The 72,089-nt window shown below is 35.8% G+C and overlaps 3 pseudogenes; all 3 read left to right on the top strand.

The window, feature by feature from the left end:
* LOC131409327 (UDP-glucuronosyltransferase 2B31-like) overlaps window positions 1–14,289 on the top strand; it is an 18,462-nt pseudogene extending 4,173 nt beyond the window's left edge.
* A 29,484-nt stretch (window positions 14,290–43,773) lies between these two features.
* On the top strand, window positions 43,774–67,547 carry LOC131409655 (UDP-glucuronosyltransferase 2B31-like; annotated as a pseudogene).
* A 2,287-nt stretch (window positions 67,548–69,834) lies between these two features.
* On the top strand, window positions 69,835–71,146 carry LOC131409250 (adenylyltransferase and sulfurtransferase MOCS3-like; annotated as a pseudogene).
* Window positions 71,147–72,089: the final 943 nt, after the last annotated feature.

The following is a 72,089-nucleotide window of genomic DNA, read 5'->3' as shown; positions in this document are numbered from 1 at the left end:
TATATATTTTAAATTGATATAATACCTTTAAGACATAAATAGAAACAAGAATCTTTTAATGAACTATTAAATGATCTATTAAGAGATTCTTTTTGTCTACCATTTGATTAGCAGCACCAAAAAACTGAGATCTTATTCAAAGGTTAATGCAATATCTCCTTTTTCTTTTTACTAGTAAGCAAGGTCTTTTATTTATTTTCTTATTGTAGTAACATCAGTTTATAACATTACATATTTCAGGTGTACATCCTTATACTTCTATTTCTGCATAGATTACATCATGTTCACCACCCAAAGAATAATTGCAATCCATCATCACACACATGTGCTTAATCATCATTTTCAACCTCCTGCCTCCCCCTTTCCCCGCTTTTGATTGCAGATTATTTAGGCTCATATTAAAACTTTCACAAGGGTAAAGGCTGAGGTAAGGTAAGTGAAAGTTATAGTCGGTCTAAACCCATTCTTGAAAGTTGTCCCCTTCGTATTAAGGGAGAGTGGCAATGTCAGTAGGGGTGAAAAAAGAGGAGGGGGAGAAGGAGGACAAGGAGAAGGATGAATAGCAGTAAAATCATAATAATTAGGAATGGCAGCTGTTGTTATTATGTTGCAGAAACAAGACATGGATCCAAGTCAAAGATTGTGAAAACTGTCCTTATTCTTTATTATAGAAAGTAAATTGTTCCCCAAACTACTTGTTTTCCATTAATTATTAGGATCGGAGATAATTTATGTACTTTCCTTTGAAGAAATAAGACATATAACAAATTGCAACAAGATTCTTAAAAATGCTTATAGCTTTTGACTTCATAATATCCTCATGAAAATATACAGAGAAACATAATCAAGATGTGAAAAAAGCAAAAAAATTCACACTGAGGATATAACTGGATGGAGAATCGAGCAGAATCTTACTTCCTTTTAGATTCTGGTTTATACATTTCCAAACATTCTTTCAATGAGTGTGCGTTATTTTTATAAGGGTGTCACAGAATGATGATGACCACTCCAACTCAGTGATAAAGCTATAAAGAGAAGTTGTATTACTATAGTTGTTTAGGGAACCGCCTTCTACAGCATAGTTGAAGAAGGCTATTGGCAGAGAGCTAATGAGACAAATCACTGAACACAGGTAATTGTAAATGTTGCTATAGGTTACTGGACTCCCACAGATTACCAGGGTGCACAATGTTACTGATAGAGAAATACAGTGACTTTCATATGAAACTAATGTCATCAGGGTAGAATTATACTTTTGAAGAATTCTCTGGACAAGGTAGAGTCTGCAATGTAAAATTTGGAAACGTATTCCTCTTTTGTTTATTCTGTAAAAAAATAGCTTGAATAGAATGTTTACGACAGCGATTAGGATAAGAAGGAACACTTTATATTGAAAGGATTATGTCAATATTTTCCAGAGAGAAAAGAAGAAATGAATGAATTTAGAATAAACGAATGACTTTAAAATAGTATGGCTGAAAAATAAAAATTGAATATGCAGCTATGAGGAGATATCCAGGAAATTTTTGGCTCCTCTACATTTTTTTTTCTTTGTGAGAGAGTACATTGAGCAATGAGGAATTATTCTAGGACAGAAAGCAATATATTTTTTTTAATTGGCAAAGTTCTGGGACTACAAGACAGAATAATTCTGAAAGCATTCTAGGCAAACACAGATTCACCATGAACTTTATACAGTTTGACCTGAGATCCCAAGAAGATGTCCAGATCTCCATTGCAGAAAGCCCTGCTATACCTCTCCCACTGTGAGGTAGGTGCTCCCTGGGGGACTCAGTGAGGTGATGATGAAGGACCCTCATAGCCAGTTACACATAGCACATTCTACTGGGATATCAATATTATAATATGAATTCAGGGCAAAAGGTGTTATACATAAACAAGCCAAAAATATGGTCAATCAAATAAGTAACTAGGCAAGTATATTTCTGGATTAAAAATAAAGATTTTAGGGCTATGTCATGAAAATTCCAAATGGTATTACCAGACTCATGAATGACAGTGATTCTTAACCTCCAGCCTTTAAAGAGTGATTTAGGGAGAGAGCTTGGGAAATTCTGACAAAAGTTAAAGTGAGGTATAAATTATATAGAACTTAGAGAAAAAAAAAATAAAGTCATCCCAATCATAATGAACTTTTCCTCAGGGCTCATAGTCAGAGAAATAAAATACTAATGACTAAACAAAAACATTTCTCGAGAAAACCTGCCTGGAATGAACACAAATGTTTTAGTAGAACTAGAACAATAAAGGATCAAAGTGGAGTTAAGATCCTGCGGTGTAGCCTCCTTCCAAGAATCTATATTTGTGTAGGCCCACCTCATATTATTTTGATCACTTCATTGTGCATCTCAGATATTGCATGTTTTTACATTGACGTAACATTTGTTTATAACAGAAATTTCAGGTGTACATAATTATATTTTGACTTCTATATAGACTGCATTGTGTTCACCATCAAGTCTAGTTGTCATCCATCACTGTACACATGTGTCCCTTTACCCTTTTTGCTTTTCCCCCACCCTTAACCCTCTGGTAACCGCTAATCCGTTCCCTGTATCTGTGTGTTTGTTTATCTTTGACATACAAGTAAAATCATTACGTATTTGACTTTCTCTGTCTCATTTATTTCACTTAAAGCTAGAAATGATTAAGGTTAGTGAGGAAGGCACATTGAAAGCCGAGATAAGCCAAAAGCTAGGCCTCTGTGCCAAAGAGTTAACCAAGTTGTAAATTCAAAGGAAAAGTTCTTGAAGGAAATTAAAAATGTTACTCGAGTGAACGCATGAATGATAAGAAAGTATAACAGGGGGATGGCCCCGCCCCTAGCGGTTAAGTTTGGTGCACTCCACTTCAGCGGCTCAAGTTCAGTTCCCAGGTGCAGGCCTACACATCAGCGCCCATGCTGGGGCGCTGACCCACACACAAAAAAGAGAAAGATTGGCATGGATGTTAGCTCAGGATGAATCTTTCTCAAGCAAAAAGAGGAAGACTAGCCACAGATGTTAGCTCAGGGTTAATCTTACTCAGCAAAAAAAAAAAAAAAAAATGTATAACAGACTCATTCCTGACGTGGAGCAAGTTTTAGTGGTCTAGATAAGAAATCAAACTAGCCACAACATTCCCTTAAGTCAAAACCTAATCCAGAGCAAGGCCCTGACTCTTGTCAATTCTACGAAGGCTGAGAGGTGAGGAGGCTGCAGAAGAAAAGTTTGAAGCCAGCAGAGGTTGGTTCATAAGGTTTAATGAAAGAAGCCATTTCCATAACATGAAAGTGCAAAGTGAAGCAGCTGTAGCAAGTTATCCAGAAGACATAGCTAAGATAATTATGAAGGTGGCTACACTAAACAGCATATTTTCGATGTAGATGAAACGGCCTTATACTGGATGCCATCCAGGACTTTCATAACTAGAGAGGAGAAGTCAATGCTTTGCTTCAAAGCTTCACAGGACAGGCTGACTCTCTTGTTTGGGGATAAAGCAGCTGGTGACTTTGAGTTGAAGCCAATGCTCATTTATCATTTTGAAAATCCTAGGGCCCTTAAGAATTATGCCAAAGCTACCCTGCCTGTGCCTTATAAATGGAACAACAAAGCCTGGATAACAGCACATCTGTTTACAGCATAGTTTGTGGCATAGTTTATGGAATATTTTAAGCCCGTTGTTGAGACCTACTGCTCAGAAAAAAAGATTCCTTTCAAAATATTACTGCTCATTTACAGTGCACCTGATCACCCAAAACTCTGACGGACATGTACAAGGTTAATGTTGTTTTCATGCCTGCTGACACAACATCCATTCTGCAACCCGTGGATCAAGGAGTTATTTAGATTTTCAAGACTTATTATTTAAGAAATACATTTCATAATGTTACAGCTGCTATGGACAGTGATTCCAATGATGGATCTGGGCAAAGTAAATTGAAAACCTTCTGGAAAAGATTCTTCATTCTAGAGGCCATTAAAAACACTTGTGATTCATAGGGGGAGCTCAAAATGTCAACATTAACAGGAGTTTGGAGGAAGCTGATTCCAACCTTCACGGATGACTCTGAAGGGTTCAAGACTTCAGTGGAGGAAGTAACTGCAGATGTGGTGGAAATAGCGAGAGAACTTGAGTTAGAAGTGGAGCCTGAAAATGTGGCTGAGTTGCTGCAATCTCCTGAAAGAACTTTAAGAGATAAGGAGTTGTTTCTTATGGATGATCAAAGCAAGTGGGTTCTTGAGATGGAATCTACCCCTAATGAAGATGCTGTGAAGTATGTTAAAATGACAGCAAAGGATTTAGAGTATTACATAAACTTAGTTGATAAAGCAGCTGCAGAGTTTGAGAGGAATGATATCAATTTTAAAAGAAGTTCTACTGTGGGGAAAATGCTATCAAACAGCATCACATGCTACAGAGAAATTATTCATGAAAGGAAGACTCAATCAATGCAGCAAACCTCACTATTGTCTTATCGTAAGACATTCCCACAGCCACCCCAACCTTCATCAACCACCACCTTGATCAGTCAGCAGCCGTCAACACTGAGGCAAGGCCCGCGACCAGCAATAATATTATGACTTGCTGAGGGTCAGAGGCTGGTTAGCATTTTTTAGCAATAGAGTATTTTTTAACTAAGGAATGTACACTGTTTTTTAGACGTCGTGCTATTGCACACTTAACAGGCTACAGTGTGGTGTAAACATAACTTTTATATGCTCTAGGAAACCAAAAAATTTGTGTGACTCCCTTTATTGCAACATTAGCTTTGTGGTCTGAAACTGACCCTGCAACATCTCTGAGGTATGCCTGTAATTAATAACATTATAAATAAAGAGTATGGATATAATATTGTCTAAGAGCATTTCCTCCTCTATACTGTGTACTGTCTCTATTTCATTTCTCCCTTATTCAAACAAACACACACAGAAACACACACATATATTTGCACAAATATATATAAAAAAGGAAAGAAAACTCATATCAATCATATGCTAGCAAAGGAAATGAGGGATTAGATCTGATATAAACAGCCACTAATGTAAAAGAAATGGAGGTTCTTCACAAAATTAAAAATGAATTACCATTTGCTCCAGCAATTCCACTTCTGGGTATATATCCAAAAGAATTGATATTAGGATCCAGATGACATATTTGCACACCCGTCTTCAAAGCAACACTATTCACAAGAGCCAAAAGATGGAAGCAAACCAAGTGTCCATTGACAGATGAATCAATAAATAAAAAATTGATATTTATACACAATGGAATGTTAACCATAAATCTGAAGGAAGTTCTAACAAATGCTACAAGATGGCTGAACCTTAAGGATATTATGCTAAGTGAAATGGGCCACTCACCAAAAGACAAATATTGTATGATTCTAGTTATATGAGGTATCTAGACTAGTCAAATTCATAGAAATAGAAAATAGAATGATGGTTGCCAGGAGTCTTGAAGGAGGAAATGGGAATTTATTGTGTAATGGATATGGCCCCAGTTTTCCACAATGGAAAATTTGTGAAGATTGGTTACAGAACAAAGTGAATATACTTAACACCACTAAACTGTACACTTAGGATTCATTAAGATAGTAAGTCTAATGTTATGTGTATTTTACCACAATTTAAAAAAACAGGCACTACTCTAATAATTCCTGATAATGCAAAATTATCTCTCTTTAGTTGTTTCTAGTAGTCCTTTCAATACTGTTTGCTATTTTGCACTTTTGTGATGGAGCAAAATCTTTCTCCACAGGAAATGGAAGAGTTTGCCCAGAGCTCTGGAGAAAATGGTATTGTGGTGTTTACTTTGGGGTCAATGGTCAGAAACATGACAGAAGAAAGGGCCAATGTGATTGCATCAGCCCTTGCCCAGATTCCACAAAAGGTAAGATAAAGTCCCTTCTAGTGGACAATTATTTAATGTGTGTGTTAATTTTTGAAAGGAGTATGATTACAGAAATTTCCTGCATGAAAGGTAGACTTCACTGTATTATGACAGACCCAACTTATCTCAGATATTAGTTTAAAAATCAAAAAGTATACGACAGGTACTAAAGTAGTACCAGGGTGTTTTTGACTGACAATAACTTTGGAATTAACATTGCAATAAAAAAGAAATTTATTTAACAGGTATGAAGTATTGGTATTATAAAGATATTGCAGGCAATTCCAGATGTCACCAAATTCTTCCCTGTCATTTGCTCCTTTTCCTCATGGGATTCCTGAGGGCACTATACACACTACAGATGTACTCAGAAAGTGGTTAAATTTTAACAGTGACATTCAGCAGGAATTGATTAAAGTCTCAAAGGCACCCTGAGGTTTAGCCTTGCTAGGTAATCCGGCCTCTTTTACTTCCCCTGGATTTTGGAATAGGCCTATTCAATGTGCTTCTCAGGGTGCTATTCAGAGAAATGATGACCAAGGTTCAACACGTTGCATGCAGGTAGACACAACGATTTAGAGAAAGAAAAAAACTCTCCTGAAAAAGAAGGAGAAAAAACTGCCCTTTTGAACTGGGCCCTGCTAAGGTCTGAAGCAGGAAAACATAAGACAAAGGGTGGAGGTGGGTCCAGCCCTTAAGGTGACCCTGTGCTTTATAAAATGTGTCCCTGCAAGGACTCTGCTTCTAATCCATCAAATAATAACCCCTCCAGATTGAAGAAGGAGAAGGAAATATAAAAAGGATTCAACCAGAATCAAGCCTGGCATAAAGCATTTTTGGATTCCTCTTTTCCATAAAATATGGTAGTAAATTATTTCTACTAGAAATTTTCAAGTAGAACAGACTTGAAGTCTCTGGATATTTGTGAACTTCTTTGTAGTTTTCTAACTGATATACCTTTCTCCTTATCACCTATGCTAATTTGTTGAGAATCTGAAGTTACTTTAACACTCACATAGCAAATAGATGTTAACCACTTGTACATTAAGATCTACCTTATGAGGATTGCTTGGGAATTGCAAAATCTGTCCCTAATTTTGGTACTATGCTTGGAAATGGCTTGGCTATAAGAAACCGTATTAATCAATGCTGTCAATGCATTGTATCACATCATTGAAGTGTTAACAGTCAGGTGAATAAAACTTAGCATCATCATGATATTCAATCTTTTCCAATGGCTATACTATTATTTCCGAAGTGCCAATGGGCTCTTCTTTTCTATTTTTAAAGAATTCTTGAACCTAGCAATAGTAATAATTCTGGATTCATGTAAAAAATTACCACTAGAAATTTTTTGTGGAAGGAGAGATTAATAATTAGTAATCTAAAAGAAGCTAAGCATACTTGTTAAGTAGAAATTATTTATTATTATTGACAAATTGTTAAAGATCAGGATTATTTAATTCTGATGAATAGCTGATTGCATTGATTTTTAAATCAAAAGATGTAAATGTAATAAAATAACTTATGAAATAAACAGATGTATGTAAACTGCTTCCCACATCACTGAAAAAGAAATAAACAAGTTAATATTAAATCTGGCAGATGAGAGCTTGTATAATACATAGTTAAAACAAAATAAATGTACAAATAGTAATTTGCTACTGTTTTTTGCATTAGAACTGTAATGACTACGTAAATTTTTTTGTATGCTTAAATTGATCATTGATAATCTCACTGTCTAACCCCTAAATGTGAAGCAGCATGATTGCATTCATACCTGATTCAATATAAAAATAAGTACATGTAATATGAGTATTCCTATTACATCAGTATTTTATTGGTTCTCGTTATCTAACATCTCTTATCCTCATTTCCTCATCTGTCACATGGAAGGGGTTTAACTAGGCATCTCAGTCTATTTAGAGTCTAACATGCTATAATTATAAAGTTCAACTCATGGAATAAGGTATTTTCTTTACTCTAACAGATTATATAGAGATTTGAGGGCAAGAAACCAGATAGCTTGGGGCCAAATACTCAGCTTCGTAAGTGGATTCCCCAGAATGACCTTCTTGGTAAGACTCTGGGAAACAAACACTGAAATGAGAGGAACAGCCAATCAGAATGATAATAGTTCACCAGGAAAGAAATTTATTGAATGTTTATTATTGAAGACGTCAAAAATAAAACTTAACTTTCTATTTTATTTATTTATTTATTTTGTGTGTGAGGAGATCAGCCCTGTGCTAACATCTGCCAATCCTCCTCTTTTTTTGCTGAAGAAGACTGGCCCTGGGCTGACATCCGTGTCCGTCTTCCTCCACTTTATATGGGACCCCGCCACAGCATGGCTTGCCAAACAGTGCACTGGTGCGCGCGCGGGATCCGAACCAGCCAACCCCGGGCCACCGCAGCGGAGCGCACGCACCCAACCGCTTGCGCCACCCGGCCGGCCCCCAACTTAACTTCCTTATACTTATTTCCCAGTCTTAGGGGAAAACGCGAAGATATAACACTTGGCATTTTATTATGCACAGTCACATTCATTATGGCCAGAATCAAAGTATCTTTATTTGGTGTGTAATTACCTATCACAGAGCATTTTTCAACACCTTTCTAGGTTGTCACTCTGTCACCTAATTCTCCCTTTACACCAATTCTTTCCACCACTGTGGGGTATACTATGTGCCACTGATAAATAACAGCTCTTTATTACTGGTGACTCTCTATTTTCTATAGGAAAATTCCATAATCTTTTTCATGAAGTAATAATACATTTCATGATAAAGTGTAGTTTTTCCTTCCACTGATTCCTGTGCCACCACCACCATGCTTCCTGCTACCTTGACACGGTACTTATCAGACTCAGTAACTTCTCTGCTTCCTTAAGAGAATATATTCTCTCATGTTCCCCCTCTTTTTTTGAACATATTCTTTTTTTATCCAGAATAATTTCTTTCAATTTGTCCTCCTGGCAACTTGTATTCATTTCTCAAGTCAAGAGAAACACATCAGTCTTTTCAGGAGCTTTCACTTGCCTCTCCAGCTGACTGAGCTGCTTCTTCCTTTGAGATCTGAAAGACAATTTAATGCGGTTTCAAGTGTATATTAATTTGTTATCTAAATATACCAACACTTACAGTGCCTTATATTGACCTACTGGCAGTTTATTTTAAGACTCATAATTAATAATTTTCTGCAATTCACTCAATCCTAGGTCATCCAAAAACCAAAGCCTTTATAACTCATGGTGGAACCAATGGCATCTATGAGGCGATCTACCACGGGATCCCTATGGTGGGCATTCCTTTGTTTGTGGATCAACCTGATAATATTGCTCAAATGAAGGCCAAGGGAGCAGCTGTTAAACTGGACTTCAACACAATGTCAAGTGCAGATTTGCTCAATGCATTGAAGACAGTTATTAATGACCCTTTGTGAGTATCAAAATTGTTTCAATAGATAGTATTTATAGATATGTTCTCTTGTTAACAGTGAATGAGTTTCATCCCATTTTTAAGAAGCTAATTTTGAAACTATTAAGAAGATTTAACCATTCTTGTCTACTTTTATTTTGAGCCAATGTCTACTTCAAAGTGCATTTTAACCCTCTTGATTTAATGGGTAACCAACTAGTGCAACAATTTTTACACCCGAAAGGTACGGTGTTACAGGTATTTGTAAAAAGGACACATTTTTAAAAACAAGATAGAACTAATAGAAGGAAAGAATGATGGACTAGAAGAAATATCATAAATTATATCGATTCAGTACCTAAAATTTCTAAACTGCAAATATCTTTTGCTCAAAATTGATTTTTATCAGTATTTTAATACAATTTATAATTAAATATAATTTACATGGTATAAAATTAAGTATAAAATTCAAATATATTTAATATGTTTACCGATCTATGAAATCATCAACATAATATAAATTTAGGACATATTCGTTACTGTAAAAAGAAATCTGATATGTCTTCAGTCACTTTCCATTTCCTGCTCCCCAAGGAACTATTAATCAAATTTCTGACTCTATAGTTTAATCCTTTTGGACATTTCACATAAATGGAATCAGGTAATATACAGTCTTTTGCAACTGGCTTCTTTTGCACAGCATAATGTTTTTGAGTTTCTTCCATTTTGTACCCTTGTATTGCTGAATAATATTCTATGATATGAATATAGCACATATTATTTATCCATTTATCAGTTAATGGATATTTTGGTTGTTTCCATGTTTGGCTATTATGATTATTGCTCTTATGTTTTTGTGTGAACATATGTTTTCATTTGTTTTGGGTAGCTATTCACAAGTGGATTCTGGATCACATGGTAACTTTACGATGAACTGCCAAATTGTTGTACAAAGAGGCTGTACCATTTTACACTCCCACCAGCAATACATGAGGTTTCAAGGTCTCCACATCATTGCAAACACTTGTTATCATCAGCCATTTTTATTGTAGCAATCCTAATGGATGTAAAGTGGTCTCTCCTTGTGGTCTTGATTAGTATTTCCCTTATAGCCAAAGATGTTGAGCATATTTTCTTATGCTTATTGTCCATTCATATACGTTACTTGGAAAAATGCCTGTTTTAATTCTTTGCCTGTTTTTTAATTGGGTTATTTGTCTTCTTATTATTAGACTGTAGAATATTTTCTATACTATGGATACAAGTACCTTATCAGATAACTGATTTGCAAATATTTTCTCCCATTCTGGGTAGTTGATTTTTCACTCTTTCATTGTATTTTTTCAAGCATAAAACATTTTTGTTGTTGTTGTTATTTTTATTTATTTATTTTTGTTTATTGCAGTAACATTGGTTTATAACATTGTATAAATTTCAGGTGTACAACTTTCTAATTTTGATAAAATAAATCTTTAATAATTAAATTTTTTCATACTCCCATGGAAAATAGTGTGAAATTTGTAGTGCCTAGCACAGAAATCATCAATTTAGCATTTATTACTACTATCAGCATTATTATTATGTTAGGAGGGTATCACCTCAGAATACTTTAAATATGTATTATCAAAGAGAAAAGAGTAGTACAATTGAATAAAAAACACTTTTAGAGGAGGCAAGAAAGAATAGAAAAATAAACGTAAAGCAGGTTGGAAAAATAGAAAAGAAAATACAGGATAAGATAGTACATGCAAGTGCAAAGATTTCAGTACTGACAGTAAATCTAAACAGACTAAATCGTTTAACATTAACAAAACTAGCTATATATATGTACATATATATATATATATATACTGTTTAGAAGACGTGCTTACATGGAAGTGTACAAGATGACTAAGTGCAAAGGAAGAAAAAGACCTATTTCAACAGTAACCATAGAAAGATGCTGTACCTATACTAATATCAGACACAGTAGACCAGAAGCACCACTAAAAATAAAGATAAATAATTCATAATGACAATAGGTTAATCTTTCAAAATAATACATATTATTAATTGGTAACATCTACAAACGAATCCTCCAAATAAACAAAGTAAAAGTCGACAAAAAAGAAAAACAAATTGGGGCCGGCCCGGTGGCGCAAGCGGTTAAGTGCGCGCGCTCCGCTGCGGCGGCCCGGGGTTCGCTGGTTCGGATCCCGGGCGCGCACCGACGCACTGCTTGGTAAGCCATGCTGTGGCGGCGTCCCATATAAAGTGGAGGAAGATGGGCACCGATGTTAGCCCAGGGCCGTCTTCCTCAGCAAAAAAAAAGAGGAGAATTGGCGGATGTTAGCTCAGGGCTGATCTCCTCACAAAAAAAAAAAAAAAAAAAAAAAAAAAAAAAAACAAATTATACAAGTTTATAGTCACAATGGGACATCTTTAAAGACCTTTCTCAATAGTATAGAAAAAGATGACAAAATAATGAATAGGTACAAAAAAGATTCGAGGTAACATATTTTTAAAATGTAACCTATTTTATTTATATGACAATGATGAAGACACATTTTTCAAGAGCATACAGAATTACTAATGTAATTGACCACATATGCTGTGGCATAAACCAAAATGCAATATTTGAAAATTTTCATATCAGACAGAGTATATTGTCTGACCAGACTACAATTAAGTTAGTAATCATCAAAAAACGTTAATGAAAAAAGATCTCTAAATTTTGACATTTAAGCAATACATTTCTAAATAATTCAGAGTCAACAAATAAGTCATAATCATACATCGACCTTAATCTCATCAAATCCACTTCTAGGTATTACACAACAGAAATGCATAAATATGTAAACCAAAAGACATATACAAGAATGTTTATAACAACAGTAGTAGTAATGGCCAATAAAATATAAACAATCTAAATGTCCATCAATCAATAAATGAAGAGATTGTCTGTGATATTGTCACACAATAAAATACAATATAACAAAGTAATTAAATAAAAACTGTTAGAGAAAAGCCAAAAACAAATGGTAACAAACTATGATTCCAATATGTAAACAAGAAAAACTAAACTATGATATCTAAATTCAAAATAGTAGTTAATTTGGGAAAGGGAGTGGTGAAAAGGTCCAGGAAAATGGGGTGGTTCTATGTAGCTTTTAGAATCCCATATCAATATCTGTGTAGTGGGGACATTGGTATGTTCATTTCATAACAATTTTCTAGCTAAATTTGAAATTTTGAGCTGATCACTTAGGATATGTGCATTTTTTTATGTATCTCAGACTTAAAAGGAATATTTTACAAAGTATATTGTATTCAGAAATTCTAGGAATCAAATAGTTAAAAAAGGAAAAAATACCAAAAAAAATCGAAAAAATGTAGGGGTTGCTATAATATCATGGCCAAGAAAAGCCTCTCTGAGATGTGACTACCTCTACTATCAGGAGGTGGAAGCAAGCCTTGGGGTGTTGCAGGGAAGAGTGCTCCAGGAGAGGGACAGAGGGGACTGAAAGTACAAAGGTGATGAGGTGAGAACACCTTAGGCAACTTCCAGAATCAGCTAGAAGACCAACGTGCCTACAACAGGGTGTGCATAGGAAAAAGTGATAGGAGAAGAGGTTACCAGGGATATGAACATGTAGGGTCCTGTAGGGTAAAGAACAGATTTGGAATTTATTCTAAATGAGATGAGAAGCCAGATGGAAATTTTGAGCAGGGAAGAGTCATAATCTGTTTTAAGAAATGATTCTACCTACAGGAAGGAAGATAAAGAGCAAGGGGTAGAAGAAAAGAGTGAAAGCATAGAGACTGCTAAGGAGGCATTTAACTCACGATGACATGGTTCCTCTTTAAATACTTCATGAGGATCATTCTAAAAGTGCATTTCCACCATCTCGCTTATAGCTCTTACAATGGTTCATATCATTTCCTCTGCTAGAAAAGATTAAACGATTCCAACTTAACTTCCATCTTCACTTATTTAAAGTGTTTGTCATTCAGAAAATTCCAATTTAAAAGCCAAATCATCTATGAAGACCCAAATATAAATATACTATTACTTCTGCAATTCTATGACATTTATTTATTTTTTTTGTTTTAACTTACGTCTCTTTTTTTTTTAAATTTTTTGTTTATTGCAGTAACATTGGTTTATAACATTGTATAAATTTCAGGTGTACACCATTATACTTCTATATCTGCATAGATTACATCATGTTCACCACCCAAATACTAATTACAACCCATCACCACACACATGTGCCGAATTATCCCTTTCGCCCTTCTCCCTACCCCCTTCCCCTCTGGTAACCACCAATCCAATCTCTGTCTCTATGTGTTTGTTTATTGTTATTATTATCTACTACGTAATGAAGGAAATCATACGGTATTTGACCTTCTCCCTCTGACTTTTTTCACTTTGCATAATACCCTCAATGTCCATCCATGTTGTCACAAATGGCTGGATTTCATCGTTTCTTATGGCTGAGTAATATTCCATTGTGTATATATACCACATCTTCTTTATCCATTCATCCCTTGATGGGCACTTACGTTGCTTCCAAGTCTTGGCTATTGTGAATAATGCTGCAATGACATTTATTTTAAAAGATATGTACACCACTTTTCAAAAGCTTTTCATGGAAATGATAAGCATAAGTAAATTAATTTTCTTTCAATGATGCTATCTTTGTGTTTCGTCTTTAGATATAAAGAGAACGCTATGAAATTATCAAGAATTCACCATGATCAGCCAATGAAGCCTCTAGATCGAGCAGCCTTCTGGATTGAGTTTGTCATGCGCCACAAAGGAGCTAAACACCTGCGGCCAGCCTCCCATGACCTCACCTGGTTCCAGTACCACTCTTTGGATGTGATTGGGTTCCTCTTGGCCTGTTTGGCAACTGCTATATTTGTCTTCACAAAATGTTGTCTGTTTTATTGCTGGAAGTTTCCTGAAACAAGGAAGAAGGGAAAAAGGGACTAGTTGTATCTGAGGCATTGAAGTTGGAACGCGTCATAGATAAGACTCCTCAAGTTTATTCCAGGAAGAAGATATGATGTAAAGGTCCCTTCCTCTCATGACACAACAACCTTTCACAATTTAACTTCTCAGATCAAAATTTGTTTTCAAGGAATTTATTCCCTGTTTAAGAGTTAGAAATATGTCATCTAAAGAGCAAAAAACTTGGGAAAAATAAAGTAAAAATAAAACTACTTGTGTATATGTTGAAATTATTATTCTAATTCGAAAGTTATACCAAAAAAAAAATATTGAGCTTAATTGTGTTTCAAACACTGCATGTAGACACAAGAACATTAAATAGTCTATTCATAATATCAGTATTATTTTGGTGCAGAATTTTGTAGTTTTGTCTTTTGCTAAAGAAACTATTCAATATTTAGATATGTGTAAAATGATTCACCCTTCCATTTCCTTTTGGGAGACCACTAATGTTGCTTGGCTATTATTGTGCATCCAGCCTCAACATCATTCCTTATCTAAAGACAGGAAAAGACATTTGCCTTCAACGAGTGTTAACTCCTTTCCCAGTGGATGTATGTGGATTTAGAAATATAACAACTGCTACCTGCTTCCTATTATAAAACTGACCTATTTATGAGGATTTTTGTTTCACTAGCTTATTCTCCTTAGCTCACAGCCCTTTAAAAAGATTCACCTGGTTGCTTTCACTCTCATTTTAGCCTTTAAAAATGGACGTAAGGTTCTAATTGTAGGTTTGGTAATATAGAACCTGCACTCTAAAAGAATTATTGAATTTTCATTGTCTCCAAATCTATGTGTACATACATATATGTCCACTTCTTCAAAAGAGGGCACAACTTCACTTGGCAGCTTACAGATATGGTGAGCAATTCAAGGTGTTTGTTAAATGCAGTTTGAAATAACGATTCTTATTCTATATAACAATACTAGTTTAACATGTCTCATTCTTTCTCTCTCTCCTCAGAAGCCTGCCATCTCATCTCTCCCATTAACCTAATACAGAATCATTGAATCCCTCGGCATGACAAAAAAGGAATACAATCACCATTTTCTTTCAAACCTAGGCACGCCATGACTATCCATAATCAATAATAATGCAAATTCAAAAATTACGTAAATTTTTGAAAATATGTAAAGCAAATGACAAGGATTCTCAAGGCCTTCCTGAATCCTACAAATCAGGGATTCAATTTATGATCAAAGTGGTCCAGTTTGAGAAAAATATATCTGTATTTATTGGTCAAGGGACCATCATCCAAGTCTCACAACAAACTTTCTCTAGTCTATGGCATGAATTTATTTTAAAAAACAAGTTAAAACTTTAATGCTGAGGGAATTACAGGGTAAATTTATCACAGATTTTCCCATACAACTACTCTAGATAATTGATACATTTAAAAATATGAAGTGCCATGATAAATAATATTAATATAATATAAATTAATAAAATAATAAAGTATCATCATAAATTAATAAAAAGTAAAGCATATCATAGTAAATAATATTGTTAAATAATACATATAGGCTTTTTAAAATTTTCCTCAAATATATCGTGCAACACATGTAACAGGAAAAGGATTGGTATCCATTGTGTGAGGAGAAATCTTACAAATCACAAACAAAAAGGCAAACATTCCAATATGAAAATAAATGGAGGATTGAACAGGCAACTCACAGAAGTAAAAATGGCCCATAACGTATAACAGACAGCAAAAGCACAAATACTTCAGGAAATATAAATTAAATCAATGAATCATTTTCCCAGAGAAGATTTATCAAACATAAGAATCTGAGAAAATTATTTTTTAAGGAGTATAATGTAGAATAACACTTTCAAATAAAATTTAAACATACCATCTAACCATGTGACTCTACATATGGGAAACTGTCTACAGAAATACTTACACATCCATACATTATGCATAGGAAGTTCCCTCAAGCATCTATATAGCTATCCATCGATGAATACACTCACCTCCTATGAATGTTATAAGGTATATAGCAATTACAAAGCACATGTAGATTACAAGCGTTATTGTTGAATGTTCCCCATGTCACATTTCTAAATAAAAAAACAAGTTCCAGGTTAAAAAAATAAACACTATGCTCCACTTTGGAAATAAAATTAAATATATGTAAATTTGCATATACACAAAGGAAATCATTAAGAAGAACACAGAATTTCCAATGAAGGGAATTTTAATATTTACTCTAAATATGTCCTCACCAATGACCCTTCACAATTGTGTTTTCAAGTATTAATTATGTAGTTTAAAGAATTAATTAACTAAATAATTATATTGGTGCAAGATAATAAGTTCCAAGATTTTGATAATGTTATCAATTCATTAGTGTCATTCAGAATACTTGAATTGACCAGAAATCTGGTGTACTATCTATTTTTATTAAATTAGAGCCCTATTTAGGAAACTGAAGTTTAAAATATCTAGAAATAAATACATTACAGTGTTTATTAAAAATTTCAATAGTTGTAAAAATCTAACACAATTCTTAACGATTTTACTGTTTCTATTGTCAATATTTAATGAATTTTATAGTAGCTTACTGCCCTCTGCTGGCTTACTTCAAAAGGTTATATTTGTGGTGATTTAAGATATGCGTACAGGAGTAGTCTAAGATGACAGCATAGGAAGCCTCTGAATCACTTCCTCTCACAGACACACTGAATCTTCACATACATATAGAGTAATTGCTCCTGAAGAAGACCTAAGTTCTGATTGAATAGCTGTTGCACAACAAACAGAGGAAATACATAGAGAAGGGTAGTAGAGATGGAGACATAGTATCAACGGGAACCCCACCTACAATGCAGTGACTGGTAGCAGAGAGGGATATCACAGCAGGAAAGCACAGGCTTGCCTGCCATGAGGCACAGCCCAAAACAGTGTTTTAGAGAGCACCTAGGCTACATGTGAGGAAAATCTAATTTGCTAGCCCCAGAGAATCTTCAAAACAGGCAAGGACCTGCTGGAACACTCTCTGGGGTGGGAGGTGCCAGGAAGTGCCATTTTCTGCATTGCCCTCCACCTGGTAGCCTTGGAGGGAGCAGGATCCAGAGCTCTAGCCAGTTTATTAAGGCTGCCCCGGTGAGCCAGGTGCTTCTGATCCACACCAGCTCCAGCCAACCCTTAAGGGCAGCCCCAGCAAGGTAAGCCCTGGGACTCACTATCAGTGACCATTGTGGCTTTAGCCATCCCCTAAGGTGGGCCTCAGCCAGTGAAGTTCTGGAAACCAACCAGTCCACACCTGCTTTTGATTCAGCCATTCCCCAGTGGTGGGCCCAGCATGATGAACAGTGGGAACCACCTGGCCCATGCCCACTCTGGCTCCTGCAATTCCCAGGTGCACCCCCAGTGCAGCATGCCTCTGACACCCCATTCCATGCCCCATCCAGCTCCAGGCAATGCCCAAAGGTGGTCTGGAATGTCTCACCCCAGGAAAAACCTGGCCCAGACCAAATACTACCCCAGCCATCCTACCTAGATGGCACAGGCACAGCACAACAAGACTCTTCCAGCATGCACCCACTGCAGTGCCAGCTGGCATGTCAAAGAAGCCCAGACTCCTTGTGCTTCAGGAATTCCCTGGACTGTGACCTTGCCAGCTCCAGTCAGCCTACCTGTCATGTGCAGTCTACACAGGGAAAACTTCAACACAGGCCCACTCCTTCAAAACTAGGAGAGGTAGCCATTTTACTAATATACAGAAACAATCATAGAAAGTCAAATAAATGAAGAGACAAAGAAATATGTTCCAAAAAAAGAACAAGATAAAACCCAGGAAACAAAACCTTGAATAAATGGAGGTAAGTAATTTACCTGATAAATTGTTCAAAGGAATGATCATAAAATGGTTACCAAACTCCAGAGAAGAATTGAGGAGCATAGTGAGAACTTCAACAAAGAGTTAAAAATGTAAGACAGAACCAATCAAAGCTGAAGAATACAATAACTGCAATGAAAAATACACTAGAGGGAATTACTAGCAGATTAGATGATACCAAAGAATGGATCAGCAATCTGAAAGACAAAATAGTGGAAATCACCCAAGCAGACAGCAAAAAGAAAAAAGAATTGAAAAAAAATGAGGATAGCTTAAGGGACCTCTGAGACCACATTAAGCATACTAACATTTCCATTATAGGTGCCCAGAAGGAGAAGAAAGAGAAAGAGATAGAAAACTTATTTGAATAATTAATGGCAGTAAACTTCCTGAATCTGTGGAAGGAAACAGACATCCAGGTCCAGGAAGCACAGAAAGTCCCAATACGATGGAGATCCACACTAATACATATTATAATTAAAATGGAAAAAGTTAAAGAGAGAATCTTAAAGGCAGCAAGAGAAAAACAAAAAGTCACATACAAGGGAACTCCCATAAGACTATAAGCTGATTTTTCAGCAGAAACTTTTCCAGCCAGAAAGATGTGGCAGGATTTATTTAGTGCTGAAAGGAAAAAACTTACAATCAAGAGTACTCTACCCAGCAAGGTTATCATTCAAAACTGAAGGAGAGATAAAGAGTTTCCCAGATAAGCAAAAACTAAAGGAGATCATCACCACTAAACCAGCCTTACAATAAATGTTAAAGGGTCTTCTTGAAGGATGGCCACAATTACAAATAAGAAAACATATGAAAGAAAAAATCTCAGTTTCAAGTTGAAATATTTAGTAAAGGCAATGGACCAGCCACTTCTAAAGCTATTATGAACATTAAAAGACAAAAACAGTAAAAGTAACTATAACTAGAATAAGTAGTTGAAAGATACACAAAATAAAAAGATGTAAAATATGACATCAAAATCCTAAAATGTGTGTGGGGGAGAATGCAGCACTTTTAGAATGCATTCAAACTTAAGCAATTACCACCTGAAAATAGACTGCTATATATGCAAGTTGATATATATGAATCTCTTGTTAACCACAAACCAGAAACCTACAGTACATCTAAAAAATAAATAAATAAATAGAAAGAGACCCAAATATAACAATAAAAAAACACATCAAACCACAAGGGAAGAGACCAAGCTGGGAAGAAAGAAAGAGATAGGAACTACAAAGACAATTAGAAAACAATTAACAAAATAGAAATCAGTACATACCTATCAATAATCAGTTTAAATGAAAATGGACTAAATGCTCTAATCCAAAGTCATGGGGTGGCTGACTGGATAAAAAACAAGAACCATCTAATGCTGCCTCTAACAACTCACTTCAGATCTAAAGATACATGCAGACTGAAAGTGAAGGAATGGAAAAAGATATTCCATGCAAATGGAAATGAAAAGAAAGCTGGAGTAGCAAGACTCATATCAGGAAAAATAGACTTTAAAACAAAGACTGTAACAAAAGACAAAGACAGACATTACATAGTAATTAAGGGTCAATCCAAGAAGAAATTTAACATCTATAAATATTTATGCATCCACACAGGAGTACCTAAATATATAAAGCAAATATTAACAGACATAAAGGAAGAAATTGATAGCAATAAAGCAATAGTAGGAAACTTAACCCCACTTATATCAATGGATAAGTAATCCAGACAGAAAATCAGTAAGGAAACATAATCTTTAAATGAAACACTAAACCAGATGGAAGTAATGCAAAACATGGTAAAGTGCTGAAAATATTTGTTCTATATACTTGTATTCAATTTGTGTTAACTATCACTATTAAATCACTAGGAATATTTCCACAATGATTCTAGTTTCTATATAAATTGCTTAATATATGTTTCAAATGTAACATGTTTCAAATGTAAATGATAAAAATAACAGCAATTCTTATTTTGACTATGTAGGAATTACGTTTGTGGTATAACCCAATGACTGACAAACTAGGGTTTCTAGTCCAACTCTTGCCAGTCTTCTGTTGTTGTTGTTGTTATTTAATGAGATATATTCACATAACATAAAATTCACAATTTTAGCCATTTTAAAGGCACTGTTCAGGGGCATTTAATACATTCACAATGTTGGGCCATATCACCACAATTGGATCCAGAGAATTTTCATCACCTGAAAAGGAGACCATTTAAGCCATCACTTTCCATATCTCCCTTTCCATAGTCTCTGGCAACCACTAACGTGCTTTCTCTATCCATGAACTGCCTATTGTGTACATTTAATGTAAATGGATTGATACAAACTGTGGCCTTTTGTGTCTTTCATCTTTTATTTAGTTTCATTTAAAAATTAAACATTATTACCATATTACTTGAAGGATTCCTTCCCAATGAGAGATATATTGGCTCTTTCCTCAACTCAGGAACCTATAATTTGAGGTTTCTAATGATCTTACATTCCTTCAGTAAGTATTTACACATCATCTCTTTAAAGACCTAAAACGCTGTTGAAGAGTGGATACATGTTATTAAACTGTAGTTTTTTGAAAATTGTCCATTCATTAAAGACAAGTGAGCCAAAATTTAGAGGGAGTACATCTATTGCCATACTTTATAAAAAAATTCCCTTTATTTGCAAATATTTCTATTTAATAAGCAAATATTATTCAGCTCCTAACATGAACCAAATGCAGGAGTAACCACACTCTCAAAAATCTCACAGTTTTCTTGGAAAATATAGGATCAAGAGAATAGCTTGCTAAATTGTAGAAACTAGACTGAGTACTCTAGGGAAAGGTGTTCCCATGAGTATGGTAGGGTTAACTGAGGAATTGAAATCATTGTTTATATTTGTATTTGATACTTTTGATGCTTTAGAGAGTAAACAAATGCATGTTTAATTATTTAGTGGCTTAGGTTTACTAATTGTTTATGACTCTGAGTGACCCGATGTAATGTTAGAGACAAAAGTCTACTACACTTTGTCTTTTGTGTATATATATACATGAAAAATATATAAAAAACATGTATAAAACATAAACACATATAGAACATAAACATATATAAAACATGTATATACATACAAACATATATAGACATATATACATATACACATATACATATATACACGTATACGTATTTTATACACGTATACATGTATATATGTATATACATTTGTATTTTCAAACCACAGACACTTTTAAACATCTTTAGCTATGTCATTCCAAGTTCCTTTTAGAAAATTACCTGGTATACTCACATTACATTATTCTAGTTTCTTCCACATTTGCTTTCTTTTTTCCCTTCAGGAAGACCCACATTATCTGAGTTAATGAAGAAAGCTGAAATGTGGCTCAGTCAAACCTTTTGGGATTTTGAATTTCCTCATCAGCTCTTACCATCTTTTCAATTTGTTGAGGGACTCCACTGCAAACCTGCCTCAGGTGGCCTAGTTCTGTTTGCTTTGTTTTTTTTACTTTGCATTTTCAATAGGAATGATTCTGTGTTCTTTATTTAAAATGTTTGACACAGTGAGAGAGATATGGGAAGTTGGGTAAAGTGACCAGGCAATTAAAAACTCATATATTTCCATAAAATTTCAGTTACCTGAATTTTATTATTATTGCAGAATAAAGTATTATACCTGGGAGACTTTGGGAATAAGGTCAGTTAAATTAAGGCCTCATTATTGAACACATAAGAAAGTATCAGTCATTCATTCAGAGAACAATTTTAAAGTAACTGGCATAGCCCAGGGATAAGTGCTGGATAAGCAGAGAAGCAGTGTAGGCACAGTTTTTGCCCCAAGATAAAAGATATTCTACTTAAAAAGATAGAATATAAGAGAGTAATAAAAATTGGGTGAAAAGTATTATAACAAGGACAAAACATAAAGCTACTATAATGCTAGAGAACATCCCACTCATCTGACCACAAACCATGAAGAAACCCTCTCTTGCAGATACCCATGCTAGCCTGTGGGCACCCACAGAGCACTGTGTTCCAAACCCACAACTCCTCCGCTCTGCAGGCAGTTCCCTACGAGAGCAAGATTTGATAGAAGGTTAGGGAGCTTGAGCAGAAAGCAGTAAAGGGTCTGGGGCAAGAGAGAAACCACAAACTTGAGCTATAGCAACACCTTCATGAAAACAAAAGGCTGGCTATCAGCATCTGGCCTGGTGCTTTTTAGGATGGAGAGAAGACATACAACCTTACCAAGTCAAGCACAAGAGAGATCAAGATGCAGGGAGCAGGTGTATTCATACAAGGTCTGAGAAAGCCTTGTCTATAGCAGCGCTAAGGAAAGTCATGTCTACCCTGAAGGCAGTTAGTAGAGATTGAAGTAGGTGACTGCTACTTCAAATGCAAAAACAGCAACACAAAACCCCAAAGAACAAGAAAAATCAAGAAAACATGAGATCACTGAAAGTTCACATTAATCCTCCAGCAACCAAATGCATAGATATGGAGATATAACATTTACCCAATAAAGAAATCAAAATAGCTGTTTTAAGGAAACTCAATGATCTACAATAAAACACAGAACATTTGTACACTGTTGGTGGGAATGTAAATTGGTGCATACAGTATGAAAAACAATATGGAGGTTCCTCAAAAATGGAACTACCCTGTGATCCAGCAATCCCACTTCTGAGTACAGATCCAAAGTTAAGAAAAACAGGATATCAAAAAGATATCTGCAATACCATGTTTATTGCAGCATTATTCACAACAGCCAATATAGGGAAAAAACTTAAGTGTCAGTCAATGGATGAATGAGTAAAGAAAATGTCATACACATACACACACAGAATGGAATATTATTCAGCGACAATCAAGAAATAAATCCTGCCATTTGAGACAACATAGATGGACCTTGAGGGAATTATGCTAAGTGAGATGTTAGACAGAAGACGACGAATAATGTACGATATCACTTGTATGTGGAATCTAAAAAAGCTGAACTTGTAAAAACAGACAGTAGAATGGCGGTTACATGGGCTGGTTCAGGGGAAGAAATGAGAAGATATTGGTCTAGGGTACAAACTCGCAACTCGAAGATGATAAGTTCCGGATACATGATGCACAGCATAGTGATTATAATCAACAACACTCTATTATATACTTGAAATTTTCTAGAGACTGCATTTAAAATGTTCTCACCAAACACACAAAAAGATGATAATTATGTGACCTAATATAGTTGCAAGCTAATACTACAGTGGTAATCATATTGCAATATATATACACGAATCAAATCAACACATTGTATACCTTGAACTTACACAATGTTATATGTCAAAGATATCTCAATTTTTAAAAAGATAGTTTACAAAAATGATTAGGATAAGACAGTAAACTTTTTATGTTGGAAAGATTAGGTCATTGTTTTCCGGATGGGAAAAAAAATCAATTTAAAACAGAAGGATCAAAAAAGAAAAATGAGTGCAAAGTTTTCACCAGATATCCAGGAAATTTTGGGCTCCTTACATTTTTGGGGGGGAAGGAAGTACATTGAACAATGAAGAATTTACCTAGGATAGAAAGTAATAAAATTCAAAAACTGGCAAGGATCAGGGAACACAAGTAAGAAAAATTCTGAAACAACTCCAGGTGAACACAGCTTCAAAGGAGCTTTATATAGTTTGAACTGAGCTCCTCAAGAGGGTGACCAGGTCTCTGCTGCAGAAAGCCTGCTGTACCTTTCTTACTGTGGGGAAGCTGCTCCCTGGGGGACTCAGTCAGGTGACGATGATGGCCCCTCACAGCCAGTGACATACAGCACGTATAGTCACTCAAATAAGTAATTATACAAGTATTTCTGGATTTTAAATAAGAATCATAGGGCTATTTAATGGAAATTCCAGGTAGTAATATCAGACTCATGAATGACAGCAATTCTTAACCTCCAGCCTTTAAAAAGAGATTTAAAGGGAAAGCTTGGAAAATTATCACAGACTAAAGTGAGGTATACATTATTATAGAGCTGAGAGAAAAAAGATAAAAGTCATAATCATAATTAACTTTTTCTTAGTGTTCATAGAGAAATAAAACACTAATGACTAAACCAAAAATAATTCTCCAGAAAACGTGCCTGGAATAAACAGAAGTCTTTTAGTAGAACTGTAATACTAAAAAATTAAAGGTGAGTTAATATCCTGCTGTGTGGCCTCCTTCCAAGAATCTACCTTTGTAATTAATAACAGTATAAACGTAGAGTCTGAGTATAATATTTCCTAAGAGCATCTCCTCCTCAGTACTGTGTACTGGCTCTTTGAATTTCTTTCTTAAACACACACAAATACACACACACACACACACATACACTTGCAAAAATATACGTAATAAAGGGAATTAATCTCATATTACTTGTATCTTTCTTAAGGAACTGAGAGATTAGATCTGCTATAAAACAGGCACTTATGAAAACGGAATGAAAGGTCTTCCAAAAAATAAAAATAGAATTACCATAAGGTCCAGAAAATACACTGTTGGGTATTTATCCAAAAATTTAAATTGGGATCCCAGTGCGATATTTACACACTCATCTTTATAGAAACACTGTTCACAGAAGCCAAAATGGGGAAACAACCCAAGTGTCCACCGACAGATGAATCAATAAAAAAATAAATGTAGTATTTACACACAATGGAATATTACTCAGCCTTAAAAAGAGAGGAAATTCTAACACATTCTACAACACTGATGAGTTTTGGGACATTAGGCTGAGTGAAATAGGCCAATCACCAAAAGAAAAATACTGTATGATTCCACTTATATGAGGTATTTAGACTAGTCAAATTCATAAAAATAGAAAGTAGAATTATGATTGCCAGGAGCTGGTGAACAGGCAAATGGAGAATGATTGTATAATGGGTATAGTCCAAGTTTTACAAGATGAAAATTTCTGGAGATTAGTTATACAACAAAGTGTATATAGTTAACATTACTGAACCGTACACTTAGGAACGGTTAAGATGGTTAATTTTATGATATGTTATGTGTATTTTACTACAATTAAAAAAAAAACACTACTCTCTAATTCCTGATGATACTTGATTTTCTCTCTTTAGTTGTTTTTAGCAATCGTTTCAATGGTATTTGCTACGTTGTTGCTTTTCTATGATGGAGCAAATCTTTGTCAACAAGAAATGCAAGACTTTGTCCAGAGCTCTGGAGAAAATGATATTGTGGTGTTTACTCTGGGGTCAATAGTCATAAACATAACAGAAGAAAGGGCCAGTGTGATTACATCAGCCCTTGCCCAGATTCCATAAAAGATAAAATAAAGCACCTTATAGTGGACAACTACTAAATGAGTCTGTTAAACTCTGTAAAGGTTCTGATTACAAAAATTCCTGCACTAAAAGTAACTACTATGATCATTCAAATTTATCTTAGATATCAGTTTAAAAACCAAAATCTAAGTGGCTGGTGCTAAAGTAGTGCAGAGGATATTTTTTATGGACAATAACTTTGGCATTAACTTTGTGATCAAAAAGAAATATATTTACGAAGTGCAGCGGGGAGTTGTGGCTTCATAATCATATTGCAGGCAGGTAAAAAAATCACCAAATTTTGCCCTGTCATTTCCTCCTTCTCCTTGCAGGATTCCTGAGGGCTTTGTACACACCGCAGAGGTTATCAGAAAGAAGTTAAATTTTAAAAGTAACATTAGGCAGGAATTGATAACAATCTGAAAGGCATCATGTAATTTAGGCTTGGCAGTTAATCCAGGCCTTTTACTTCCCCTAAATTTTGGAATAGGCCTATTCAGTGTGCTTTTCAGGGAGAAAAAGCATCAGAGAAAGGATGGCCAGGGCTCTCCAAGCTACCTCCAGGTACCTACCCCAGCCACAATTATTTAGAAAAAGAGAAAACCAGGCTGAAAAAAAAAGAGAGAGAGAGAGAGAAGAAACCTCCCTTGTGGACTGGGCCTTGCTAAAGTCTGAGGAAGGAAGAGGAAAGAGAAAGGATGGAGGTGGGTTCAGCCCTTAAGGTGACACTGTGCTTTATAAAATGTGATTTTGAAGGGACTCTGATTCTACTCTATCAGAATATTAGCTCCTCCTAATTGAAGACAGAGAGGCAAATATAAAAAGAAATCAACCAGAAGCAAGTCTAGCATGGGAAAGTTTCAGATACTCCCTTCTCCTTGAAACATGGCATTACGTTATTTCTAGTATATATAGAACAGACTCGGAGTCTGGGGATTTGAGAACCAATTTTTAGTTTCCTGTTATTGCTTTCTCCTTATCACCTATGCTAATTTGGTGAGATCCTGAAATTATTCTAACATTCACATAACAAATAGATGTTAACCACTGGTAAATTAGAATCCAGTTTATGAAGATTGCTTGAGAATTCCAAAATCTGTACCTAACTTTGGTACTGTACTTAGAAATGGCTTGGCTATAGGAAACCGTATTAATCAACGCTGTCATTGTTTGGCGTGCATCCTTGAAGTATTAGCAGTCAGTTGAATAAAATTTAGCATCATCGTGATAGTTGACTTTTTTCAAACTTATACTGTTATTTATGAAGTGCCAAGGGGCTCTTCTTTTCTACATCCAAAGAGTTTTCCAAACTGGCAATAGTCACAATACTTTGGATTCATGAAAATAATTATGACTTGAAATTTTTTTGGAAGTAATGATTAAATAATTTGTAACCTAAAACAAGGTAAATTTACTTATTATGCAGAAATTATTTATTACTATTAATAAATTATGAAATATCAGATTTATTTAATTTTCAGAAATAGCTGATTGCATACGTTTCCCTTTTTGTAAATCAAAAAATCAAAACTAATAAAATAACTTGTGGAATAAGTGGATATAGGTAAATCCCTTTCCATATCACCCATAAAGAAATAAATGAGTTAACAGTAAATTTGGAAGTTGACAGCTAGTATAATAAACAGTTAAAACAAAATAAATGTGCATATCATTAGCAATTTGATACTGTTTTATGCACTAGGATTATAGTTACTGCTCACCAAATTTTATATACACTTGAATGGTAATTCATAATCTCATTTGTCTCACCCAAGTGTGAAACATCATGATTGCATTCATACTTGATTGAATATAAACTACGTACATTAAAGATGAGTATTCCTATTACATCAGTGTTTTAGTAGTTCTCGTTACTTAGCGTCTCTTGTCCTCATTTCCTCATCTGTCATATGTAAGCGGTTTAACTAGATGTCTGTTAATCTATTTTTGTAAGCGGTTTAACTAGATGTCTGTTAATCTATTTAGAATTCTAACTGCTATAACATTTAAGTTCGACTCTTGAAATAAGTATTCTCTTTATTCTAACAGGTTTTATGGAGATTTGATGGCAAGAAACCAGACACCTTAGGGCCAAATACTCGGCTCTGTAAGTGGATCCTCCAGAATGACCTTCTTGGTAAGACTCTAAAATAAACACTCAAATGAGAGTAACTCCAACCAGATGCTAATAGTTCAACAGGAAACAAATTTATTGAATAAGTATTATTGAAAACTTCTTCAAAAATAAAATAACTGCCTTATATTTATTTTCCAGTCCTAGGGGGAAAGGATAAAATATAACAGTTGGCATTTTATTATACACAGTCACACTCCTTAAGGCCAGAATCAAAGTATCTTTATTTTAGGCGTAACTACCTCTCACAGAACATTTTTCAACAGCACTCTGGGTTGGCACTCTGTCTACTAATTCTGCCCTTACACCAATCCTTTCCCCCACTGTGGGGGTATATTCGGTGCCACTGATAAATATCATCTCCTCTTTTATAACCAGTGACTCTCCATTTTCTGTGGGAAAGAAATCCAAAATCTTTTTCAGACGTGATAACATATTTCATGATAAAGTGTAGCTTTTCTTTCCTCTGCTTCCTGCGCCGCCACCATCACTCCACCAGCTGTCTTGACACCCTTCATGTCAGACTCAGTGACGTCACTATTTAATTAAGAGAATATTTTCTAACATATCCCCAGTCTCTTTGTTTTTTGGGTTTTTTTCCACCACACTGATTTTTTTTTTTCTCTAACGTGTTTTGTCTAACACTGTCTACCTGTCAATTCTGTATTCGTCTTTGAACTCACAAGTTGCGTATAGATCTTCTATCTAGACCTCACTTACCTCTCCAGCAGACTTAGGTGCTTTGCCCTTTCAGTTGAAAGACATTTTAATGTAGTTTCATGGGTATAATAATTTTTTACCTAAAATGCAATGCTTATTTCAGTGCTTTATATTGCCCTACTCGCATTTTATTCTAAGACTTATACTTAATAATTTGCTGAAATTCACTCAATCCTAGGTCATCAAGATACCAAAGCCTTTATAATTCATGGTGGGACCAATAGCATCTATGGAGTGATCTACCACGGCATTCCTATGCTGGGCATTCTTTTGTTGGCAGATCAACGGGATAATAGTGCCCACACGAAGACCAAGGGAGCAACTGTTAGATTGGACTTGAACACAATGTCAAGTTCAGATTTGCTCAGTGCATTGAAGATAGGCTTTAATGACCTTTTGTGAGTTATCACAATTTTTATTTAATGGATAGTATTTATACATAGCTTCTTTTGTCAATGGTATGAGTTTCATCCATTTTGAAATTATTAACTTTGAAATTATTAACATGACTTTATCCATCTTAAGTCTACTTTTATTTTCACCCAGGCATTTATTTCGAAGTTGAAATTTAGCTTCATAGATTTAGTGGGCAAGCAACTGTTGCAACAATTTTCTCCTCAAATAATGTAAAGTTATATAGATAATTGTAAAAAGGACACATTTTAAAAAATATGGTAGAACCCTCAGAGGGAAAAAATGATGAACTACAAAAAATATCATAAATTCTTTTAATTCAGTGCCTAAAATTTCTGAAACTATAAATCTCAGCGATCAAAAATTCATTTTATTATTATCATTATTTTAACAGATTTTATTATTAACTATTATTAACATACCATAAAATTCACCTGTTTTGGGTCTGGCCCCATGGCACAGTGGTTAAGTGCGCGTGTTCCGCTGCTGGCGGCCTGGGTTGGGATCCTGGGTGCACACCGGTGCATCGCTTGTCAAGCCATGCTGTGGCAGTGTCCCATAAAAAGTGGAGGAAAATGGGCACAGATGTTAGCCCAGGGCCAATCTTCCTCAGCAAAAAAGAGGAGGATTGGCATGGATATTAGCTCAGAGCTGATCTTCCTCACACACACACAAAAAAAATTCACCTGTTTAAGTATAAAATTCAAATATATGTAATACATTTACAGGGCTATGAAACCATTACCATATATAAGTTTAGGACATTTTCATCACTGCTAAAAGAAGCTTGACAAGCCTTAGAAGACACTTTCCATTCTTCCCTGCCCAAGCAACTATTAATCAACTTTCTGTGTCTATAGATTAGCAGTTCTGGACATTTCATATAAATGGACTCATACAATATATGGTCTCCTGCAACTGGTTTCTTCCACATAGGATAATGTTTTTGACTTTCTTCTGTTGTAGCTTTGCATTGATGAATAATATTCTATGATAAGGACATAGCACCTTTTATTGATCCATTTAACATTTCATGGGTAGTTTGGTTGTTCCATGTTTGGCTATTATGAATATTGCTATCTATGTTTTTGTGTGATTATATATAAAGATAAAAGATACAGTATAAGGTAATAGATGCAAATGTAAATATGTCAGTACTGACAGTAAATCTAAACAGACTAAATTATTTAAACACAAACATTGTCAGATTAGATTTCAAAAACTACGTATATATACTGTTTATAGGACATGCTTAGATTAGGTGTACAAGAAAATTGTAAGTACAAAGACAGGAAAAGATCTATTTCAGCAGTAACCGAAGAAAGATGTACCTATACTAATATCAGACACAGTAGACCAGAAGTACTGCTAAAAATAAAGATAAATACTTCACAATGACAAATAAGTTAATCTTTTAAAACAATACACATTATTAATTGTTAACACTTACTAATAAATCTTACAAATAAATGTAAACAAAAAGAAAAAACAAAATACACAAATCTATAGTCATAATGGGATATTTTTAAAAACTTTTTTTCTATAATATGAAAAAGATGACAAAATAAATAATAGGTACATAAAAGATTTGATGAACACAATTTTCAAATGTCACATATTTTATATATAACAATGGGGAATACACATTTTTCAAGATCATATGGAATTGCTAATGAAATTGACCATTTACACTGGGAAACAAACCAAAATTCAGTATTTTAAAATATTCAAATCAGAAAGAGTATACTGTCTGGCCTGACTAGAATTAAGTTAGAAATCATCAAGAAATATGTATAACTAAAAAATCTCTAAATTATGAAAATTAAATAATACATATCTAAATAATTCAGAGTTAACAAAGAAATTATAATCATACATGCACCTTCTTCGCAGCAATTCCAATTCAAGGTATATACATGCTATAGAAATGTGTAAAATATAAACCAAAAGACATATAAAAGAATATTTATAAAAGCATCAGCAGAAATGGCCAAAAAATTATTAACAATCCAAATGTCCGTCAATCATTAAATACAGAGATAATCTGTGGTACTGGCATACTGTCCTACAATGGATGCTATATAGCAGTGGAATTAACCAAAAACTCTTATAGAAAAGACAAAAACAGGTGAGTACATACTATATGATTTCAATATATAAACAAGAAAAACTAATCTTAGGTGATAAGAAGTAAAGACAGTAGCTAATTCAGGAGGGAGTACTGACTAGAAGGTCAGGAAAATGAGGTGCTTCTATGTAACTCATGGAATCCTGCGTCAATATCTAGGTAGTACATACATTGTTTATACACTTCGTGACAATTTTCGAGCCAAAAATGAAATTTTGAACTGTTTACTTAGGATAAGTGTATTTTTCCTCTGTATTTCATACTTAAAAGTATATTTTACAAAATACATTGTATTTAGCAATTCTGGAATCAAATAATAAAAAAAAAATAAAAAACATAGAAGAAATGCCTAGGAGTGCTATCGTAGTGTGGTCAGTTAAAGTCTCCCTGAGATGTGACATTGAAGCCAAAGCCTCCATGAAGAGGTAGAAGTAAGTCTTGGGGTGTTTCAGGGAAGAGTGCTCCAGGAGAGGGACAGAGGGGACAGAAATTGTAAACATGCTGAGGTGATAACATGTTGGCAACTTCAACAAACTGCTAGAAGGTCAATGTGCCAAAAATTGAGTGTTGATGGGACAAAGTGATAGGAGAAGAGTTTGCCAAGGGTATGAACATGTAGGTTCTGAAGTACAAAAAACAGATTTGGAATTTATTCTAAAAGAGATGAGAAGCCAGACGGAAATTTTGAGCAGGGAAATGTCACAATCTGCTGTGTTTAAAAAAATAATTCTGGCTACTGGGAGGAAAATAGGCAGTAGAGTTACGGAGAGAAGAGTAGAAGCATAAGACTGGAGAGGAGGCACTTCACCCACAGTGACACAATTCCTCTCTTTTGTGAGGAAGATCGGCCCTAAGCTAACATCTGCCAATACTCCTCTTTTTTTTTTGCTGAGAAAGACCGGCCCTGAGCTAACATCCATGCCCATCTTCCTCCACTTTATATGGGATGCCGCCACAGCATGGCTCAACAAGCGGTGCGTCAGTGAGTGCCCAGCATCCGAACCGGCGCACCCTGGGCCGCCGCAGCATAGCACGCGCACTTAACCCCTTGCACCACCGGGCCAACCCCCACAATTCCTCTTTAAATACTTCAAAAGCATCATCATAAATATGCATTTCTACCATCTGATTTATAGCGCTGAGAATGGATTCTCTCACTTCATCTGCTGGAACAAGTTTAACTTTCCATCCATATCTCCCATCTTCACTTTATAAAACATTCGTCAAACAGAAAATTCAAATTTCAAAGCCAAAATTTTATGAGACCCACATAAAAAATATACTACTTCTTCTACAATTCTATGACATTTATTTTGAATCATATGTATGAAATTTTTCAAATCCTTCATAGGAATGATATACTTAGTCAAATTAACTTCCTTTCGATATTGGCATCTTTGTATTTCTCTTTTAGACATAAAGAGAATGCCGTGAAACTATCAAGAATTCATCATGATCAACCAGTGAAGCTTCTAGATTGAGCAGTCTTCTGGATCGAATTTGTCATGTGCCACAAAGGAGCCAAACACCTCTGGCCAGCCTCCCATGACCTCACCTGTTTCCAGTACCACTTTTTGGATGGGATTGGGTTAACGCTGGTCTGAGTAGCATCTTATATTTCTCATCACAAAATTTTGTCTGTTTTGTTGCCAGATGAATGTTAACACCAAAAAGAAGGGGCATTAAATGAAGGAGGTTCATGATAGCAGCACAAGAAGACTCGGAACTTCCTTCCTCCCATGAACACAACAAATATACAGCTACATATGGATCAATTCCCCTTGGGAAAAAAACAAGAGCTAGAGGAATACCTGCTCCACAACAAAGGAAAAAAGAGACCACATCAAGATGGGTAGGAGAGGCAAAGAACTGCTCTCCTGAAATACCTCATCCCTTGCATGGCAGCACACGATACAGTCATGCACTGCATAATGATGTTTCAGTCAATGACAGAACTCACATAGGATAGTGGTCTCTTAAGATTAGTAACATATAGCCTAGGTGTGTAGTAGGCTAAACCATCTAGGTTTGTGTACGTATACTCTATGATGTTCAAACAACAACGAAATTGCCTACTGACACATTTCTCAGAATGTATCCCCATTGTTAAGCAAAATGTGACTATAGAGAGGGGTCTCACTAGATGCATACTTCTCCTAGAGGTGCAAGGCATTGGTGACCCACAACAGTCACTGAGCCTCTGGGATCTGCACCACAGAGATGAGCTCCCAAAACATGTGGCTTAGAAAGCCAAGGAGGCTGACAGCTAAGGGTCTCAAAGTGCTATAGGAAACTGAGATGCCCCTCTTAAAGGGCTCACCTGTGGTCTCACCTGCCCCAAGACCCAGGGAAATAACAGCAGCTTGAAATGTGCTAAGACTATATATGAAGGAGAGTCATTTGTGAATTGAAAGCATTAGCTGAAGGGACAGGGGCCATGGAAACACTCTCCAGGGATGGAGGTGCTAGCAGATGTCATTGTGTACTCCCAACCAAATATGCCAGCACAGACAGGTGAGCTCAGATGCAGGGGCAGGCATTTGTGGTACTATCCCACCATTTGCTGAACCCAGAGAGATTTGGCAGTTGCAGCATTCTCCCTCTATCTGGCTGAGGAAGGTCATGAATGAATGTTGCATTCTCCTGCTCTCTAGCTAAAGTCTGAGAATACAGGAGGTTGCAACACTCTCCTGTACCCAGGCTGAGACTGTAAAGTGCAAGCAGTCACAACATTCACCTGCTCCCCACTTAAAACCTATATAAGAACACAGAAAAAGGACTTTCTTCCTGCACTGCTGAAGCCCATGCATGCATTCCAGTCATTTTTCCTGCTGCTTTTTCTGAAGCCAAAGAACAAGTCCTCTCCCTTACTCTCTCAATCTGCCTCACTAAAGCTAGCAAGCACACACAATCCACATAGGGGACACACCTTGATCTTCACTGTCAGGCCATGGTGGCCAGAGGTGCTGGCATTCTTGAGCTCCACAGGATTGTAACAAGAAAGGAACTTATACACTGCCAGGAGCCCTGAAATTTGCAGCTATCACCCTGGGGACACCTCCAGATCTCCTGGTCTGAAGGACAGCAGGGATTACAACTGAGGCCCCATAGGACTGCATATATTTGCATACTTTAAAAGCTGCCAGCTGAGTATGTGGCTTCCATAATCCTGACACTAGATGCTGAATGAGATTCTTCATCCCTGGAACACTGAAGGTCTAGGCACAAACTCAACAACATGGGCATACCAAATATAAATCAGGAGGTTTAGACAACCACATAGCTTCCAGAGTCAACCAAGAGCTAGTGTAGAGATGAACTGGAAAAATCATTACCTACACAAGGCCACTCCTGCAAGACTCAGAGAGGTTTCCCTAATACATAATAACAAACACAGAGAGCCAAAAAAAAAGAAAAACAAAGAAATATGCTCCAAACAAAGAAACAAGACAAACTCTCAGAAAAAGACCTTAATGACACAAAGATAAGTAACCCACCTGATAAAGAATTAATAGTAATGGTCATTAGGATGCTCACCAAACTTGGGAGAACAATGGAGAACTTCAACGAAGACTTAGAAAATATTAGACGAAACCAATCAGCTGAAGAATACATAGCTTAAATGAAAAATACACTAGAGGGATCAAACAGCAGATTAGATGATACAGAAGTAGAGATCAGCAAGCTGGAAGACAAGGTAGTGGAAATCACCCAATCAGAACAGCAAAAGGAAAAAATAATTTAAAAGAATGAGGATAGTCTAAGGGACCTCTGGGATAATATCAAGTATACTAGCATTTGCATTATAGGGGTCAAGAAAGAGAGAAACATGTAGAAAATTTATTTGAAGAAATAATGGCTGAAAACTTTCCTAAGAAGGAAGCAGACATCTAGGTCCAGGAAGCACAGAGATTCTCAAATAAGATGAACCCAAGGAGATCCACACTAAGATATATTATAGTTAAAATGGCAATAGTCAAAGAGAGAATCTTCAATACAGCAAGAGAAAAACAAGATGTCACATACAAGGGAACTCCCATAAGACTATCAGATGATTTTTCAGCAGAAAGTTTACAGGCCAGTAGGGAGTGGCAGAATATATATAAAGTGTTTATAGAAAAAAAAAAAAAAAAAACACCTCACAACCAAGAATACTGTAACTGGCCAGATTATCATTCAGAATTGAAAAAGAGATAAAGACAGTCCCAGAAAAGCAAAAACTGAAGGAGTTCACCTCCATTAAACTGGACTTATAAGAAATGTTAAAAGGACTTCTTTAAGCAAAAAACAAAAGGCCATAACTAGAAATAAGAAAATATATGAAAGAAAATCATCACTGGTAAATGCAATTATATAGTAAAGGTAGTGGATCGACCACTTATAAAACTAATATGAAGGTTAAAAGACAAATGCAGTAAAATCAATTATAACTATAATAAGTAGTTAAAGAATACATAAAATAAAAAGATGTAAAATATAATGTCAAAAACATATACTATGGAGGGGGGAGTACAAATGTAGAGTTTTTAGAATGCATTTAGACAAACAACTTTCAGCTTAAAATACACTGCTATGTACATAGATTGCTATATATGAACCTCATGGTAACCAAAACCCAAAAACTTATAATACATAAAAAATAAAAAGATAGGAACCTAAACACAATACTAAAGAAAGTCATCAAACCACAAGGAAAGAGACCAAGAGAAGAAGAAAAAACACAAAAGAACTGCAAAAACAAACAAAACAATTAATAAAATGGCACTAAGTACACATCTATCAATAATTACTTTAAAAGTAAATGGACTAAATTCTCCAATCAGAAGAAGACACAGGGTCATTTAATGGATTAAAAAAGAAGACCCAGTTTTATACTGCCTATACAAGACTTACTTCAGATCTAAAGACACATACAGACTGAAAGTGAAGGGATGAAAAGATATATCTCAGGCAAATGGAAACACAAAGAAATCTGTGATAGCAATACTCATATTAGACAAAACAGACTTTGAAACAAAGACTGTAAGAAAAGGCAAAGAAGGACATTACATAATGATAAAGGGATCAATATAATAAGAGGATATAACATTTGTAAATATTTATGCACTCAACATAGAAGCACCTAAATATATAAGGCAGACATGAACAGACATAAGGCGAGAAATTGACAATAATACAATAGTAATAAGGTATTTTAATACCCAACTTACATCAAAGAATAGATCATCCAGATAGAAAATCAGTAAGAAAACATTGACCTTAAAGGACACATTAGACCAGATGGACTTAATAGATATATACAGAACATTCCATCCAAAATCAGCAGAATACACATTCTTTTCAAGTGCACATGAAACATTCTCCATAATAGACCACATGTTCGGCCACAAAAAAAGTCTCAATAAATTTAAGCAGATTTAAATCATATCAAGCATCTATTCGGACCACAATGGTATGGAAATAGAAATCAATTACAAGAAGAAAATTGGAAAAAAACCCAAAAACCTGCAGATTAAACAACTTGCTACTGAATAACCAATGGGTCAACAAATGAAAAAGGAAATAAAAAAAATACCTTGAGACACAAGAAAATGGAAGCACAACTTTCAGAAATCTATGGAACCCAGCAAAAACAGTTCTAAGAGGGATGATCAGAGCGATACAGGCCTACCTCAAGAAAAAAGAAAAATCTCAAATATCCAATCAGACTTTACACCTAAAGGGACTAGAAAAAGTACAAAGCCCAAAGTTAGTAGAAGGAAGGAAATAATAAAGATCAGAGCAGAAACAAATAAAATAGAAACTAAGAAAAACAATAGAAAAGGGTCGACCTCGTGGCATAGTGGTTAAGTGCGCACGCTCTGCTGCTGACGGCCCGGGTTCGGATCCCAGACGTGCACCGATGCACTGCTTGTCAGGCCATGCTGTGGTGGTGTCCCACATAAAGTGGAGGAAGATGGGCACGGATGTTAGCTCAGGGCCAGTCTTCCTCAGCAAAAAGAGGAGGATTGGCATGGATGTTTGCTCAGAGCTGATATTCCTCACACACACACACACACACAAAAAAAAAAATAGAAAAAATCACGAAACGAGAGCTAGTTCTTTCAAAAAATAAACAAAATTGATAAACTATTATCCAGATTCAAAAGAAAAAAAGAAAGAAGATCCAGATAAATAAAACCAGAAATGAAAGAGAAGTTGCAACTGATACCACAGAAATACAAAGAACCATAAGAGATTACAATGAACAATTATATGCAAACAAATTGGACAACCTATAAGAAATAGATAAATTCCAAGAAACACACAATCTTCCAAGACTGAATCATGAAAAAATAGAAAATTTGAATAGACTGATTACTAGAATGAAATTGAATCAGTAGTTTAAAAAACAAAAGTCCAGGACCAAATGGCTTCACTCATGAATTCTTCCAAACACTTAAAGAAGAGTTAATACTAGCCTTCTCAAATTATTCTAAAAAATTGAAGATTCCCAACACATTTTATGAGGCCAGCATTACTCTGATGCCAAAACCAGAGAAGGACACCAAAGAGAAAGCAAATTACTCACCAATATCCCTGAGGAACTTAGATGCAAAAATCCTCAACAAAACACTAGCAAACCAAATTCACTAACACCTTAAGTGTTCATACACCGTGATCAAGTGGGATTCATCCCAGAGACACAAAGATGGTTCAGCATCTACAAATCAATGTGATACACTACAATAACAAAACCAAAGGTAAAAGTAACATGATCATCTCAATAGATTTAGAAAAAGCATCAGACAAAATTCAACATTAATTTATGATAAAAACTCTCAAGAAGTGAATATACCTCAACATAATAAAGACCATATATGACAAACTGATAGCTATACCATACTCAACAGTGAAAAGCTGAAAGTTTTTCCTCTAAGATTAGGAATAAGACAACAATGCCCATTATCCCCACTGTTATTCTACATAGTATTGGTAGTCCTCACCACATCAATTAGGAAAGAAAATGAGATAATAGGAATTCAAATTGGAAAGGAAGAAGGAAATGGTCACTATTTACAGACGACATGATACTGTATACAATCATGAATCACATAATAATATTTCAGTAGATGAGAGACTGCGTAATGATGGTGGTCCCATAAGATTAGTACCATATAGCGTAGTTTTGTAGTAGGCTACACCATATAGGTTTGTGTAAGTACATTGCATGATGTTTATACAATGATGAAATTGCCTAGTGGCACATTTCTCAGAACATATCCCAATAATTAAATGATGTATGACTGTAGAGAAAACTCTATAGACTCCACCAGAAATATATTAAATTAAATATAGATTCAGTAAATTTAAAGGGTACAGAATTAATATACAGAAATTGGTTGCATTTCTATACACTAGTAACAAGCTATCAGAAAAAGAAATTAAGAAAATAATCCATTTACAAGTGTACCAAAAATAATGAAACACCTAGGAATTAATTTAACCAAGGAGATGAAACCTATACTCTGAAAGCTATAAGACATTGATGAAAGAAATAGAAGGGGACACAAATAAATGGAAAGACATATTATACTTATGGATTGGAAAAATTAATATGGTTAAATTGGCCATACTACCCGAAACAATCTACAGATTCAATGCAATCCCTATCAAAACACATGGCATTTTTCACAGAATTAGAACAAAGAATCCTAAAATTTGTATGAAGCCACAAAAGCCTCTGAACAGCCAAAATAATCTTGAGAAGAAGAACAAAGATGGAGATATCATGCTCACTGATTTCAAACTATATTAAAAAGCTATAGTAATAAAAACAGTACGGTGCTGGCATGAAAACAGACACATAGATCAGTGAAACAAAATAGAGAGCCCAGAAATATACCTGTGCATATATGATCACTTAATCTATGACAAAGGAGACAAGAATACATAATGAAAAAAAGACAGTCTTTTCAATAAACGGTGTTGGGAAAACTGGACAGCTACATGCAAAAGATTGAAACTGGACCACTTTCTTATACAATATACAAAATTAAATTCAAATTGAATTAAAGACTCGCATGTAAGATCTGAAATCATTAAACTCCTAGAAGCACATAGGCAGTAGGCTCTTTAACATCAGTCTTGGTAATATTTTTTTGGACATGTCTCCTCAGGCGAGGGCAGCAAAAGAAACAATAAATAAATAGGACTACTTCAAACAAAAAATCCTTTGCACAGCAAAGAAAACCCATAACAAAACGAAAAGGCAATCTACTGAATGGGAGAAGACATTTACAAATTATATATTAGATAAGAAATTAATATCCGAAATATATAGAAAGCTTAAACAACTCAATATCAAAAAACCAAACAACCTCATTAAAAATGAGCAAAGGAACTAAATAGACATTTTACCAAAGAAGGCATACAGATGGCCAACAGGCACATGAAAAGATGCTCAACATCACTAATCATCAGGGAAATGCAAATCAAAACCACAATGAGATATCACTTCACACTTGTCATAATGGCTATTATTAAAAAGACAAGAAATAATAAATGTTGGAAAGGATGTGAAGAAAAGGGAGCCCTTGTGCACTGTTGGTGGGAATGTAAATTAATGCAACCACTATGGAAAACAGTATGGAGTTTCCTCAAAAAATTAAAACTAGAAATATCATACTATCCGGCCATTCTACTCTGTTTATCAAAGGAAACAAAAACACTAATTGAAAAAGATATATGCACTGCTATGTTCATTGCAGTATTATTTACAATAGTCAAGATATGGAAGCAACTTAAGTGTCCATCCACAGATGAATAGATAAAAAATATGTGATATATAGATATCATATATGTACACACACACACGCACACAATGAATATTATTCAGCCGTAAAAAAGAAAGAATTCTTGCCATTTGCAACAACGTGGATGGAAAAGGGTATTATGTTAAATGAAATCAAGCAGACAGAAAAATACAGTTACTGTACGACTTCACTTATATGTGGAATCTAAAAAACAAAACAAATGAACAAACAGAACAAAACAGAAACAAACTCATAGATATAGAAAGCAAACTGGTAGTTGCCAAAGGGGATGGAGGTTAAGGGGCAGGCAAAGTAGGTCAAGTAGATTAAGAGGTAGAAACTTCTAGTTATAAAATAAATAAGTCACAGTGATGTAATATGCAGTATAGGGAATATGGTCAATAATATTGTTATAACTTTGTATGGTGACAGATGGTAATTAGACTTATTGTGATGATTATTTCACAGTGTATATAAATATCAAATCACTATGATGTACATCTGAAAATAATATGATATTGTGTGTCAATTATACCTCAATTAAAAAAAAGACACATCAGTATTGATAGTTGCAGACAAGATCAACTATTAAATAAACTCGAAAAGAAAAAGAAAATCTAAATAGGATTATAATAAATAAAAGATCGAAGTAGTAATAAAAAACTACCTACAAAGAAAAGCTCAGGCGAAGAAAACTTCACTGATGAATTTCACCAAGAATTAGTATCAACTCTTCAGACAGATTTTCCAAAAAATGGAAAGGAAGACACACTTGCCAACATATTCAATAAGGCCCTGATATTAAAAACACACAAATATATCACAGAAAAGAAAACTGCAGACCAATATTTCCTATGAATGTAGACACAAAAGTCCTTGACAAAATGCTAGCAAACCCAAATCAGGACTATATAAAAGGGATTATACATCAAGGAAAACTAGAATTTATCCCAGGAATGCAAATTTGCTTTAACAACTAAAAAGTCATTAATATAATACACCATTATCAATAAAATGAAGGATAAACACTGCATGATCATCTCAATAAACGCAGAAAAATCATTTGGCAAAATCCAATACCTTTCATGATAAAAATACTCAGTAAACTAGGAATAGAGGGAAACTTCCTCAAATGGATAAAAGGCATCTACAAAAAACCACCTCTGACATCATACTTAAGGGTGAAACACTAAATGTTTTTTTCTAAGATAAGGAACATGATAAGGTTGTCTACTTTCATCACTTCTATTCAACATTTTATTGGAGGTTCAAGCCAAAACATTTGGCAAGAACATAAAATAAGGAAATCCACATTAGAAAGGAAGACATAAAACTACCTCTACCGGCAGATGAAATTATTTTATATAGAGAACATATAGGGGATTCACTGGAAAATATACAATACACAATTGCAATGAACAAACCAAAATGAAATTAAGAAAACAATCCCACTACAGTCATGTGTCACTTAACAGGGATACACTCTGAGAAATGCACTGTGAGGCAATTTCATTGTTGTGTGAACATCACAGAGTACACTTACACAAACCTAGATGGTATAGCCTACTATAAACCTAGGCTATATGGCACTAATATTATGGGACCACCGTTATGTATGTGGTCTGCTGTTGACTGAAATGTTATGCGCATGACTGTACACCACCACCAAAAGAATAAAATGATTATAAATAAATTTATCAAGAAAAATGCAAAACTTATACTGTGGAAACTACAAAAAATTATAGAAATATATTTTAAAAGATCTAAATAAATGGAAAGACATGTCATATTCTAGGATTAAAAACAACTTTGTTGTGGGCCGGCCCCGTGGCTTAGCGGTTAAGTGCGTGCGCTCAGCTACTGGTGGCCCGGGTTTGGATCCCCGGCCCGCACTGACGCACCACTTCTCCGGCCATGCTGAGGCTGCATCCCACATACAGCAACTAGAAGGATGTGCAACTATGACATACAACTATCTACTGGGGCTTTGGGGGGAAAAAAAAGGAGGAGGATTGGCAATAGATGTTAGCTCAGAGCCGGTCTTCCTCAGAAGAAAAAAAAAAAAGAGTAGGATTAGCATGGATGTTAGCTCAGGGCTGATCTTCCTCACAAAAAAAAAAAAAAACTTTGTTGTAACGGCAATTCTCCACAAATTGATAGACAGATTCAAAACCATCTCTGTCAAGATTCCAGCTGACTTCTTTGCATGAAATGAAAAACTAATCCTAAAATTCTTATAGATATTCAAAGGACCTAAAAATAGCCAAACAATCTTGAAGAAAAAGAACAAAACTGTAGAAATTACACTGATTTCAAAGCCAACTACAAACTACAGTAATCAAGAGAGTGTGATATAGGCATACAGATAAACATGCAGATCAACAGAGTAGATATTAGAATCAGAAATATACTCATACATTGATAGTCAATTGATTTTTGACAAGGGGACAAACACTTTCTTAAATGAATGCTTCTGGAGAAACTGATTATCCACATGTGAAATAATGAAGTTGTACTGCCTACCTCAAACCATATGGAAAAATCACTCAAAATGTATCAAAGACCTAACTGCAAGACTAGAACTATAAGAGTCCTTAGGAAAAACATAAGTAAAACTTTGTGATATTGGATTTGGCAATGGTTCTTAGATATGATATCAAAAGCATAAGCAACCAAATTAAAAATAGAGAATTTGGAATTCATCAAAATTTAAAACTTTTGTTCTATAAATGACACCATCAAGAAAGTGAAAAGACAGCCCACATAATTGGAGAATACAATTAAAAATTGTATATCTCACAAATGATTTATATCCTCAGAATATATAGTTCTTACAATTGAATAAGAAAACAAATAAACTGGAAAAAAAACTGACAAATGTTCTAAATAAACATTTCTCCAAGGAAAATACACATGTGGTCAACAAACATATACAAAGGTGATTAAAATCATTAGGATCAGGGAAAGGCAACAAACCACAATGAGATATGACTTCACTCCCACTAGCATGCCTATAAATAAAGAGAAATAATAACAAATATTGGCAAGGATATGGAGAAACTGGAACCATTATATGTTGCAGGTGGGAATGGAGAATGGTGTAGCCACCTTGGAAAATGGTATGCCATATCTTCAAAGGTGAAACACAGAGTTATTATATGACCCAGCAAATCCACTTCTGGGTACATACACAAGAGAAAGGAAAATACGTCCACGCTAACCTTTTATATAAATATTAACAAACAACATTATTCATAATAGCCAAAAAATGTGAAATAAAATACTGATCAACTGAAGGATGAATACACAAAATATGTGATATCCACATTATGAAATATTATTTGGCAATAAAAAGGAATGAAGCCCTGATACATGCTAAAACAAAGACGCACCTTTAAAACTATATGCTAAGTGAAAGGAGCCAGTTACAAAAGACCACACAGTGCGTGATTCCATATCCAGGAAATGCTCAGAATAGGCAAATCTTTAGAGACAGACACTAGACTAATGGTTGGGTAGGGCTTAGGGGAAGCAGAAATTAGGTAGTTCCATCTAAAGGGTAAAGGTTTCTTTATGGGTGAAGATAATATTTTTAAATTGATTGTGTGGTAGTTGCACAATATTGTGAATATACTATGAACCATTGAATTGTGTACTTCAAATTCGTCAGTTGTATGGTATGTGAATTTCACACCAACCATGTTTTTACTAAAAAAACAACAAACAAAAAGCTCTTGAACTATCCTATCCAAAAATTTCTGAGTCAACTATACAATAGCTTTATCTCTATTTCTTGAGTCAAGAAGACTGCAGACAGAGTTGTCTCTCACTTGCCACTGTTCTTGACACTCTTCCAAACAGAGAAGACTTACACATACAAAGGCATGACCTCTTAGCTGATGAAAGCATTTATAATCTTAGACATTAAACACATGTATACACAAGAAGACATCTACCTTTTGCTTTTTCCTTTTGACACCCAAATGCTTTGACTGTTGATATAATGTATTTACTTTGGGGTATAGGAATTATATTTTAACTTCCTGACTGATTTATTTCCTTGAATGTAAGCATGAGCAATTGTTGAAGGGATCAGTAATTTGAAAAGAAGCATTGTGTTCCACCAAGATGTCCATGAAATGGATTTCAGCTCTGCTGCTGCTATAGTTGAGTTGATACTTTAGCCCTGGGAGTGGTGGAAATGTGCTGGTGTGGCCCACAGAATATAGCCACTGGAACAATATAAAGACAATCCTGGATGAATATGTCCAGAGAGGTCATGAAGTGATTGTTCTAAAATCTTAGTTTCCCTTCTCGTTGATCCCAAAAACCATCTACTATTAAATTTGAGATTTATCCTATGTCTTTAACAAAACATGATTTTGAGGTGTTTTCCAGAAAAGTGATTGACAAATGGACATGTGATCTGCCAAAATATACATTTTGAACGTATTTTTCACTAGTGTAAGAACTCTTTGGGGAATATTCTGATTGCATTGAAAAGCTCTATGAAGATGTAGTTTTGAATAAGAAACTTAAAACAAAACTACAAGAATCAAGGCTTGATCTCATTCTTGGGGATGCCATTGGACCCTGTGGTGAGCTGCTGGCGGAGCTACTGAAAATACCTTTAGCGTACAGTCTCTGCTTCAACAAGGCTATAGAGCTGAAAGAATAGTGGAGGACTTCCACTCCTTCCATCCTACATACCTGTCGTAATGTAAAAATTAAGTAATCAAAAGACATTCATGGAGAGGGTAAAAAATATGATATATGTGTTTTATTTTGACGTTTGGTTGCAAACATTTAATGAACGGAAGTGAGATCAGTTTCACACTGAAGTACTAGGTAAGTCATGTTTTTAGTTGGTAGCTTGAAGTGCTAATTTTCTTAGTGCCTTGCAAAGTGAGTTTTTATAAAGTCAGAGGAATTTGTCTTTTATAAGTGGAATGTTGAAATAAACATACAAAATGATCTCTCAAACTCACAAATATTATGGAAATGTTTAAATTACAGGGTCAGTTAGAACCCTGTGGTTCATTGCTAGTGCAGGACACTCCAGGAAATCATAAACCATGAATTAAAGCACTAAGAAGTTCATTAAGTAATCACATATCCATTCCTGTTTATTTGTTCATTTGTAATAGGCTTTATATCATAGAGGAGTTCTAGGTCCACAGGAATATTGAGTAGAGATTTTCCACATACACCCTGACCCCTCACATGAATTGCCTCTCCTATTCTCAACATCCCCCACCAAAGAAGTATATTTTTCAAAATTGATAAAACTATATTGACACATCATTATCATCCAAAGTTCATATTCTATATCAGGGTTCTCTCTTGGTGATGTACATTCTATGAGTTTGGACAAAGTTATAATGTTATGTGTCCACCACTATAATATCATGCAGTGTCGTTTCACTGCCCTAAAAATTCTCCATGCTCTGCCAATTCATCCCACACATCAATTTTACTATATTTTTTTTCATCTTCAATAAGAGTCATTAGAAATTTTACTAAATATCTTGCTCAAAGCAGACATATAGATTGAGGAGTTACATATTTCTAACACAACTGTCTATGGAGCATTGAGGAAATTGATTCCCCTTGTATAGTCTAGATTCATTTAAAAAATAAACCATTTTGCCATATTGCTTGAAGAATTCCTTCACAATTGAGAGATATACTGGCTCTATCTTAGCCTCAGGAACCTACAATTCAAAGTTTCTAACGATTACACATCCCTTCACTAAATACTTACAAATCGTCTGTTTTAAAGGCCTACAATTTTATTGAAAGGTGGGCATACAAGTTAATAGTCTATATTTTTGGAAAGCAATGTCTCTCCATTAAAGAGAAAATGAGCCAAAATTAAGGGTGAGCACATCTCTTTCCATACTTTATGAAAACTTTCCAGCCATTTTTGTCAACAACATGTATTTATTGCACAAATATGATTAAGCTCCTAAAATGAACCAAATGCAGGAGTAGCCATATTCTCAAAAATCTCACAGTTTACCTGGAAAATCTAGGATTAAGGGAATAGCTTCCTAAATTATAGACATTAGACTGAGAACTTTAGGGAAAGGTACATCCATAAGTATGGTGATTGAGCAGTTGAAATCATTGTTTACATTTGCATCTGCTACTTTTGCATCTTTACAGAGTAAACACATTCATGTTTAATTCTTTAGTGTCTTAGGTTTAATAATTGTCTATGATTGTGAATGCACTGATTTCGTGTTAGAAATGAAAGTCTCTTACATTGTCTCATATATATATATATAAACAACATATATAAACACGCATATTATATATATATATATATACACACACACACACACATATATATACACATACATATTTGCATTATGAAACCATAGACACTTTTAAATATCTTTGGCTATGTTACTCCAAGTGCCTTTCAGGAAATTAGCTGGCATATTCACATTACAATGTTCTTGTTTCCTCTACCTCTGTTTTTTTTTCATTCAGGAAGACCCACTACGTTATCTGAGCTAATGAGGAAAGCGGAAACGTGGCTCATTAGAACCTATTGAGATTTTGAATTTCGTCGCGCATTCCTACCATCTCTTGAATTTGTTGGAGAACTCCTTTGGAAACCAGCCAAACCCCTGCTTAAGGTAAGCTATTCCTGCTTGTTTTTCTTTACTTTCATTTTCAATAGAAATGATTCTGTGTTCTTTATTTAGAATGTTTGATTACAGTGAGAGAGATATGGGAAACTAGATAATGTCACTTACCAATTAGAAACACGTATATTTCAATAGCATTATAAGAATCTGAATTTCACTATCATTGCAGAATAAAATATTATATCTGGAAGACTTTGGAAATAGAGTCAGTTAAATTAAGATGCGTTATTCAACACATAAGAAAGTGTCAGTCACCCATTCAAAGAACATTCTTAAAGTGACTAGCATAGTCCAGAGATGAGTTCTGGATATGCAGAGAAGCAGCGTAGACACAATTTTCCCCCATACACACCTAACATTCTACTTGGAGAGATAGGATATAAGCATGTAGTAAAAACTGTATGAAAAGTATTATAATAAGGAAATACCACAATGCTAAAGAATATCCAGCATGGATCATTGAACAACTATGATTAGGATCAGAAAGTATACTCTTTATATTGGAGAGGTTACATCATTATTTTCCAGAGGAAAAAAAACAAATAATGAATTTAAAATAGAAGGACTGAAAAAAAATGTAGGATGAGTATGCAGTTTTGACAAGATATCTGGGAAACTTTTGGCTCTTCTCTATTTTTTTTTTTTTTTTTTTTTTTTGGTATGAGAGTATATTGAGCAATAAGGAATTATTCCAGTACATAAAGTAATAAATTGTTTTTAAATTGGCAAGAATATGGGACCACAAGTCAGAATAATTCTGAAACAATTCCATGCAAGAGGGTGATCAGATCTCTGCTGCAGAAAGCTCTCTTGTACCTCTCCCACCTTGGGACAGGTGCTCCCTGGGGGACTCAGTGAGGCGACGATGAGGGCCCCTCATTGTCAGTTACATGTATCACATTCTACTAGGACATCCATTTTACAATATGATTTCAGGGCAAAAGTGTGATACATAGTAAACCAGAAACATTGTCACTCAAACAAGTAATATACATGTATATTTATGGATTATAAATAGGAATCTTAGGACTGTTTCATGGGAATTCCAAACAGTAATAGTAGACTCATGAATGACAGCAATTCTCCAGTCTTTAGAGAGTGATTGGGGGGAAGATTGGGAAACATTGACAAAGGTTAAGGTGAGGTATATGCTATTATAGAGCTGAGAGAAAAAAGATGTAAAGTCATCCCAATCATGACAGACTTTTTCTTAGTGTTCATAGTCAGAGAAATAAAAGACTAATGACTAAACTAAAATAATTATCCAGAAAACCTGTCTGGAATAAACACAAGTGATTTAGTAGAACTATAACAATAAAGAATTAAAGGTGAGTTAAGATGTTGTTCTGTGGTCTCCTTCCAAGAACCAATATTAGTAATTAATAACAGGGTAAATGAAGAGTCTAGGTATAATATTGTCTAAGAGCATTACCTCCACACTACTGTCTCCTGGCTCTATTTCACTTCTTGCTTATATACACACACACACACACACACACACACACACACGTTTGCACAAATATACATACTAAAGGAAATCAACCTCAGCAATTGCATCATTCCAAAGGAAATGAGGTACTAGATCCTTTATAAACAGCCACTGATGAAAACAGAATGGAGGTTCCTCTAAAAATTAAAATACGCTTACCATAAGGTCCAGCAATTCCACTTCTGGGCATTCATCCAAAACAATTGACATTAGGATCCCAATGAGATTTATGCACACCTATCTTCATAGCAGCACTATTCACAAAAGACAAAGCGTGGAATGAACCCAAGTGTCAATTGATGGTTAAATCAATAAACAAAATCGAGTATTTATACACAATGGAATATTACTCATCCTTAAAATTAAAGAAAATTCTAACAGAATTCTAACAGATACTTCAACATGGTTGAACCTTAAGGACATTGTGCTAAGTGAAACAGGCCACTCATGGAAACACAAATACTATATGATTCCACTTTTATAAGTTATCTAGACTAGTCAAATTCATAGAAACAGAAAGTAGAATGACAGTTACCAGGGTCTGGTGAAGGGGAAAATGCAAAATTATTGTATAATGGGTAAACTCTCTATTTTCAAGATGAGAGTTCTGGAGAGTGGTTGTACAACAATGAGAATATACATACTATTGAACTATAAACTTAGGAATGGTTAAGATGGAAATTAATTGTTATATATATTTTATCACAATTAAAAATAAACAGGCATGACTCTAAGAATTCCTGATAATATATGATTTTCTCTTCTTTGTTGTTTGTAACAATCCTTTCAACACTGTTTGCTAAGCTGTTGTTCTCTTGTGGTGGAGCAAATTCTTTCTTCACAGGAAATGGAAGAGTTTGCCCAGAACTCTGGAGAAAATGGTTTTATGGTGTTTACTCTGGGGTCAATGGTCAATAACATGACATAAGAAAGGGCCAATGTGATTGCATCAGCCTTTGCTCAGATTCCACACAAGGTAAGATAAAATACCTTATAGTGGACAACTATTTAATACATCTGTTAAATTGTGAAAATGTTGTGATTACAGAAATTTTCTGTATGAAAGGTAAACTACAATGTATTATGATAGATCCAATTTATCTGGATATTAGTTTCAAAATCAAAATATACACGGCAGCTGCTAATAGTGCAGAGAGTGTTTTTGAGTGACAATAACTTTGGCATTAACATCGAGATCAGAAATAAAAGTATTTAAGAAGTGCAGCAAGATTTTTTGGTATTATAATGCTATTGTGGGCACGTACAAATATCATCAAATTCTGCACTGGATTTGCTCCTTTTTCTTGCAGGATTCCTGAGGGCACTGTACACGCTACACGTTTTCAGAAAGGAGTTAAATTTTAACAGTAATATTAAGCAAGAAATGCCAACAGTCTGAAAGGCATCCTACAGTTTAGGCTTGCCAGGTAAACCCGGCCTCTTTGACTTCCTCTCAATTTCAGAATAGGCCTATTCAATGTGCTCTTCAGGGAGCTATACAGAGAAAGGAATGCCAGGGCTCACCAAGCTGCATCCAGGTACCTACCGAGCCACGATGATTTAGAGAGAGAGAAAAACCACCCTGAAAAAAAGAAAGAGAAAAATTGCTCTTGTGGGCTGGGCCCTGCTAAAGTCTGAAGCAAGAAGACAAAAGAGAAAGGGTTGAGGTGTGTCCAGCCCTTAAGGTGATCCAGTGCTTTATAAGATGTCACACCTCAAGGACTCTGATTCTAACCTATTAGAATATAGCTCCTCCTGATTGAAGAAGGAGAAGGGAGTTTAAAAAGGAGTTGACTAGAAGTAAGACTAGCGTGGAAACATGTCAGAATTCCCCTTCACTGTAAAACGTGGTAATAAACTATTAGAACATACCTGGAGTATCTGGGCATTTGTAACTTCTTTTTAGTTTCCTAACTGGTATTGCTTTCACTTTATCATCTATACTAATTTGCTGAGAACTGAAGTTACTTCAAGACTCACATAGCAAATAGATGTTACCACTAGTAAATTAGAATCCAACTTATGAGGGTTGCTTGGGAATTCCTAAATCTGTACCTAATTTGGGTACTGGACTTGGAAATGTCTTCGCTATAAGAAACCATATTAATCAATGCTGTCAATGTTTGGAGTGGATCCTTAAAGTGTCAACAGTCAGGGAATAAAATTTAACATCGTCACAATATTCAATTTTTTCAACAGCTATACTGTTATTTATGAAGTACCAACAGGGTCCTCTTTTCAACATTTAAAAAATTTTCAAACCTAGCAATAGTGATAATACTCTGGCTCATGTAAAAAAATTACTACTTGAAATTTTTCTTGGAGGCACTGATTAATAATTAGTAGTTTAAAAGATGCTAAATGTACTTACCAAGTAGATATTATTCATTATTGATAATAAATTGTTAGCAATCAGAATTATTTTATTCTCACAAAGAGCTGATTGCATACATTTCCCTTTTTGTAAATCAAAAGATACACAACTGTAACAAAATAACTTACGGAATAAGTGATATGAGTAAGTCACTTCTTTCAACACTCAAAAAGAAATAAACATGTTAATATTAAATTTGGAAGCTGAGAGTTAGTATAATAAATAGTTAAAATAAATTAGGACATCATTTGTAATTTGCAATTTTTTTGCACCAGAATTATAATGACTGTCTAAAAAAATTTTATATACTTAAATTGTTCATAAATAATCTAATTTGTCTAATCCACGTGTGAATCATCGTGATTACATTTATACTTGATTGAATATAAAATAAGTACATGAAAGATGAGTATTCCTATTACATCAGTGTTTTAGTAGTTCTCGTTACTTAGCACCTGTTGTCCTCATTTCCTCATCTGTCATACTCATTTCCTCATCTGTCATACTGAACGGGTTTAACTAGATACCTCTTAATCTATTCAGATTCTAACATGCTATGTCTTAGAAGTTTGACTCATGGAAAAGGTATTTTCTTTAACAGGTTGTATGTAGATTTGATGGCAAGAAACCAGATACCTTAGGGCCAAATACTCGGCTCTATAAGTGGATCCGCCAGAATGACCTTCTTGGTAAGACTCTGGAAAACAAACACTCAAATGAGAGTACTCTAACCAGATGATAATAGCTCAAACGGAAACAAATTTATTGAATATTAATGACTGGAAACCTCAAAAATAAAAATTAACTTTCTTATATTTATTTCCCAGTACGCAGGGGAAAGGATAAGAAACAACAGTTCACTTTTTATTATACACGTTCACACTCCTTATGGCCAGATTCAAAGTATCTTTATTTCAGGTGTAATTACCTCTCACAGAGCATTTTTCAATACCTTTCTGGATTGTCACTCTGTCTCCTAATTCTCCCCTTACATCAATCCTTTCTCCCACTGTTCAGATATACCAGGTGCCACTAATAAACATCAGCTCTTCTTTTATTACCAGTGACTCTCCATTTTTTACAGGAAAAACATCCCAAATCTCTTTCAGAAGTAATAAAACATTTCATTATAAAGTGTAGCTCTTCCTTCGTCTGATTCCTGCGCCACCATCATCAACTTTCTGCTGCCCTGACACACTGCTTTTCAGACTCAGTGACTTCATTATTTCCTTAATATATTCTAACATATCCCCTCCCCCACCTTTTTCTCCATGCATATTTTTCTATTTTCCTGAGGAAGATTCACCCTGAGCTAACATTTGTTGCCAATCTTCTTTTTGCGTGAGGAAGATTCACCCTGTGCTCATAGCTATGCCAATCTTCCTCTATTTTCTATGTGGGTTCCTGCCACAGCATGGCCTTGACGAGTGGTGTAAGTCTGCACCCGGGAACGGAACCCGGGCCGCCAAAGCGGAGCTTACCAAACGTGACCATTAGGTCACAGGACCAGCCTCATACATGCATTAGTTCTCTCTCTCTTTTTTTTTTTTATTCAGCATGTTCTCATTAAATTTTGTCTACCTGGCATTCTTGAATTCATTTTTCATGTTTCAAGTCATACGTGAATCTTCTATATAGCCTTCACTTACCTCTACAGCAGACTTAGGTGCTTCTTCCTTTGAGCCCTGAAAGACATTTTAATGAGGTTTCATACATCTAATAATATGTTATCTAGAATACAATACTTCCTTCAGTGCCTTATATTGCCTTACTGTCATTTAACTCTAAAAGTGACAATTAATAATTCACTAGATTCAGTCAATCCTAGGTCATCCAAAATCCAAAGCCTTTATAACTCATGGTGGAGCCAATGGCATCTATGAGGTGATCTACCATAGGATCCCTATGATGGGCATTTATCTGTTTGTGCATCAACCTGATAATATTGCCCACAGGAAGACCAAGGGAGCAGCTGTTAGATTGGACTTCAACACAATGTCAAGTACAGATTTGCTCAACACGTTGAAGACAGTCATTAATGACCCATCAAGGGTATCACATTTTTTTTTAATAGATAGTATTTACAGATAGGTTCTTTTGCCAATGGCGTGTATGAGTTTCACCCCATTTTTAAGAGGCTAATTATGAAATTATTAACATACTTAACCCATCTTAAATCCACTTGTATTTTCACCCAGATATTTATTTCAAAGCTGTATTTTAATGCCATAGATTTAATGGGTAACCAACTGGTGCAAAAATTGTCTCCTGAAACAATGTACAATTACATAGTTAATTGTTAGAAGGAGCATTTTTAAAAATAAGATAGGCTAGAGAAGGAAAAAATGATGAACTAGAACAAATATCATAAATTCTTTCAATTTACTATCTAAAATTTCTGAAACTATACATCTCTTTTTATGAAAAATTGATTTTATTATCATTTTAATAGATTTTATAATAATATATAATTTACATACTATGAAATTCACCATTAAAATCATAAAATTCAAATATATGTAGTATCTTCACAGAGCTATGAAACCATCACCACAATATAAATTTAGGACACATTCTTCACTACAAAACGGAGCCTGACCTGCCTTAGAAGTCGATTTCCATTCACCCTTGCGTGAGCAACCATTAATAACCTTTGTCTCTATAGATTAACCCTTTTGGACATTTCATAACAATGGAATCATACAATACATTGTCTTATGCAACTGGCTTCTTCCACATAGGGTAATGTTTTTGACTTTCTTCCCTGTTGTACCTTTGTATTGCTGAATAATATTCTATGATAAGGACATAGCACATTTTATTCATCCATTTGTCAGTCCATGGATAATTTGGTTGTTCCACATTTGGTTATTATGAATATTGCTATCTATGTTTTTGTGTGAATGTATGTAAAGACGTCAGTACTTACAGTAAATCTAATCAGACTACGTCATTTAAAGACAAAGATTGTCAGAATGGATTTTAAAAACTAACTATACTATTTACAAGACGTGCTTAAATAGAAGAGTACAAATGGAAGATTGTAAGTACAAAGGTCAGAAAAAAATCTATTTCAATAGCAATCAGAGAAAGATGCATGTAGCTGTACTGCTATCAGACACAGTAGACCAGAAATACTACTAAAATGAAAGGAATATTTCGTAATGATAAATATGGTAATCTTTCAAAACAATACAAATTACTAATTTGTAATAACTACTAATAAATCTTCCAAATAAATAAAGTAAACATAGACAAAAAGCAAAGCCTAAACACACAAATCTGTAGACATGATAGGATGATTTAAAACCTTTTTCTATGACATAGAAAAAGATAAAAAATAAATAAGCATGCAAAAGATTTGAAGAATACAATTATGTTTGATACATATATCTATATATATTACATGCATATGCATATAATGATGGGGAAAACACAGTTTTCAACAGCATGGCATTGACCATACATGCTGGGGCAAAACCAAGACTTAGTATTTGAAAATTTTCAAATTATAAAGAGCATATTTTCTGGCCAGACAAGAATTAAGCTAGAAATCATAAAAAAAAAAAAAAGAACTAAAAAAATCTCTAAATAGTGTATTTTAAGCAATACATTTCTAAACAATTGAGTAAACAAAGAAGTCATAATCATAAATGCACCCTCTACTCAGCAATTCCCTTCTAGGTACTACACAATAGAAATGTATAAATATATAAACCAACAGACATACACAATAATATTTACATCAGCATTAGTAGAAATGGCCAAAATGTTATTAACAATCCACATATCCATCCATCATTATGAAGAGATAACCTGAGGTATTGTCATACTTTGGATACCATGCAGCAGTGGAATTCACCAACAACTGCTACAGAAAAGACAAAAACTAATGATTATTACTATATGATTCTGCATATACACCAGAAAAACTAATCTATGATGTTAAAAGTAATGATAGTTGTTAATTTGTAGAAGGGATTAGTGACCAAAAGGTTCAGGAAAATGGGGAACTTCTAGTAGCTTGTGGTATCCTATATCAATATGTAGTAGTAGGTACATTGGTGTACTCATATTAATTTTCTGGCTGATTATGAAATATTGAGCTGTTCACTCAGGATATGTGTATTTTTTATGTATTTATGCTTAAATTAGAGGTATATTTTACAAAACATATTGTATTCGGAAATCTATAAATCAAATAGAAAAAAAATGAAAAATATAGAAGCAATGCCTAGGAGTGCTACTAATGGGGCCAGGAAAAGCCTCTCTGAGATGTGACACTGAGGTCAAAGCCTCCTTCAGGAGTTAGAAGCAAGCCTTGGGGTGTTGCATGGAATGGTGCTCCAGGCAGAGGACAGAGGGGACAGAAAGTACAAAGATGCTGAGGTGGGAACACGTTTGGCAGCATCAGTGAACAGCCAGAAGGCAAATGTGCCTACAACAGAGTGTGCATGGGGTGATATGATTGGAGAAGAGATTGCCAAGGGTCTGTCCATATAGGTCTTGCAGGCCAAAGCACAGATTTGGAATTTATTCTACATGTGATGAGAAGCCAGATGGAAAGTTTGAGCAGGGAAGTGTCATAATCTGATGTGTTTCAAAAAAAAAAAATCATTCTGACTACCTGGTGGAAAATAGACAGCAGAGTTAGGAAGAGGAGAGTAGTACAGGGACTGGTGAGGAGCCATGTTACCCAGAATGAAACAATTCCTCTTTAAAAATTTCAAGAGCATCATCCTAAAATTGCATTCACTACCTGAATTATAGCCCTAAGAATAGCTCCTATTGTTTCCTCTGCTAGCAAAGGTTTAACTTTCCCAGGTTATATTCTTCTTTACTTTTTAAATATTTGTCATCAGAAAATTCCAATATAAAAACCAAACTATATGGGAAGACCCAAATAAAAATATATATCTTCTGCAATTCTATGAGATTTACTTTGAATTATATGTATACACTTCAAAAACTTTTCATGGTAACAACATGCTTAGGCAAATTAACTTCCTTTCAATGTTACTATCTTTGTATTTCTCCTTTAGATATAAAGAGAATGCTATGAAATTATCAAGAATTCATCATGATCAACCAGTGAAGCCTCTGGATTGAGCAGTCTTCTGGATTGAGTTTGTCATGAGCCACAAAGGAGCCAAACACCTGCGGCCAACCTCCCATGACCTCACCTGGTTCCAGTACCACTCTTTGGATGTGATTGGGTTCCTGCTGGCCTGTGTGGTGACCGCTATATTTCTCATCACCAAATGTTGTCTTTTTTGTGTGTGTGTGAGGAAGATCAGCCCTGAGCTAACATCCATGCTAATCCTACTCGTTTTTTTTTTTTTCCTGAGGAAGACCGGCTCTGATTTGCAATCCAGACAATGATACACAGAAAGCCATGAAGATACTGCAGTCCTTGACAGCAGTCAAAGAGTTAGTCTCTTTCACAGTCCAGGACGTTGTGGGGGGCCTCGTGGACTGGGCTGCCAAAGTGGACCGAAAATTTCTGAAGTACTGAGGTGACTGGTATAGTCTGACCTGAGACAGATGTGGATTATTACATAATGGACAATTTAGAGTGCTTTTTGATTGGGGGAGGTGTAATTTGTTGGCTGATGTAGTTATATATGGGTTATAATATTGTTTCTGAGGAGTCCCTTGTGTAGTCAGTGCTTGAAACGTATCTTGAACATGTGAGATACAATGTGAATCCTGTTTTACTAGGCGTGAAATTTCTAGGTTAAATTGTAATATTGGGTTTAACATTTGAGGACTGTCAGACTGTATTCCAAAGTGGTTGTACCATTTTATGTTATTAACAGCAACATATGAGATTTCCAGTTTCTTCACATCTTTGCCAAAACTTGTATTTTCTGCTTTTTGTTTCTTTCATGAGCAAGATTGGCCCTGAACTAACACCTGTTGCCAATCCTCCTCTTTTTGCTTGAGGAGGATTGTCCCTGAGCTAACATCTGTGCTAATCTTCCTCTATTTTGTATGCGTGTCACGACCACAGCATTGCTTGATGAGTGGTGCAGGTCCGCACCCGGGATCTGAACCTGCAAACCTCAGGCCACTGAAGCAGAGTGTACCAAACTTAACCACTATGCCACCAGGCTGGCCTCTTTCACTTTCTAAATTTTAGCCATCCTAATAGCTGCAAGGTGATATCTCATTGTGGTTTTGATTTACATTTCAGTGATGCCTAATGATATGAGCACTTTTTCATAGGCTTATTCGCAACTTTTATATCTTCCTTGGAGAAATGTATATTCAGAACCTTCGCCCATATTTTATTTGGGTTGTTTTGTCTTTTTGTTGTTGAGTTGTAAGAATTCCTTATTTTCCCCAACACAAGTCCCTTACCAGATACACCATTTGCAAATATATGTTCTCCAGTGCTGTGGGTTGTCTTTTCACGTTCTTGATAGTGTCCTTTGAGGTACAAATTTTTTTAATTTTCAAAGTCTAGTTATCTATTTCTGCTTTGGTTGCTTGTGCTTTTGTGTCATATCCAAGAAATTGTTGTCAAATTCATGATCAAGATTTACTCTCATTTTTGTTTCTAACAGTTTTATAATTCTATGGCTTACATTTAGGTTTTGATTTATATTAAGTTAATTTTTGTGAATGCTGTAGGAATCCAACGTTACTTTTTAGCATTGGATATAGGTATCCAATATTCCCAGCACCACATTTTAAAAGGCAGTCGTTTCCCTGTTGAATAGTTTTGACATCTCTGTCAAAAAACATTTGATCATAAGGTAAAGACATATTTCTGGATTCTCACATCTGTTTTATTGACATCTACATCTGTCCAAAGCAATCTTGATTACTATGGACTTGCATTAGGTTTTGAAGTGAGAAGTGTGAGTCCACAAAATTTGTTCTTCTTTGTCAAGATTGTTTTGGCTGTTCAAACCCCGTGCAATTCCATATGAATTTCAGGATCAATTTTTCCACTTTTGCAAAAAATGGCCATTGGAATTTTGATAGAGATTGCATTGAATCTGTGGGTTGCTTGGAGGTTATTGTCATCTTTACAATATTAAGTCTTCCACTCTGTGAATATAGGATGCCTTTCCATTTATTTGTCTTCATTAATAGCTTTCAGCAATATTTTTAAGTTTTACAATACAAGATTTCCACCTCCATTGTTAAATTAATTCCTAAATATTTTATTCTATTTGAAGCTATTGTAAAAGGAATTATTTTTTATTGGATTTTTCATTGCAAGTGTAGAGAAGTACACTGACTTTTGTATACTGACATTGTATGTAGAAAACTTTCTGAATTTCTTGATTAGCTCTAGTAGATTTTTTGTGGATTCTTTAGGATTTTCTATATATAAGATCATATCATCTGTGAATAGAGATAGTTTTACTTCTTCCTTTGCAATCTGGATTACTCTTATTTCTTTATCTTGTCTAATTACTCTGTTTAGGCGCTCCAGTGCAATGTAGAGTAGAAGTGATGAAAGCAGGCATCCTTGTTTTGTTCCTGATCTTAGGGGGGAAATCTTTGAGTCTTTTATCACTAAGTATGATGTTAGCTATGGGCTCCCATACATACCCTTATCATGCTGAAGAAATTGCCTTTAATATTGCTTTGTTGACTATTTTCACAATGACAGGATGTTAGATTTTGTTAAATGTTTTTATGTGTCTATTGAGATGAGCACGTGCTTTTTTTCTCTTCATTCTATTTATGTGATGTATTACACTGATATTTTAATGTTGAACCAACTGTGCATTTCTAGGATGAATCCGATTTGAAAATGCTGAATATTTTTTTTATATGTTGCTGGATTCAGTCAGGGAGTATATTGTTGAGGATTTTTGTGTTATATTCATAAGGAATATTAATCTGTAGTTTTATTTCTCGTGATGTTGTCTGAATTTGGTACACGGCTAATGGTGACCTCATAGAATTAGTTGGGAAGTAATAGAGAACATTCTGTTCTTGTATTTTTTGGAAGAGTTTTAGAAAGATTGGTGTTAATACTTCTTTGACTCTTTGATACACTAAAGCAATGAAGTCATCTTGTCCTTACCTTATCTTTGTCAGAAGGTTTTTGGTTACTGATTCAATCTCTTTACTTTTTAAAGATATGTTGAACTTTTCCATTTCTTCTCAAGTCAGTTTAAGTAATTTTTTAAAGGAATTTGTTCATTTTATCCAGGTTATCTAATTTGGCATACAATTGTTCATACTATTTACTTAAAATATTTTTTCTGTAGAATCAACACACAGCCCCATTTTCATTTCTGATTTTAGTTATTTGTATTTTCCTTCTTTTCAATGTGGGAGTCTAGCTAAACATTTATCAATTTGTTGATTTTTCCAAAGAATCAACTTTTGGTTTTGTTGATTGTCTCCATTATTTTTCTATTCTCTATTTCATTTAACTCTATGCAAGCTTTATTATTTCCTTTTCTCTACTAGCTTTGGGCTAGTTTGCTCTTCTTTTTCTAGGTCCTTAAGGCATATTTAGGTTCAAAAACCTAAATAATAACCTTTTATATCTTTCTTCTTTTTTAGGCAGGCATTTTTAGGCATAAACTTTCCTCTGAGAAATGTTTTCACTGGATCCCATAAATTTTGGTACACTGACTTTTTCTTTTCATTTTTCTCAATGCATTTTTTAATTTACCTTGTGATTTTCTCTCTCATATATTACTTAAATAAGAATATGTTTTTTAATTTCCAGTTTTCCTTTGGTAATTGATTTCTAATTCATTCCAGTATGGCTGAAGAAGATATTTTGTATGATTTCAATTTTGTCCATTTATTGAGACTTGTTTTGTGGCCTAATATATGTTCTATACTGAAGACTGAACAATGAGTACTGAGAAAACTGTATACTCTGCTTATTCTTCTGTGGCTGGCTGCTGTGTTATATGTTCTGTGAATGATTTACCTGATAAGCAGTTCAGAATAATTATCATAGAGATGTTCACTGACCTCAAGAGAAGAATGGATTAACAAAGTGGGAATTTCAACAAAGAGACTGAAAATATATGAAAGTTCCAAATAAAAGTCATGGGGCTGAAGACCATACTGAAAAATACAATACAGGGGTTCAACAGCAGACTAGATAAAGCGGAAGAAAGGATGGGTGCAATTGAAAACAAGGCAATAGTTCTCAACCAATCAAAGCAGTAAAAAGAAAATAAAAAGATTAAAGAAGAATGAAAATAACTTGAGAAACTTATGGGGAACATCAAGCAGACCAACATGTGCCTATTAGGGGTCACAGAAGGAAAAGAGAGAGAGAAAGGGGCAGAAAAATTATCTGAAGAAATAATGGCTGAAAATTTCTCTAATCTGGATATGGAAACAGACATTCAGATTCAAGAAGTCTAGAAAGTTCCAAATAAGATAAACCGAAAGAAACCCACACCAACACACATTATATTTAAAGTGTCAAGTGTTAATGACAAGGACAGAATCTTAAAAGCAACAAGAGAAAAACAACTTGTTACATAAAAGGGAACCCCCATAAGACTATCAGCAGATTTTCCAGCAGAAAGTTTGCAGGCCAGAAGGGAGTAGCACAATATATTCAAAGTACAAAAAGAAAAAAACTTGCCAACCAAGATATTCTACCCGACAAAATTGTCCTACAGTATTGAAGAAGAAATAAAGAGTTTTCCACACAAACAAAAGTTTAAAGCGTTCATAACAAGTAGGCCATCTTTATAAGAAAAGTTAAAGGGACTTCCTTATGCTTAAACAATAGGACACTAACTAGAAAGAGGAAAACATATGAAAGTATAAATCTCACTATGAAAGGAAAATATGCAGTAAAATTCAGAATAATCTCCAGTTGCAGAGATTGTGGGTTAATCACTTATAAAACTGTTATGAAGGTTAAATGAAAACAGTAGTAAAAATAACTACAACTGCAATAGTGCACTAACGGATACACAAAATAAAAAAACTCTAAAACTTCTCTTTATGTCTACTAAATAAAGTTTAAATAATACCATAAAGAGCCTAATTGTACAAAAGATAAAACTTCAATACAATTTTAGCATTTAACAATGAACATTACTAAAACAAAAATAAGTCTCTAGGAATTGTCATAAGAACTTTCAGCAAATAAAGAAACATTTATACAGACAAAATGATAAGACATAGTAAAAACAGCGAAAACCTAAAGCATTTGTACCATGACCCACTTTCTCATTGCACTCTCAACTCAGTGAGACAGAAACTCCATTACTAGTAGGTGCAGACAAGATGAACTATTATATGGACTCAAGAAGAAAGAGAAAATTTGAATAGGCCTATAACAAAAACAAGAGATTGAATTAGTAATCAAAGAAACTACCTACAAGGAAAAGCTCAGACCCAGATGGCTTCACTGATACATTCTACAAAGAATTTAAAGAAGAATTAATATCAATTCTTCAAAAAGATCCTCCAAATAAAAGAATGGAAGAAAACAGTTTCCAAGATATTCAATAAGGCCCTGATACTAAAACCACACAAAGATGTCACAGAAAACTACAGAGCAATACCTGTTATGAATGTAGATGCAAAAGTCCTTCACTAAATGCTATCAAACTGAATCCAGGAATATACAAAAGGGATTATATTCAAAGAAAAACTGGCATTTATCCTAGGAATCCAAAGTTCCTTCAAATTCTGAAATATCAATTATTATAATACCCCATTCCAATAGAATGAAGAACAGAAACTGCATGATCATCTCAATAAACACATAAAAATCATTTGACAAAATCCAATACCTTTCATAATACAAATACTCAGTGAAATAGGAAACTTCCTCAAATAGTTAAAGGACACTTACAAAAACCCCACAGTGCCATCATACTCAATGATGAAAGACTAAATGTTTTCTTTCTAAGATGTGGTACAAGATGAGGAGGTCCTCTCTCATCGCTTCTATTGAGTATTTTATTGGAGGTTCAAGCCCAGAGAATTAGGCAAGAACATAAAATGAAGAAATCTACACTGGAATGGAAGGCATAAAATTATCTCTGTCAGCAGATTACATGATCTTATATAGAGAAAATCTTCAGGAATTCAATAGAAACAATACACAGCTACAATGAACAATCCAAAATGATATTAAGAAAACAATCCTATTGCAATACCCTTAAAAGAATAAAGTACTTAGGAATAAATTTAACAAAAAATGTGCAAAACTTATACTGTGGAAATCATAGGACATTATGGAAAAATACTTTAAAAATTCTAAATAAAAAGAAAGACATTTATGTTCATAGATTTAAACACTTAACATTGTTGTCATGGGAATTCACTGCAAATTGATAGACAAATTCAACACAATCGAGACCAAGTTAGCATGAGAGACTCCATGTCTAAAACCCACCCCCATCTTATTCTCACAGTGTGCTTTAGAGAAATGCTTAGAACTGCACAAAGGCAAGCTAATCAGTAACTAGTCAGTAACCAGTAGAGAGAAGGAATTGTTACCAGAAGATTTAAGACCTCTGCCCAAACCGTTCCTTCTCTCCCTGATAAGAAAATAACTAATATTTTCTTAGATTCCTCAGGAATGTGACATTCAGCTGATCCAAAACTTTTATCTACGGAGAGGTGCCCAACTATCTGCAGTTATCCAACACCTTACACTCCTGAGGCCCCTCCCTAACCCTGTTTACCTTATATAAGTTGTTCCCAAATCAGTTCCCCTTTAAGATATTTTGTTTTAGGATGATAGTCCACCATCCTCTCATCAGCTAGCTCAATGCTTAATAAAGTTTCTCTCTCTCCAAACATTCCTCTTGACAGATTTGCTTTTGTCTCACAGTGAGAAAATCAAGACCTTTCTTGGTATCAAATTGGTGCCAAATGTGGGGCCTTTAAGTTCTGCCCAGGACTAGCCGACTTCAGACAGGGACTCTCTTGGGTAAGTCTCTAGCAGCTACTGAGGCTCACTTTCACCTTGGAGGTTTTTCTTTTTGGTTTTCCCATTCCAACACTGGCCACCTCTAAACACTGTCTGTGGTGGAAGGGAGCAACAGCTTTTCTGGTGATTCAACAGCCTCAACAAGGAGTAGGGTAAGTCACCTTGGTATGGAAAACTGAAAACGCCCTTCCCTCTCCATCTGGGGTCCTTCCCTCTTTGAGAGGGAGACTGCCTGGTTGATAGAGTGCCCTGCCAGTGTGGAAATAGTTGTAGGACTTTTACCCAGAATCTGGGAACTGGTTCACTGGTGTCTGGTTTTTCTGTATCCGTATCTGTGTGTCTGGCCATCTCTGTGTATCAGAATGGGGAACGTGCCATCCATCCCCAAGTGGAGCCCACTGGGGCTGATTCTGAGTAGATGGTCTGATTATAGTTATAAGCCAATGTTTAAGTTTGATTTTCTATTGTAACACCACATGGCCACAATATTCTTTGGGATCTGATGAGCGTTGGCCATTTAATGGCTCACTGAATTACTATACTATCTTACAGTTAGAATTATTTTGTAGAAGAGCTGGAAAAGATGATAAAGTCCCGTATGTACAAGTTTTTATATTGTTGTACCAGGATGAAAAAAAGGGAGGAAAAGACTTCCTTATGGTACAGAGAGCAGAGAAGGAACAAAAGTGATCTGTTTTATGGGATGTTAAAGAGGATGATGATGAGGTAATGTTGATACAAACTCCTAACCCTGCCCTAGTTGTACCAGCACCAGTCCTTGTGGCTGCGCCCCTGAGGCCACTGCCTCCGGTAATTGAGGCAATTGTTCCACCCTCACATGAGAGGAGGGCTGAAATGGACCCAGGGACAATGGGCTAGGTTTCACCCTGCTGTACTAGACAGAGAACCCAATTTGGTCAGGAGGCTCTCACTGGAGCAGGGCAATTTCCATTAAGACAATATCCTATAGGGATTAATTCCCAAAGACAACCTGCAGGATTCATATGGATGCATAACCCCTTTTCCACTACTGACTTATTTAACTGGAAAAATAATCCTTCCTACTGGGAGGATCCTTTGTGGATGACAGAATTGTTCTCATCCATCTTTGACACCTATCATCTATCATAGGCAGAGGTTCATATGTTAATGAACATGCTTCTAATGGGAGATGAGAAAACAATGATAATAGACAAAGCCAGAGAGGAAGCTCACCAGCTTTATCTAGCAGACCCTACTGGTACCCTTGAGGCTAATAAAGCTGTCCCAATAGCTGAACCAGCTTGGAATCCCAAGGACCCTGTAGGGAGAATAAGATTGGAACATTGCAAGAGATACATCTTAGTGAGTCTAAGAACTGGGGGCCCCAACCAAAAAATCCTAAATAAAATTCAAAGAATCCAATAAAAATCTGATGAGGACCCATCTGAACTCCTAAAAAGAATTTACCGAGCCTATAGGTGCTACACAGATGCAGATCCAGAGGCGCCTGAGAAACTTAGGATGGTTAATATGATTTTATAGGACAAAGTGCCCCAGATAGTAGAAATAAATTGCAAAAACTGGATGGGGTTTTAGGAATGGATCCCTCTTAGCTTGTAGATATTGCCTTTAATGTTTACAACAACAGAAAATGCCAAACAAAACAGGAAGACTGTAAGAGAAATGTTGCTCTCCCAGGCTGTTGCCTTGGGTGGACAAAACCCAGGCCATCAGACAGGGAAAACAAGGCAACAAAAGTGAATTAAATGACCCCTGGGGAGAAATAAAAGTGCCTGTTGTAAAGAGGAAGGACACTGGAAGACAGAACACCCTAAGAAAGAAAATGGAAGTGCAGATGAGAGAATGAGGGGTACCTCCTAAGTGGTGGAAAGAGATGAATATTCTGATGAAGACTGAAGGGACCAGGGGCTCCTTTGGATTTGTGGTATCCCATCCAAATTTCCCCACAGGAGCTCCAGATACAACTAATAGTGGGGGACAGATTAATTGACTTTTCAGTTGATACTGGTGCCACCTATATTGTCTTAAATGCCAAATTAATAAAGAAAATATCAAGGTCAACCCCCGTTACTGGAGTCTCTGGTGAAATACAAGATTGCTCATTCTTACAGCCATTGGAATGTAAGGTGAGGGATCTGACTCTGAAACACAGTTTCCTATACATGCCAAAATGGCCTGTCCCACTTCTGAGTTGAGATCTTCTCTGTAAATCAAATGCACAGGTAACCTTTGCTCCAGGACAGCTTGATATACAGTCCCCCAAGAACAGTCCCTAAGTTTGCACATGGCCTCGCTGCGTCTCTTAGAGTTGGAAACAGAACTGGGAACAACTGAAATCTATGAGAAGGTAAGCCCTGACATATGGGCAAATAGGACCCCTGGGAAAGCAAAGAATGCCCAACAGTATGAATATCCTTAAAAGAGAAGAGAATAAAGCCTAACCTGAAACAATATCTGCTAAAACAGGTGGCTTAGAGGAGCATACAGCCTGTTCTCAAAAAATTCTTAGAGGCAGGATTAATTAGACTCTTCCAGTCTCTATACGAGGTGGTTCAAGACTTATACCCTGTGGTGCCTAGCCTCTATATCATATTAACAAATACACCAGGAGAATATGGTTGGTTTTCAATATTAAAGGATGCATTTTTCTGCATACCATTGGCCGAGGAGGCACAACAGCTGTTTGTCTTTGAATGGAATGATTCAGACACTCATATGACACAACAATATTATTGGACTGTCCTCTCCCAGGGCTTTAAGAATTCACTCACTTTATTTGGGGAAGCAGTGGCCAGAGATTTAAGTCATCTAAAACCAAAAGAAAGCCTGTTATTACACTATGTAGATGACCTACTAATAGCAAGCCCCACTTATAAAGAAGGTCAAACAAACACAATTGAGACTTTAAATTACTTAGCAGAATGCAGATATAAGGTCTCTAAAGAAAGCTAAAAATTGTAAACAAAAGGTCACACACCTGAGCTTTGCCATACACCCAAGAGACAAAGAGAATTAGTGCCAAAAGAAGGCAATAGCCTGCTTAAGTCTTCCCCAAACTCGCTGACAACTGCGAGATTTCTTAGGAATGGCAGGCTTGTGTTGAATCTGGATTCCTAATTGTGGGCTCATAATAAAGCCACTATATGATGCTCTCAAGGGTCTGGACTCAGGATCTTTGGAGTGGACTAAAGAATACCAGTGAGCATTTGACACTATTAAGGCCAAGCTGGCTTCAGCTCCAGACTTAAGACTGCCAAACCTGGACAAGCTCTTCAGTCTCTAGGTGCATGAGGGGCAACACATAATTCCAGGAGTATTAACTCAAAAGTTAGGAACAACCTCTAGGCCTGTGGCCTATTTCTGTAAACAATTGGATCAAACAGTGACGGGATGGCCCCCTAACATCTGGACAGTAGCAGCCACATGTGACATTCTTCAAGAGGCTGAAAAATTTACTGTAGGTCAACCTACCAAGGTATATGTACCCCACCACGTCCTCACATTACAGCAACAGAAAGGGGGATGCTGGCTCAGAACAGGAAAGGTGGGCGAATACAAAGTCATCCTTTTGGACAATCCAAATGTCAGGTTACAAATCACCTCAACTCTAAACCTGGCCACCTTGATCCCCGATGAGACTTCACAAGCTTTAGAGCATGACTGCTTACAGGTCATAGAAACAGTTTATTCTAGCTGGCCAGATCTAAAGGACCAGCCATTAGAAGAACCCAAACTGGAGCTTTCATGGTAGTAGTAGTAGATAGTAGTAGCTTCATGGACCAAGGTAAGAGAGGTGTGGGGTGTGCAGTTGTAACCTTACAGAAAACCCTAGAAGCCAGGGCATTACCTCTCAGGGACTTAAGCCCAGAAGGTTGAGATCATTGCCCTCACCAGTGCCTTACTCTTATCTCAAGGGAAAAAGGCAAATGTCTATACACATTTCTGATATGCATTTTCGGTGGTCCATACCCACGGAGCTTTTTGCTCCGTGGTATAGATTTATCAGGGTACCATCCAGCATACTCAGAAAAGGGCCTACACTGGGCAAAAGAATGAAGTTTCGTCTCTGAGCATCCAAGGGGCAGGAAAAGTAATGCCCAGGGAATAATTTTAATTCCTAAGGCTCTTCTGTACCCAATTTTAAAGCACATACATGGAAGCACCCATTATGGAAGAAATGCTACCTTACAATGGTTCCAGAAGTACATCATGAGACCTAATTTACAGAAAATGATACAAGTGACTAAAAATTGCATGACATGCAAAAATCAACTCTAAGACAGCTCCAGTACTCTCTCATATGGGAATCCAACATAAAGGGGACTGGCCCACTAAAGCCTGGCAAATAGATTTTACTCAAATGCCACAAGTAGTTGGAAACTTCCAGTACTTGCTGGTGTTTGTGGATACCTTCTCTGGGTGGGTAGAAGCCTTTCCCACTCAAACTGAAAGAGCATCAGAGGTAGTTGGGATTTTACTAAAAGAGATTATTCCTAGATGCCTGTGTAACACTTTACAGAGTAACAATTGACCTGCCTTTATTTCTCAAATCACACAACAGATATCTAAGGTACTGAACATCAAATGGAAGTTAAATTCAATACAGAGACCCCAGTCAACTGGGAAAATGGAGAAGAGGAACCACACCTTAAAAAGAAGCATTGAAAAGATATGTCAGGAGACGCAGTTTACCTGGGATAAGGTGCTACCCATTGCCGTTATGGATTACAGTGGCTCCCTGAAGTAGGCTTCAGTTAAACTCTTTTAAATTCTATATGGCAGGACATTTCAGCCTTCTTCTTTTGAAGAAGAATCCTTTGAGACCCTAAAAGACATTACGTTTACAACTTATGTTAAATCTTTGAGGTCTATATTAAACTCTACTCATGAGTTTGCTTCCAACAGGTCAACTAACCCATCCAATGTGTCCTTGCACCCTTTTTGTCCCATTGACTGAGTCCTACTAAAGACTTGGAGAGAACAAGGACCTGAAAATCAACTGGCAACCAAATAGAAAGGTCTTTTTGATGTGCTACTTACCACCCATTTCTCCATAAAACTCACTGGAGTTAAGCCGTGGATACATCACACTCAAATAAACCAAGCCTCACCAATAGAAACACCAGATCCGCCCCAAAACCCAACATGGACATGCAAGCCCATAAAGGATTTAAGATAAGTATTTCATAAATCTGCTTAATCTAGAATACTATGAAATTATCAAGAATTCACCGTGATCACCCAATGAAGCCTCTAGATGTAGCAGTTTTCTGGATTGAGTTTGTTATGCACCAGAAAGGAGCCAAACACCTGAGGCCAGCCTCCCAAGACCTCACCTGGTTTCAGTACCTCTCTTTAGATGTGATTGGGTTCCTGCCGGCCTGTGTGGCAACTGCTGTATTCATCATCACAATATGTTTTCTGTTCTGTTGCCGAGAGTTTGCTAAAACAGCAAAGAAAGAGAAAAGGGAGTAGTTGTATCTGAGGCCTAAAGCTGGTGTGCCTCATAGATGGCACTCCTCCAGTCAATCCCAGCAAGAAGAAGTTGAGATGTAAGGGTCACTTTCTCCTGTTACAAGACAACCTTTCACAATTTAGCTTCTCAGATCAAAATTTGTTTTCAAATGATTTACTATCTGTTTAAAAGTTAGGAATATGTCACGCCAAAGAGAAAAACACTTGGGGAAAAATAAAATAAAAATAAAACTGCATGGATATATTGAAATTTATCATTCTAATTCAAAAGTCATACCAAAAATGTTATTGAGGGGCCGGCCCCATGGCCTAGTGGTTTAGTTCGGCATGCTCCACTTCAGCAGCCCAGGTTCAGTTCCTAGAGTCGACCTACACCACTCGTGGGCAGCCATATTGTGGCAGAGACCCATATACAAAATAGAGGAAGATTGGCACAGATGTTAGCTCAGGGCAAGTCTTCCTCAAGCAAAAAGAGAAAGATTGGCAACATATGTTAGCTCAGAGCAAATCTTCCTCACACACACACAAAAAAATTATTGAGCTTAACTGTATTCAAACGTTGCCCATGGACACAAGAACAAGAAGTAGTCTATTCACAATATCAGTATTATTATTAAATACTCAGAATATTTTAACTTCATGTTGATGCAGAATTTTGTAGTTTTATCTTTTGTTAAAGAAACTATTCAATAGTTGGAATTGTGCAAAATGATTTACCCTTCCATTTCATTTTCGAGACCGCTAATACTGCTTGGCTTTTACTGTACATCCAGCCGCAGCATCATTCCTTACCTCAAGACATGGCAAGATGTTTGTCTTCATCCAATTTAACTCCTATACAAGTGGAATGTATGTGGATTTAGAAATATAACAACTGCTACCTGGTCCTGTTATAAAACTCACCTATTTAAGAAAGACTTTGGTTTCACTAGCTTTTTCTCTTTACCTCATAGCCCCTTAAAATGATTCACCTGGTTGCTTTCACTCTGATTTTAGCCTTTGATAATGGAGATAAGTTCCCGATTGCAGGTTTGATAATATAGAACCTGTATATATATATATATATATATATATATATATATATATATATATATGTCCACTTTTTCAGAACAAGGCACAACATTATCTAGCTGCTTACAGATACACTGAGCAATTCAATGTGTTTGTTGGAGGCAGTTTGAAACAAAGATTCTCATTCTATATAACCATACTAGATCAGCATGTCTCATTCCTTCTCTCTTTCCTCAGAAGCCTGTTGTCTCATCCTTCCCATTAACCCAATATGGAAACATTTAATCCTTTGGCATGACAAAAAAATAATACAATCACCATTTTCTTAAACTTAGGCACACCATGACTGACTATACATAATAACAATGCAAAGAATAAAAAATTATGTCAATTTTATGGAAATAGAAAGAATCAAACCACAAGGATGCTCAAGGCCTTCCTAACACATACACATTAGGGAATCACTTTAGTATCCAAGTGGTCCAGGTGAGAAAAACATACCTATCTTCATTGGTCAAGACCATCATTAAAGTCTCATAACAAACACTCTATAGCATGTCATGATTTTATTTTAAAAACAAATAAAGAGGCCGGCCCTGTGGTTTAGCAGTTAAGTGCACATGCTGCTGGTGGCCCAGGTTCGGATCCTGGGCACGCACTGACGCACCGCTTGTTGGGCCATGCTGAGGCGGCATCCCACATACAGGAACTATAAGAACGTGTAACTGTAACATACAACTATCTACTGGGGCCTTGGGAAAAAAAGGAGGAGAATTGGCAATAGATGTTAGCTCAGGGCTGATATTCCTCACAAAAAAAAAAAAGGAGACTGCTTCTCGTATTAAAAAAATAAATAAATAAAAACTTTGACGCTAGGGGAATTACAGGAAAATTTTACTACAGATTTTTCCACACACTCCTCTCGATCATTAACACATTTAAAAAAAATCGAAATAATATAGTGCCACAGTAGATGATATTGTTAAATAATGCATATAGGCTTAATTAATTTTCCTCAAGTCTATCCTGTAACACAAGTAACAGATAAAGGTTGGTAATCCTTGTATAGCGAGAAATATTACAGATCACAAAGATAAACAGTCCAATATGAAAATAGATGAAGAATGTGTACAGCCGATTCACAGAAGTAAAAATGCCCAGTAACATACAAAGGATGGCAAAAGGCACTGATTGTAGGAAAATGTAAATTAAGTCAATAAATTGTCTCCCACGGGGCATATATCAAACATAAGATTCCACAAGTGCAGAGGCCACCATGGCTGCCAGGGAGGAAGTACTGGCATTGCAGGCTGAAGTTGCCCAGAATGAGGAGGAGCTGAGTTCTGTGAAGCAGAGCCTGAGTGCCGCTTTTCTGGTGGAGCAGGAGCCAAAGCGGCCGGTTGAGGTGTTGACCCTGCAGCCTAAGGCCGCCCTGTCCGGAAAAGAGGTTCTGCGCATAAGCCAGCAGCTAGGACTGCTGGGCATGCAGGGACAGCTATGCATGGCGACCGCATCAGTGCTGGACAAGGGGTGCGGTGAGTTCGGTGGCCCATGCCTTAGGGACTACAAGCTAGTAGAAATGAGCAACCTGGCCCGCCAACTGCTGCATGGCGAGGCACAGGCCGGCCAGGCCAAAGCTTTTCTGCCGCCGGCTGGCTGCGCTGCCTTGATTCCACCCAGGTCTGCGTGCTCTAGTATCAGGCGCTTACAGAACCATACTGCTCGACCTGGTCCGCAGCTGTAACTTGGTGGCTGATTACTCAGACAGCGTGCCAACTCACTACTTGGTTATCGATGCCTGTGTGCTGGCCGGCCGGCTTCTCGTGTTGGCCAGCGCCTTGCCCTTGGAGGGTCAAATCACAGTCTACCACTATGGCAGCGGGCCTGGTTTTCACCCAACCACCTCCAGTGGAAATGGTGACCAACTGGAGGCCAACTGAGGGCGGGGTGCTTGGTATAGTAACTGGAGTCCTGGGCCACGTGCAGGCACTGGAAGTGTTGAATACTGTTGCAGGACTGGGTCTGTGTAACAGTGGCAGCCTGCTGCTCTTTGATGACCTCAGAAAACATATGCGCTGTATTTGGCTACAGAGACGGAATACACTGTCACTACCTGAAGAACTAGGAAGCCTTCTGTTACTCCTCACCACCAATAAGTTCTGCCCCTGCATTGGCTGACCCCAGAGGAGCAAGTTGTCACTGACTATAAGCGACTTCTAGATTCTGGGTCACCCTAACTTTTGCTGGACATCAGGCCTCAAGTGGATGTAGACATCTGTCTTTTGCCTCATGCTCTACGCATACCTTTGAAATATTTGGAACAGAGGGATGGAGAGCCTGAAACTCTTAGGAGAGGCAATCCAGGAAGGGAAGCAGGGCACACAGGAAGGGGCAGCTCTCCTCATTTATGTGATTTCCAATTTGGTCAGTGACTCCCAGAAAGCCATGAAGACCCTGTAGTCCTTGAGAGCAGTCCAAGAGTTAGTCTCTTTAACAATCCAGGGAGTTGTGGGGGCCTTATGGACTGGGCTGCCAAAATGCATGGAACATTTCTGAAGTACTGTGGTGGTGGATATGGTCTGACCTGAGAAAATTGTGGATTGTTGTATAATGGATGATTTAGAGAGCTTTTGGATTGGGGAGGTGGAATAAAAGCAGGACAGGAAAATAATCTGAAGTTTAAAATGCAAAATTTTGTCTCTTACGTCTCACATGCTCCATACCCCTTCAAGTGCTGAAAACACCAGGCAGTTCTCAGAAACAGTATTAAAGATACATTTATTTGCATTTTTTTTCAGTAATGTACAGAAGAGCCTGGGATTCTACAATATCTGTGAATACATGGATTCCTTTTTAGGAAGGGCTTTTTTATTGTAATTTGTTGGCTGAGGTAGTTGCAAATGGGTTATAATACTATTTCTTTTTTTTTTTTTTAACTTGAAAGTATTTATTGATTTATTTATTTAAAAAAAAAATATATAATACTATTTCTGAGAACTGTCTTGTGTTTTCAACCCTTGAATGGTGTCTTGAACATCTGAGATATAATGTAAGTGATAGGATTTTGTGTTTTACTAGGAGTGGAATTGCTGGGTTACATGGTAATACTAGCTTTAACATTTGAGGACCAACAGACTGTATTTCAAAGTGGTTTTACCATTTTATATTCTCAGCAGCAACAGATGTGATTTCCAATTTCTCCATATCTTTGCCAAAAGTTGCTTTTTTCTGCTTTTTTACTTGTAGCCATCATAGTGGTTACAAAGTGATATCTCATTTTGGTTTTCATTTGCATTTCACTGATGCCTAATGATATTAAGCACCATTTTATATGTTCATTGAAACTTTTTTATCTTCCTTGGTGAAATGTGTATTCAGAACCTTTGCCCATGTTTTAATTGGGTTGTTTTTTCTTTTTGTTGTTGAGTTGTAAGAGTTCCTTATATATTCCTGATACAAGTCCCTTATCAAATATATGATTTGGAAATATGTTCTCCAGCTCTATGGGTTGTCTTTTCACTTTCTTGATAA

The sequence above is a fragment of the Diceros bicornis genome, chromosome 8 (genome assembly GCF_020826845.1).
Source record: "Diceros bicornis minor isolate mBicDic1 chromosome 8, mDicBic1.mat.cur, whole genome shotgun sequence".
Taxonomy (NCBI): Eukaryota; Metazoa; Chordata; class Mammalia; order Perissodactyla; family Rhinocerotidae; genus Diceros; species Diceros bicornis.
This window is presented reverse-complemented; position numbering and strand designations above follow the sequence as displayed.